General features: G+C 42.5%; 1 protein-coding gene across 1 annotated transcript; it reads left to right on the top strand.

The window, feature by feature from the left end:
* Positions 1-13153: 13153 nt before the first annotated feature.
* On the top strand, positions 13154-53355 carry LHFPL1 (LHFPL tetraspan subfamily member 1). Its single transcript, XM_058713530.1, has 3 exons — positions 13154-13544; positions 23853-23951; positions 52105-53355. The coding sequence occupies exons 1-3, from the start codon at positions 13163-13165 to the stop codon at positions 52284-52286; spliced, it is 663 nt and encodes a 220-aa protein (XP_058569513.1). The 5' UTR covers positions 13154-13162; the 3' UTR covers positions 52287-53355.
* The last annotated feature ends 18734 nt before the right edge of the window (positions 53356-72089 follow it).

The raw sequence follows: 72089 nt of genomic DNA, 5'->3' as shown, positions 1-72089 counted from the left end.
AAAAAAAAAAAACACCTGAATTCCGCATTTTAAAAGGGTGAATCTTATGGTATATGACTTAAATCTCAATGAAGTTGTCAGTAAAAAAAGAAAAAAAGCTAAGGTATATTGACAAACAACATAAACACAGGTTCAAAGGATAGTTAACAGAGAAATACATTTTAATGAACTTACTGAATATTTGACGTTTACTGATCTCTAGTGTGTTGTTAACTTCACAGATTCTAAAATCTGGTGAGGGTTGACTCGCACATTAAGAAAGATGAAAGCAAGCAGCATTTCTTTTTATTTCACTCCGCTGCCCTTCCTTTTCAATCAATCCCTTTCTCCTAATAATTAATGTAATGTGTCTATTGGTGTGGGTTTAAATCAGGGGTCAGCATCTTTTTGTTTGTTTGTTTGTTTCTGTAAAGCGCCAGATAGTAAATATTTTAGGCTTTGTGGACCATAAGATCTTTGTCACAACTACTCAAATCTGCAATTGTAGCATGAAAACAGCCATAGATGATACATAAATGAATAAGTTGTGGCTGCATGCCAATAAAACTACAAAAACAGGCAGCCTATTAGAGTTGGCGCATAACACAGTCTCTGGCTTGCTGACCCTTTGTCTAGACTGCAAAATGTTGTGGGAGTGTTGATTTTGCTTGGGAAATTCTATTGCATAATGTTTTGCAAACTAGGGATGGGGGTGGGATAGATATCAAAATCATCCATCACCATATCTTGTCTTTGCAGGATCTCTTATTCCAGACTGACCAAAGACAAAATTTAGGTATTCCCTGGGTCCCTGACCAATACCCATTTTAGCATTATTAAAAATACTATATATCATCTTATCCCCTAAATAAATGCAAGAAGTGTTCCCTTCTCAATCCTGCCCATGTGATCTTATGAAAGTAGGGCTGAAGAGCATTTTATTTTATTTTGTTTTATTTTATCTTATTTTATTTATTTTTATTTAATTTATTTTTTAAATTTACATCCAAGTTAGTTAGCATTTCAGGAGTAGATAATGATTTCAGGAGTAGATTCCTATTAAAGCCCCTTACCCATTTGGCCCATTCCCCCTCCCACAACTCTTCCAGTAAACCTCTGTTTGTTCTCCATATTTAAGAGTCTCTTCTGTTATGTCCCCCTTCCTATTTTTATATTGTTTTTGTTTCCTTTCCCTTATGTTCATCTGTTTTGTATCTTAAAGTCCTCATATGAGTGAAGTCATATGATATTGTCTTTCTCTAAGTTCGCTTAGCATAATACCCTCTAGTTCCATCCACGTAGTTGCAAATGGCAAGATTTCAATCTTTTTGATTGCTGAGTAATACTCCATTGTATATATATATACCACATTCTCTTTATGCATTCATCCATCGATGGACATTTGGGCTCTTTCCATACTTTGGCTGTTGTTGATAGTGCTGCTATAAACATGGGGGTGCATGCGCCCCTTCAAAACAGCACACCTGTATCCCTTGGATAAATACCTAGTAGTGCAATTGCTGAGTGATAGGGTAGTTCTATTTAATTTTAATTGTTTGAGGAACCTCCATACTGTTTTCCAGAGTGGCTGCACCAGTTTGCATTCCCACCAACAATGCAAAAGAGATCCTCTTTCTCCGCATCCTCGCCAACATCTGTTGATGCCTGAGTTGTTAATGTTAGTCATTCTGACAGGTGTGAGGTGATATCTCATTGTGGTTTTGATTTGTATTTCCCTGATGAGTGATGTTGAGCATTTTTTCATGTGTCGGTTGGCCATCTGGATGTCTTCCTTGGAGAAGTGTCTATTCATGTAGGGCTGAAGAGCATTTTCAATGAAAAATTACCTACAGCCACAAGATTGCGAGCAATTTTTTTTCCTAAGACAATTATCAACTGTTAAACTAAGAACAGGAAGCAAAACTTTGCCCAATAAATTAGATAATTGTTTAGTAAACGTTTCAGTTTTCATATTATTCCACTTAAAGGAACTGGAAGAATAGGGAAAGAGAGGATAAAAAGTGATAAGTAAAAATGATCTCTACGTAGAGTTGCGAATGGTCATCAGTTCTCCAAATGACAGGTGTAGCCACTAAGCAAAGGGCCATATTTATTGGTGGATAGAGTGGAATCAATTATTTTTCCTATGTCAAAATTTTCAGCCATATCTTATACATAGTTATGATGTGGATGTTAATATTGAGTTATTTTTAGTGATAGAGGGTGTAACATTTCTCTTTATGCAGCCCTATATCTGAAGCAGTGATTCTTTTTTTTTTCCAATGTATGAAATTTATTGCCAAATTGGTTTCCATACAACACCCAGTGCTCATCCCAAAAGGTGCCCTCCTCAATACCCATCCCCCACCCTCCCCTCCCTCCCACCCCCCATCAACCCTCAGTTTGTTCTCAGTTTTTAACAGTCTCTTACGCTTTGGCTCTCTCCCACTCTAACCTCTTTTTTTTTTTTTTCCTTCCCCTCCTCCATGGGTTTCTGTTAAGTTTCTCAGGATCCACATAAGAGTGAAACCATATGGTATCTGTCTTTCTCTGTATGGCTTATTTCACTTAGCATCACACTCTCCAGTTCCATCCACGTTGCTACAAAAGGCCATATTTCATTCTTTCTCATTGCCACGTAGTATTCCATTGTGTATATAAACCACAATTTCTTTATCCATTCGTCAGTTGATGGACATTTAGGGTCTTTCCATAATTTGGCTATTGTTGAGAGTGCTGCTATAAACATTGGGGTACAAGTGCCCCTATGCATCAGTACTCCCATATCCCTTGGGTAAATTCCTAGCAGTGCTATTGCTGGGTCATACGGTAGGTCTATTTTTAATTTTCTGAGGAACCTCCACACTGCTTTCCAGAGCGGCTGTACCAATTTGCATTCCCACCAACAGTGCAAGAGGGTTCCCGTTTCTCCACATCCTCTCCAGCATCTATAGTCTCCTGATTTGTTCATTTTGGCCACTCTGACCGGCGTGAGGTGATATCTGAGTGTGGTTTTGATTTGTATTTCCCTGATGAGGAGCGACGTTGAGCATCTTTTCATGTGCCTGTTGGCCATCCGGATGTCTTCTTTAGAGAAGTGTCTATTCATGTTTTCTGCCCATTTCTTCACTGGGTTATTTGTTTTTCGGGTGTGGAGTTTGGTGAGCTCTTTATAGATTTTGGATACTAGCCCTTTGTCCGATATGTCATTTGCAAATATCTTTTCCCATTCCGTTGGTTGCCTTTTAGTTTTGTTGATTGTTTCCTTTGCTGTGCAGAAGCTTTTTATCTTCATAAGGTCCCAGTAATTCATTTTTGCTTTTAATTCCCTTGCCTTTGGGGATGTGTCGAGTAAGAGATTGCTACGGCTGAGGTCAGAGAGGTCTTTTCCTGCTTTCTCCTCTAGGGTTTTGATGGTTTCCTGTCTCACATTCAGGTCCTTTATCCATTTTGAGTTTATTTTTGTGAATGGTGTGAGAAAGTGGTCTAGTTTCAACCTTCTGCATGTTGCTGTCCAGTTCTCCCAGCACCATTTGTTAAAGAGACTGTCTTTTTTCCATTGGATGTTCTTTCCTGCTTTGTCAAAGATGCGTTGGCCATACGTTTGTGGGTCTAGTTCTGGGGTTTCTATTCTATTCCATTGGTCTATGTGTCTGTTTTTGTGCCAATACCATGCTGTCTTGATGATGACAGCTTTGTAGTAGAGGCTAAAGTCTGGGATTGTGATGCCTCCTGCTTTGGTCTTCTTCAAAATTACTTTGGCTATTCGGGGCCTTTTGTGGTTCCATATGAATTTTAGGATTGCTTGTTCTAGTTTTGAGAAGAATGCTGGTGCAATTTTGATTGGGATTGCATTGAATGTGTAGATAGCTTTGGGTAGTATTGACATTTTGACAATATTTATTCTTCCAATCCATGAGCAGGGAATGTCTTTCCATTTCTTTATATCTTCTTCAATTACCTTCATAAGCTTTCTATAGTTTTCAGCATACAGATCTTTTACATCTTTGGTTAGATTTATTCCTAGGTATTTTATGCTTCTTGGTGCAATTGTGAATGGGATCAGTTTCTTTATTTGTCTTTCTGTTGTGAAGCAGTGATTCTTAAAGAGACAACAACTGGGAGATGATAAAACTTACCTCAGGAGCTCACGCTGCCAAAAATCTGACATTCTACCTAAGAGCTCATCTGTCCCTCCCCCAGAAACTGCCTTAGTAAGCCATTATTACAGATGGGAATGTGGTTTGTCACCGATAAAAGACAGAATGCCCACTTGTATCCACAGAAGGCAGGAAAAACTTTTAACTTCATTAAATAATTGTGGTACAAGTGTGTTGAACTGTTTGTTCATTTACTTTCCTCTTTTGAATGATTGCCACAGAGTGCTAGAAAACAGGCCTGAAAACCTTGATAGCATTCTAGGAAGGCAAGTAGGACATTACAGAAGTAAAGGTATTTTGGACTAGTCTAGCATGCTCTATTAAGTTAAACTGGTTAGCATTCCTCCTTACAACTCATTTTGTTTAACAAATTTCCCTATTCACACAGCATCTGGGAGGGGAAATGAGACACATATGCAAAAAAACTAACACAAGGTAGAAGGTGATAGGTTTCCCAAAATAATACGGAGTGCCAGGGACATTCACAGGTGGGAGAGATGACATCAGGTTGGATCAGACCATCAGGCAGAACTCCAACAATCTCCAGACCTCTCAGCTACCTTCCCAAGCACAAACGCAATTATTTAGACCCTGACTTTTGCTGGTGCTGTTATTTTTAGGAAGCATTATTTAGCTTTTTCAATGTGTGATTTTAAGTTTCTTAAATGTAAACTCGTTACATCTTGGAATCATAGATTGCTCTGTTGGAACATCAGACAGTGGAAATTGGTTTGGGAAAAGAAGATTATTGTGTCTTACTCCATTCAGGCATGTGTTTTCTGGCGTTTCTAGACATTTAGGTCTACTACCTGACATATATGGTGGGGACTATTTCGGGCTTTTGAGGAAAGTTGAGCAGAACCTTTATTCCTCAGCAGACACACACACACTCACACACACACAGAGCTGACTTGGCAGCTGTGAGGATGGAGGTGGGGGAGTCTGTGCCAGCTAAGCTACTTCAAGTGCCTGCATGTCTGAGACTGGATCTGAAACCTCCAGCGTGTGTGGAGTTAATTCCCATTAGGTTGGACTCCGCCCCTCTCTCCCAAAGGTAAAGCAAGATTTTCAGGCATCACTGCAAAGAGCAGCTGGGATTCCCATCCCCTTCTGACAAGCTGTGAGGAGAAGTTGTTTCTCAGATTTGAGTCTGAAGAGAGGGAACAAGTCAATCAGCTTTCGTGGTCAGAAGGTAAATTTGCAACTTGGGCCAAATGCAATTGAAACAGCTGGATAAGAAACTGCTTCCCTCTCCCCCTTGCTCAGCCCCTCTTCTCCCTTTTCTTTCTCAGGCTTCCTGTACTTTCATCTCACAGCTCAGAGAAGCTGTTTTCTTCCCAAAGAGGGCCTGGTGCATTTTTACTTCCTCAGAGCCTGTTGTTTGCACAGAGGGTAAGAGGAATCTGGGGCTGGATTCCTATTTCATATTGACATGGTTTGAGGACCTAAGGGTTAATTGCTAGCTGGATTCCCCAGGAGAGTTGGTAACTTGAGGAGAGGAAGTGCATGTCTCTGGGAGTGGAGGGAGGGATTTTGTTCTGACCTGTCTATAGAAGGGAGAGTGGATCCACTTTGCTCGTGTGCTGGGTTGATCTCCTAGACTTGCCTAAATTGGGATTACGGGACTGAAATGGGGTGATGGGGTTAAACTGAAGTGCAGATGTTGAAGTCAGTCAGGCTGGAAACAAAAGATTGCATTCACTCAGTAAATATTTATGAGTTCCTACTATGTGCCAAGCATGATGATTTACAGGAAAACCTGCAATAGTTTAAACTATAAATCCATTCTTGAAAAGAACACTGGGCCCAGTAGTTCCATTTTGTGATGGGAAACTGAATGCAGAAAGAAGCCGAGGGGTAAGAAGTCACTGGGAGAGGGGCTGGAGGAGAAAGAGTGGGGAAAGGAGGGATGTTCTACTTCTTGGGAGACTTCAAGTCTTCTCTCTTACTTATAGGGGAATGGAATCTCTTCCAGTAGAAGAGAGAATAATTGAGACCTGTCCTGTTGGGTATACCACAAATGTTATTTCTCTTGAACTATGTTTAATCATCTCCATTTTATATATTTTTAAGTTTATTTATTTATTATTGAGAGAGAGTGAGAGAGAGAGAGAGAGAGAGAGCACAAGCTGGGGAGAGGCAGAGAGAGGGAGACACAGAATTCGAAGCAGGCTCCAGGTTCTGAGCTGTCAGCACAGAGCCTGATGCGGGGGCTCGAACCCATAGACTGTGAGATCATGACCTGAGCCAAAGTGAGACACTCAACTGACTGAGCCACCCAGGTGCCCCTAATCATCTCCATTTTATAGATAAAACTGAAACTGTGAGGTCTTAAGTGATCCTCTGAAGTTCATATAACCTGTAAGGGGAAGACCTTGGGGCCCTATCTCAGATCTGATGCCAAAATCCAGACCCTTTTCCACTAACATGGTATTTCTCAATCATTAGCTCCCATCAGAATCAATTCAGAATTTTTAAAAAATGCAAATCTCATAAATTGTAATTCAGTGACTCTGAGAAGGAGTGTCACAGTCTGCATTGAAAAACAAGCATGGAGGGTGATTCTAATGCAGAGGCGTTGGGGCCCCCATTTTGAGAAACTCTTAATATGCCATACTGCCTCTTGTGTCTGCTGAAGTGATTGGAGAAGTATCTAGCCCACCTTCTTCCTATACTGGCTAGTTTCACTGAGTAGAGGTGATCAGCTGTGCTGGCATTCTATTCCCCATTGAGGCCACAGGTAGAGGGTCTACTGGGCAACAGCAGCAATGCTGGGACCTTGAACCTAAGGGTTTGGGGGGAGGCAGTACCAGTTAGTCCACTTTGATAGAGCTTAACAGTGTCTTTCCAGAGCAGGCTGGTAGGAATCATTTCTAACTGGTGGAAGGTGTGAGATAAGACTCATAGCTGACCAACTGATCACTGAAGGTGGTGGCATCTGTCCAGCTGGAATAAGAACTGAGATGAAGAGCTCTAATTGATACCTCACTTTCCAAAGCAGAAGACAAATGGGGAGCTCAGTGAGCAGAATTTTTTTTTTAGGGAAGGGAGAAGTTCATATGAAATTTAGGGAAATCATTCCAATTCATACCTTTCCAACCTCAAACTCCGGAGAAAGGGAATAGCCCAGGACCTTCTGTGGAGAGTCTTTGTAAGGGCTCTCTCTGTCTCTGCATGGCCAACTTGATTATTTAGAATTGGTCTTCCAGGCTGTCAGTGACTCAGTTGGTCTTCTATCTCCACTTACCCTCTGACTTCCTGCCTTGAACTGTCTTACCTGCTTGTGAGCATCTCAGGTGGAAATGAATGAATAAACAAAGCCAACACAGCTAGTTTTTGCTAATCTTTCTACACCAGAATAAAAAAGGAGGGAAGGAGGGACAAGGCTTAGAAAGAGGGTCAGCAAACATCAGCTCAGGAATTTGAAAGATACAGCTTAGGTCAAAAGTGAGTTATTAAGCAGAGACAAGAATGGTGGTGCTAGGGGCTGGAGGGGAGGGGGAAATGGCGACTTGTTACTCAATGGGTATATGGTTTCAGTCATGCTAGATGAGTAAATTCTAGAGCTCTTCCATACAATTTTGTGCCTATAGATAATGGGACAGTGCCGTGCACTTTAAAATACATTAAGAGGATAGATCTTACATTGTATTCTTAACATACACATACACACACACACAAAACCAATACAAGGAACTTTTTGAAGGTTACGAATATGTCCTAGTACCTTGATGGTGGTGATGGTAAAACAGATATAAGGAGATGTCAAAACTCACTGAGATGTGTACACATAAAGCTTAAAAAATGTGAGGTCGTCTTTGAGTCACCTAGACACAAATGGGACGCAAAGCCCTTGGAATAGCTACATCATGAGATGATTTCAGGCACAGGACTAGGAGTAACTCCCATTGTGGCGATATACAGAAGAGGAATAACGTCTGAAGGACTAAGGTGGTAGAAAATGAGAGAAATGTTTGGGAAGGGGTAGTAGATCCTTTTTGAGGCTGTGTCCAAAGCAGAAAGATCTAGAATGTTCAGGTTCAGGCCGCTTATATACCTAACTTGATCCAAGGCATCCCACTGGGCAAAGATATTTCTGGAGCATGGCTCTATTTACCACTGGAAACCTATGCCTGTGTCACTTTCTACAGAAGTCTCAGCACTGGGCATGATATATTTGTAACAGGGTTGGCAGGTAGGCGATGCACACCATCTGGGGGGCATGAGGAGAAAGGCCTGTTCATATTCCTTTGCCAACACCAGTGCCAACAAAGCTGCTCCTCACAGACCAGTAGTCTTGCGGCCATGTTTTCCTCCGCAGCTGCAAATCAGGGACTCTCTGACCACTTTGTATTCTGGTCATTAACTCAATGGCTGCTTTTCCTGGACCCTGTTACATTTGTAATGCGGTGCTTTCCTTAACTCAGAAGATGTATGGCAAGCTTAACCGGGAACAAAAGTATTTGAGTCTTTTTCTGTGGGGACTGGAGAGAAAGTGAAGTAAAGGAAGGATTTGGTTTCTTTTCTTCCACCCGGAAGAAATAAGAGCGGTTTTTCCAGTTCCATTGATACCAAGTGCCCACATGTGAGTAGAACACATGAGAATGAAAAGGTGAGAACGAATGATTAAAGACTTGGCAATAAGACACCAAAAGAGAGAGGTAGAATGCTCACTTGGGGCGGGGGAGGGCTAAAAGTAAGCTACCAGCAATCTGAGTTGATTAAGGACTGTCATCTGGAAGACCAGCCAAGCTCTTCTCCATTCCCTCTGAGGACACGCGACCAAAGGAATTGCCCTTATGTTGCAGCAGAAAAGGTTTAAAATGAGACATAATAAATGATTTATTGACAGGGAGAGTTGTTAAACTACTGAGAAAGTTGTGGATTCTCCTTCTATAGAGTTCTTTAAAAGCACTGTACATGACCATTGGACATGTACGGCTTAGGTGGGTTTCCTGCCTCAAAAGGTTGAAGTGATTCCTACCCACGAGTCTGCATTAGAATGACCACCATATCTCTAAAGATTAGTGAACATCAGCCTTCCGTAAACAACGGTAAATGCAGAAGACACTTCACACTTCCACTCTGGTTGTTATAACTTTCTGGCTACACTCACTGCATCTTATATGACCACGACCACTCTCAGAAACAGGCATGTGACCCATTTAGGAGATGAAGAAACTAAGGGATGAGGGACCATAGGACACCTAAAGAGAGAGGGTCATTAACAATCCTATCAATGCCTGGTTACTGGGCCAGTTATCAGGAGCACCAGGGTGAGTTCTTGGTTTCTGAAATCCAGTGTAGCTATGTGGCTAGAATTCTAGGGCAGGGAAACAAAGCCATTGTGTACATGACATATACAAGAAGAATAAAGATAGAATGAAGTATAGCACTGTGTGTGTGACTTTTATTTACGTCATTGCAAAGAGACTTAGCTAGTTCCTGGGAATGAACTTGGATTGCTTTGGAGGCGTGTCACGAAGGGAAGTTACTCCACTGCAGGCAATACAGGAACTGAAAACACTTGATTGAATGTGCTTCCCCGCCTGGTGCATGTGAGCATGTAGCAGTGTGCCTGCCTAGAGTCCACATGGCCCATGACCTCTCTGTCCAGCCACAGGAGAAATCGTTCTAATTCCTGAGCTGGGTTGGGGCTTATTCTAGGCTCAGAAAATATGGGGCAATTGGATCTGTGAGACCTCTTCCTTGACTGCATGAGGTCTCATCTATGATCCAGAAAGGCTTACATTCAAAACACATAGGCTTCATCTCTCCCCCGTGTAATTTCATGGTCACTTCTGACTTTATATTGTTCTCTCTGGAGAGAGAACATTAGAGAGTTAGCTGTGCCAGTGATTCTGAACTTGCTGTCCACGGACGGTACTGGCCCACCACACCTCTAGTACTAAATAGAATGACTAACTCTCCTAGTCTTATCACTGAAAGTGCCAGGAAATGCCTCAGTCCCTGGAGAACCAGCATAATTTGTCATCCCAGTCCTGAATGAAGTAAGGACAATGAGTCTTTTCTGAAGTAAGAAGTATTTAATTTAAGTTCTGAAAGCTGATGAGTTTCCCTAAAGCTAACCATGTGCAATTTAAACTGACTTTTGTGATTCTGCCATCTTACATCTTGGGTTCAAAATTCCACTTAAAAAATAAAATTGTGGCGACAGTGGTTGGCAGTATTGTAGTTTTTTAAACTGCTGGATTTGTCACAGATGATGATACTCTTATGTCAGAGCCCCACCTCTTATTTCGAGTATAGTCTAGGTACCACTCACTGATATAGTTTCTTTCTCTGCCTTAGATTCTCTGCCCTTCTACTGGTTGTCATACTGGAACCTTGGATCTCCAGGCGATCATGTTTTGGGGCAACCTATGGGGTTGGTTCTGACTACAATTGCTGAGCTTGGAAGAGCTAATGCTTTTGTTCTGCTGGTTTACACGCCGCTTAGAGGAAGTGGCCTTTCTCCCACCTTCCCAGTCTGCGCCTCTAAATCTTTCCCCAGGCGCAGACTGGGAAGGTGGGAGAAAGGCCACTTCCTCTAAGCGGCGTGTAAACCAAAAGCATTAGCTCTTCCAAGCTCAGCCAGTGTAATACTACTGGGGTGATAAAGGAGAACAATGGGGGAAGGTTGTGGGTGAACGAGCAGTGGGAAATGATGGCTGTACATTACATCACTGTGTCACCTTGGGCAAGCCACTTAGCTTTCTGATACTCAGTGGGCTAATTTGTAAATCGGGAGTGACGCCTTTCTTGCCTTTCTTACGGAACACAGATTGTTGGGCAGAGGACGTGAAGTGAAGGCTTTGGAAGGGAATACGATGAGGCAGTCGGCAGGCTGCGTTGGTCAGTTTGTTTCCTTTCATCCTCCCGCCTGGGCTTCTTCACCAGGAAGTGAGCCCATAACAGAGCTCTGCTTGTACTTCTCATAATCTTACAAACGCTAATATAACAAGCCGAGGCATTACCTCATTGCGGCCAAGCATACCTGTTTTCTAACAGCAATTACTTAAAACTAGTTCCACTTCTCCTGTTGGCTTTCAATCCCTCAGCACATCTTCTTCTCACTGCCCACCCCCCCCCCCCCCGCCCCCCAATCAGGCACAAAGCCTCCTTCCCAGGGGCCCAGCTCAGGGCACTTTCTTCCCAAGCCCTAACATTCCAATGTAAGCACCTACAATTTATGATCTCCTCTCCCTTCCTGCACAAAACACATAGCACACAATACATATGTTTCAGGAGGGGAATTGGCGGTGGACTGAAAACAGAGCATTATGCTAAGAATCAAATAATTGGGCTCTGGTCTGGCCAGTGTACCTCACTAGCCCTTTTCCCTTGGGTAAATCACTTCCTCTCCGCATTCCCGTCCGTAAAGTGATGGGGGTGGGGAAGGGATGTTAGGACTGTGTGGTAGAAAAGTAATGGCCCAGGAATAGGCAGATCGGGTTTCTTATTTTCTTATTCTGGTGTTGCCGCTTGCTAATTTACTCTATGACTTAGGGGAAATCATTTCTCTCCTTACTGGGCCGTGCCCCCCCCCCCCATACATAAAACAAGAAGGTCGAATTAGGAGATTCATTAAGGTCCCTGCCAGCCTGGAAATTCGCTGCTTCTGTGAAATGGGTTTCATGAAACTAACATGAGTTGGAGCGCCTACTCTGTGCCAGGCACTCTGTAATGGTGCTTGAGAAAGGGCCCATGGCTGGGCACGGTCCCTGAGACCCTGAAAACAGCTGCTGCTAGCTCCTGACAACGTCTCCAATTAGCAGTATGGTAGCCCATACAGCCAGTGCCTGCGCAGTCCCCCTTACCTTGGGTCCCCACCCCTGAAACCCTCTCCCACCACCTGTAGCCTTAAGCAATGGTGATGAATCATGGAGACGTTTCTGAAACATCCTCCACCATCTGCCTGCTGGAGACATTCACAGTGCTGTCATCAAGCTGCAGTGTGGTCTCTGGCTGCCCTAATTGCGGCCAGAAAGCAATGGCAGATTAATGGAGTTGGGAGGGAAGTGGTCGATTTTCAACAGAGGGGTCTGTGAAAGCCATTTGTGAGCTGGGCTGAGGAGATGAGATCTGAAAAGGCTCTCGGGGTCTTGAACCTGAGATTGCTTGTTCCGGAAGCACCTTGAAAGGTCCTTACAGCTATATATACGTTCCTGCTGCCAGGCAGGGGGCACCTGATCCATGTCAGAGAGAAGAGAAGCTTTGGAGCAAAGGATGAGGCAGGTTTTCTTAATGGCCAGTCTAGAGTCAAACAACGCTTACTGGTTGGAAAGTTGCCTCGTATTGCTTTTGGGGAAAAAGTGACTGATCAGTGCTCACTCAGTGATAAGAATGGGGTGTGAGAGAGGAACCCCATATTTTATTCTGCACATTTTTCAACCCTGTGAACGGCTCATATTGATGCCCTCTTAGACATCCTACATAGGTCGTAGGGGCACATCCTGTGACCCCCCACAGTGAGCTCTCTTTCCTTCTTCTCCCTTGTAGGAGGGGCAGCCCCCTGAGTTGTCTTCCTTCTCCCTCACTCTCTGAAAACAACTTGCTTCCTGACCCTCTTGAGATACCATCTCCTTCCAGGCCTCCAGGCCAGTAAAGCCATTCCGCCGGAAGCTGAGGATTCTCTGGGCAGCCTTGGTTTCATTCAGCCTTCCCTCCTGCCACTTGCTTCATGCTAGACGTCAAGAGTTGAAAGCTGTCTGATCAGGCTGCATTCGAGCTGCTGGAGCAGCCACCAGTTCAGTTCTATGGCTCTTCCATTGCAGCCTAGAGACCATAGAAATCTGAATCAGGTGGAGGGAAGGGAAGATGGGGAAAATGCTGGAAAGCAGAATCCCAGAAGGACCTAAACGGTCCTGAGGAGAATAACTTTATCCAGAAGCAAAGGCCAAGTGGTACATAAACGAGCCCTAGGACTGGCCAGCCAGATGAAACTGGCCTGCTTGCTAACTTTCTGCATTTGGTGCTATGACCCAACTCATCTCCCCATCCCTGCAGAGAAACCTGGGACCATGAGGAGCAGCCTGACCCTGGTGGGGACCCTCTGGGCCTTCCTGTCCCTTGGTACTGCTGTGGCCAGTTCTACCAGTTACTTCCTGCCTTACTGGCTCTTTGGATCCCAGCTGGGGAAGCCAGTGTCATTCAGCACATTCCGGAGGTGCAACTACCCCGTGCGGGGAGAGGGGCACAGTCTGATCATGGTGGAAGAGTGTGGGCGCTATGCCAGCTTCAGTGCCATCCCAAGCCTGGCCTGGCAGATGTGCACAGTGGTGACAGGTGCCGGCTGTGCTCTGCTGCTCCTCGTGGCACTGGCTGCTGTCCTGGGCTGCTGCATGGAGGGGCTCATCTCCAGAATGATGGGACGTTGCATGGGAGCAGCACAGTTCGTGGGAGGTAAGACTGTGTCACCGGGGCTGGGCAGGTTGTGGAGCTTGGCGGTGGGGGTGGGGTGGGACGTGTTGCCTTACGGGGAAATCCACTCTCAGCCCCTCCTGTTTATCCAACCGGAACGCCTTTGAAACACCCAGCCCAGGACTCCCCAGAGTGCAATCTATAGCTCGGTTTTACTCACAGCAAAACGGGCTAGTAGCAAAGTTGGTATCTGGGTTTTTTGTTTTTCGTTTTTTTTTTTTTTTAGCCTCCATTTTCATCACCTTCTTCCGCCTGAGCAGTGCCCATTGAAGACTTTTATCCAGGTCCGCTTTCCAGGGGCAGCAACATATACTCTAAATACACTTGATCTCCGAGACCCTTGATCTCTGGTAGTGATCTCAAAGGGCAATGATCTGATAAACATGTACACGCAAGTGCTAATTACTGACAAGTTTAATGTACAGCCTTCACCAAAGGAATATATCTCTAAAAGTGAAATGCTAGGTACCAGACAGACTGTAGGTCCCTGCTTATTTGCCCTATATCTAAGGCTAGCCCTATCTGGTAGCTGTTAACAGTCTATCCCAATTTCCTATGGCCCTGACCCACCCTACTCATTTTTCCCCTCATTCAGTCTCCCTCTAAATTTAGTGCTGAAGACCTGGGGTGCTGGTAGTGTGCAGATGGGCCAGGAAAGAGCAAAATGCAAATATGGCAGACTGCGGGAAGGCGATGGGGGCAGTTTAATTTGAACTTTGCGAGAAGAAAAGGCAAGTGTAGACAGGCAAATGTATGTGTTATATTTTGTACCTAAATGGGGCACTGGGAAAAAGTGCTGGTAGAACATCTTGCTGAAGTTTGTGGTTGTTGTTCATGAAGTTTTAGAATCATTATTCAAGTCATCATCATTATCATCTCCATTAGCAGCACAATGTGTGTGAATGGAGCCAAGAAACTTGGTTCCCACTTCTGGCTCTTACGCTAAGTTGCCCAGTGGCTGGGCAAGTGACAGTGACCTCTAGTATGCTCACCTCCCTTCCTTCCTTGAATTTGTTCATTGGCAAGATGGTGCAGATGCTAAATTTCTTTATTCTCTCTAATGACTGTATTGAGATGGCCTTGGAGTAAGAGAATAGTGGTGAACAAAGACATTGTTTCTCAACAGGAGCTATTCCCGCCCTGCCCTGGACGTTTGGTAATCTCTTTGAGACACTTTTGATTATCACAACTTGGGGAGTGTGCTATTGACATCCAGTGGATAAAGATGTGGGATGATGTTAAATATCCCACAAGGCACAAAAACATGACAGCTTCCAATTTCCAACAACAAAGAAGTATCCGGCACAAAATGACAATCATGCCAAGGTCGAGAAACCCTGAACTAACGCATCATGGTTTCTTGACCTGCTTATGAAAATTGCCAGTTTCTTTGTGTTGTTCCAGTTAAGGTGATATTTTCTGGTTCCCTCTTTCTTCAGACTCACTGTAAAAGTTTTAAATGTGAATTGACATTCTAGTCTCCCTCATTCCTGAAATTTTCCATTCTTTAGCTACTAATGGTTTTCTGGCCACATTGAAAGTCATTAGACTAGCTCCTTTCTTCCCCCTTGAAAACCATGGTACAGAACCAGTTACTAAGGCTGGTCTAAGCCAATGACTTTGTCTCCCTTTGGGGGCTCTATGGGTATCACAAATAAACCTTAAATAGGCTCCCTTTTCACCTGAATTCTTGGACATGCTATAGATAGCTCAGCACTTTTATGGACACGTTATTTCAGAAAATAACACTTAGCTGGCGGGAGACAGGGACGGTCTTTACAACTTATATTTATATTCTCAGGGCCCAGTTCGGTGCCTGGCACAGACCAGGTCTTCAGTAACTGTAGAAGAATGAATACACAGCTATGGCAGTGTCTAGCGTATCTTAGGATAAGTTGAACACGTGAGAGCTGGGTTCCTTCACATCTTATCCTTTTTGTTTCCCCCAGGGGACGTTAGCACCCTGAGTCCTTTTCTATTCTGATTTGAGAGTGACAGCTTAGCCTCACTTGAATTTCTGAGTTGCCAGCAGAGGGTGAGAGGGGCTAATTGGTAGGAATCAGAAGGCAAGTAACAACAGCTTCCACCAGAGTCCAAGCATTATTAACAGTGGCTCCTACTCCCAGCTTACTTGGGCTTGACTGAGACTTTTACAAAAACCCTTATGTTTCTCCATATGATATATTTTAGTTGATCCCACTTCCGAGGTTTAGAAACTCAGAGGAAATTCTTGAGGAGGTATGTGGGTAGGTGATGGAATTTTACAATACACTCATGGACTGAGTGGGGAAGAACTTTGGCTGAGTGGCAGGTGTCATACATAGGAAGCAAAACATTAGTACTATTTTCCTCTTATGTGGTTCCTCATATAGAATGATTCCCCATTGACCCTTGCTCATAGGCATATGGTCACAGTATTTATACCTGGGTGAGGGTCTTTAAAGTTCAAAAATAAAATGCCATTTGACAGTAGTCATAGGAGTCAAGACCCAAGGTATGGTGGTTCAAGGTTTATCCCTGGATAAGTGAATGATACTGGACAGATGGCTAAATTTCCACAGCTCTCCCATCTGTAACACCAGCCAAATAAGGGTCATTTGTACCTCCTTTTTAAAAACCGGCACCTGTCAAGGTTACATCAGATGTGAGGGAATGGTGAAGACTGCTTGGATGCATCATATTTCCTAGGAGCCCCTTGGCACATGACCATCACCCAAGGGTCTCCAGAGATCTTGTATCTGACCCCTCGGAGATATGCTCTGTCAGTGTCAGGAAGCCAAGCCTGAACAGCTAAGCACCACGGATAAAAGACACAAGAGAAAGAGCTGTGGGGGTTAAGTTTAAGCTTGCTGTTCAGCTGAGGGGAATTGATTTTGTTGTTCCAGGCCTGCCTGCTTCTCGGCAGCTAGTGCATTAACCGAAATACAGCAGTGGGGTGGAGCCAATTTGTTTTAGGTCTGGTTGATCTCTGCCAGACCCCAAACCACTGAAGAGATGGAGTATCCATTAAGAACTACTCCCTCCCCCTGCCTGACTCGTGTTCCCCAGTTTGGCAGCTGCCCACAGAGATGAACAGTGGGAAGTGGGAGAGACAGGAAGAAATAAAGAGCTGCTGGCCTGAGTCAGACTTAGCAAGGTGACCTGATGGGGCCCTTGGGTCCCATTTGCTCCACCTGCAGCTGATCCAGCTGGACAAGCCTAGGGTCCAGGGAGCCTTCCACTGGGACCTTCATGCCCTGCTCCAACCGGTGAAGGAAACATCTGGCCAGGAGATTATTTCAACCCTGGGGATGCTGGGCTTTCCAAACAGCTGGCCCCCAGTCCCTGAGAACAAGGTCATTATTCACATTCCCCTGTGTATACATATGCAAGATGCTTGTGAATTGTTCTCTATCTTCAGTGCGAGCTAAACAAAGAAGAAATAGTTGAGAAGTAAATATAAGGAACTTCTTGGCAGGAAAAAGTATAAGATCTTGGATCGGGTTACATGAGGGAGGCCAAGAATCTTTCTAGAGCAGGGAATGTATCAAGATCACCTGGAGGGCTTAAAAATGTGTGGACTCCCCAACTCTCTCAACCTTTTTCCCATTCTGATTTACATAGCAACAGGTGGACGTCTGCGTGTTTTGAAAAATCTCCCCAGTGACTCTGATGTGTATGCTGTGTTCCTTTTTCCCAACGCAAGTGAGAACCACCACCCTGGACTTTTTTTTTTTTTTTTTGGTTAAGGAGATATAATTCAACGTACCCAGATAGGCACCAGTGTTCCTTTCCACGTAAGGTCCTAATGTTACATGCTTCAAGCTCAGTAAAAATTGCCACTAGAGACAGATCACTGAGAACTTGAATCAAGGAAAGGGGGCTCTTTTTCTAAAAATAAAACAAAACAGAAACAAAGTCAAAAACAAAACAAAAACAACAAAAAAACCCCCATTATCTTCCCTGTAAACCATGCATTTCCTGGAAAAATCCCTCAAGTTTTACCAGGCATCATTTAGTTTATCCTTACCATGATGAACGAGGATAAAAGTGGCTTTCTGCTTGGGAAAATAGTATTTAAAGAAGTTAACCCACTAGCAAATACTTAGGTACCAAATTGGAGCAGAGCGGAGAATATGGGTCAGGGCTCCTGACTCTCAGCCCTGGGCCTTATGCACCGGTGCTACTGATTTGTCCTTTTCCTCTTGAAGATGAAATGCTATCACAGTGTTTTTTTAGAGAGGCCCATGAACCGTTTGTATAAGAATTACCTGGGGTGCTTGTTAGTGCCATTCTAAGCCTACTGAATCAGAACTGATGCCTTATACTCTGTATTTTACACAGTCTCCTTAGACTGATCTATTCTTGACAATATAGTATAAAACAGTTGAGATGTATGCACCGGTCAGCTTAAGAAATATGTTACCGATACAATTATAGTCTCCTTCTTATCCCGATCATATTCCCTTGTTCCTACAGCAGAGGTAGCTATGATCTTTCATTCGTACACACCAAAATTTGAGAACCTCTGCTCAGTGTTGTTCATAATGTTGCTTTTTCCTAGAACTCCCTTTTCTTCCATCTCTGCCTGTAAACATCTGCCTCTTTCTCCAAGTTCAGGTCAAATGTAGCCTCTATGTGAAGTCTCCCCTGATCTACCTTAAATATTTCTTGCAGAAGTAAACTTTCTTATAACTCCAAGAGAGAATATGGGGTCAAATGAATTAGAGAGTTGAGTGAGGAGCTCCCCGGGAAGGGAAAGCTAAGATTATAGCTAGAGGGCAGATTTATACATTTTCTAGTACGTTTGAGAACGGGACTTCTGCTCAGGTGGTAAATTCAAACTACCTAATAACCATATTCGGACAGATATTTGGGGATGGGGTGGAGAGTGCCACAAAATGGCTGCATACTCAATATCTGCGCTTGTGGATGGCGGAAGGGGTAGCAAAGGGGATTGGTAACACCCAGGGATGGGACTTTCTCTGCCCAGAGACGAAGGTTAGGCATCTGCCTAATGGAGAACGTGCAGTTAGAAGGAGGTGATATGACTGTTGGGGTGTGGGAAAGTAGTCATTCTGTCATCAAGGGAAGGTTGAGTGTAGCTGGGATGTAGCTGCAAGAAGGGTTCCACGTTCTGTCCGAGACGGTGAGCGAGTCTGAGGGTTTGTATTGGTGTTGAGGTTGCCTGCCACAAGGGCTGAAGAAAGTGTTCAACTCCAGGCCTCTGCTTGGTCAGAGAAGGGAATTCAGACTATAGCAACAAAGTTAGGGGAGGATATTTGGTATATTTTGGGATAGGGGGTTCTTGTGGAAAGAACAGTCAAAGAAGGGAAACAAGATAGCAGCCCACTGGTCACTGTATAGTAGGGAAGTAAGGATGAGAACATACTCTCACATTCCCCTGTGTGTACATATGCAAGATGCTTGTGAATTGTTCTCTATTTTCAGTGAGAGCTAAACAAAGAAGAAATAGTTGAGAAGGAAATATAAGGAACTTCCTTCTTGGCAGGAAAAAGTATAAGATCCTTTCTAGAGACAGGTGAGAATAAGAAAGTACCCAGCTGAACAGAAGCAGTTGGGGCAGACTTTTCCAAGGGACGTATCTGGTTAGACAAAACCAGGAGTTAGCAATAACACCTACAGAAGTGGGAGCCGGGGCTAGATCTCACACAGGGCTGGAGTTGGGATTTAAACTAGTTTTTTTTCTGGGGCGCCTGGGTGGCTCAGTCAGTTAAGCATCTGACTTCAGCCCAGGTCATGATCTCACAGTTTGTGCGTTCGAGCCCCGTGTCGGGCTCTGTGTTGACAGCTCAGAGCCTGGAGCCTGCTCTGGATTCTGTGTCTCCCTCCCTCTCTGACTCTACCCCTCTCTCTCTCTCTCTCTCTCTCTCTCAAAAATAATTAAACATTAAACTAGTTTTTTCTGCCATCAGAGCAGCCCAGGAATATGCTGAATATGCTGTGTTCATCATTTAAAAGGCAGGAGGGAGGACAGAGGATAGGAAGAGTAGGAAGGCTGGTTGGGCAGAGTATGGGGCCACATGCACTGGGGCAGAACACATGCCTGGCCGAGATTTCTAGTCTCTGGCTTGGTGCCTGCAAAAAATTGCAAGATAACAACTCCAACCAGGCAGCTTTTGAATCGAGCCCTATTCAGTTTTTGACTTTTCAACTGGTTTTTCTTATGAGGACAAAGAGGTGAGAAAGAAATTAGCACAGAGAATATTATATGTGAGAAGTTGAGAGAGGAGTCATAGGGGGAGGCTGCTGTTTAATAATAATATTTTTTATTGAGCACTTTCTAATGCTAGATACTTTATGAGTATTACTTTTTGAAGCAGCCCTATAGGATAGAGTACTATTCTCATTTTAAGGATGAGATAACTGCACAGAGAGATTAAGTAACTTGCCGAAAGTCACACAGCCTCTAGGTGGCAGAGCTGAAATTTGAACTTAGATCTAGACTGACTATAGAATCCATTCTCTCTCTTTTCTTCCAGCTTCTTAAAATGTAACGGACATAGGACACTGTAAGTTTGAGGTGTAAAATGTGATTTCATACACATACATATTGTGAAATGATTACCACAATAAGGTTAGATAACAATCTATCACCTCATTTCATTCCTTGTGTGTGTGTGTGGTGAAAACATCTAAGATCTACTCTCTTAATAACTTTCAAGTATATATAATCCAGTATTGTTCTCTGAAGCCATTGTGTTGTACCATCTCTCTGGATCTAATGCCTATAAGATTCCTAGTGCTTGCTAGATATATTGTTGTCAAAAGGCAGTCATTTCTGGATAGAAGGACAGAGCTTCTAAGGGTTGATGATCTCTCTGATTAGTGAGAAAAAGTGTTTCCAGTAACTGGCTATGTGACTATAGGTAAATCACTGTCCCTCTCTGAGTCTCAATATCCACATCTGTAATGGGGACGGATTAGAGTAGGTAATCTCCAGAGGCCTTTCCCTCTCTAGGATTCTATAGCTGTACTAGGTGTCTAGGATGATCTCCCATCCATGCTAAGAAGATCCCTTCAGAAGGCTTCCCCCTTGGGTAGTGTGGGCAAAGTAAGCTGTCTGTTAGGTACCCAGAGCATACTCTGAAACAGATGCATTTATTGGGCACTTATTATGTACCAGGTACCAAGGGTACATAGTCAAAGATAAATAAGGCCCCTCCCTTCAAGGAACACACACTTTTTTTTTTTCTCAAAACATTTTATTAAGAATACATTCATTGGGGGCGCCTGGGTGGCGCAGTCGGTTAAGCGTCCGACTTCAGCCAGGTCACGATCTCGCGGTCCGTGAGTTCGAGCCCTGCGTCGGGCTCTGGGCTGATGGCTCGGAGCCTGGATCCTGTTTCCGATTCTGTGTCTCCCTCTCTCTCTGCCCTTCCCCCGTTCATGCTCTGTCTCTCTCTGTCCCAAAAATAAATAAAAAACGTTGAAAAAAAAATTAAAAAAAAAAAAAAGAATACATTCATTGGGAGTAGATTCCCATGGTTCATCACTTACATACAACACCCAGTGCTCATCCCAACAAGTGCCCTCCTCAATGCCCATCACCCATTTTCGCCTTCCCCTGCACCCCCAGCAACCCCCAGTTTGTTTGCTGTATTTAAGAGTCTCTTATGGTCTGACTCCCTCTCAGTTTGTAACTATTTTTCCTTTCCTTCCCTTCCCTCATGGTCTCCTGTTAAGTTTCTCAAATTCCACCTATGAGCGAGAACATATGACGTCTGTCTTTCTCTGACTGACTTATTTCACTTAGCATCATACCCTCCAGAAGGAACACACACTTTAGTGAGGGAAGCAGACCACAATCAGTTGTAAAAGATATATATCACAGGATATTTCAGTCACAGGAGTAAGCACAAGGTGCTGTGGGAACAGAGGGGAGGAAAATGTTAACTTAGGCTGGGGGCGGGGCACCTGGGGGATTGTGAGAAAGGCTTCCTGGAGAAGATAGTTCCTGACCTAAGCTTCTCACCATGGTAAGGTCTGAGGAACAAGAGAGGGCTGAAGAAGTTCCACCCTCTTCAGCCATGGCAAGACAGACACTCGGCCAGCACTAGAGCTCATGACAGTCCCAGGGCTTTGAAGGTGGAGGTTAGAAAGCTGAACTGCTGTTCTTTCATAAACGTGTGTTCTTTTCTTCCTAGTTTATGTGGAAAAGCTAACTTTTTAGTAACTCTTCTCTCAAAGGATAAGTACCAGGAGCAGGAAAAGGCTTAGGATTCGTTTCCCATTTTGTCTTTAACCCATTGTGCACACTCTGAGCTCCATATTCTGGCTGATACCTCTTCATATCATAGGATTTCAGTTCATCTGTGGTAAAAACAAACGAACACGACGAAGGAATCCCTAAACAAATAGGAGTGTTCTTCCATTGCTACTGGATAAATTCCAGAGCTTAGGAAGACCTTTGAGTGACCAGTTTCGTTTCCTTTAAGACTACGAGACAGATAAGAATGCCTTCTAATTTTAAGCATTCCACTGAAGAGAATTTCTAACCTTAATTGGTCATTCTTTTAGTTTCTAAACCCTCTCTTACTGTTAGAAAGTTATCTCAGTTTTCCTATTTAAACTCTTCTTGCTACCTCATCTTTTTCTCTGGACTCATTGAATATTAAGAAAAGCTGGCTGCCATGTTGCAGACAAGCTTAGAGTACTTTGTGGTCTTCTTCCAAAAGGATTCATCTTAAGGCAGAGTGGACTTATTAGCTTCTCAGCGTGTACGTGGAATCTTCCTCAGCGGGGAAAGGGAGGTGCAGGGGAGGCCAGCAGTCCCTGGAGTAGCCTGCCTTTCACTGTCCAGCCAGCCCTAGAGCTCTGGAACCTATAAATATGCCATTCATTCATCATTGATCAAAGCCCTGCTCCATTGAAGTTCTGTGTTATTAGTCTCTGCATGTATATTTCTGGCACATGACCTTCCCATAACCTTTGGTGTGGGTCCCAGGTATAGTGTTCCTGTAATTAGGCTCTCTTGGTTGCAAGTAGAAGAGCCTCACTTGAGCTCTCTCACTAAAAAGGGAGTTTATAACACAAGGAAAGTGGAACTGGAAAGCCATTGGGAAGGACTGGATTTTTCTCTAGGTCTTTCAGGGGAAGTGTGGAGTTCTTCGCCATGGCGTGTCTGCTTCATGCCGCTGTATTCTCTCTCTCTCTAGGAATCAGTTTGCTCAGCCTACCCAGAGTTGATGTCTATTCATAACTCTGGATTGAACTTGGCTTCAGCTTGACACACACTTGGTTCTACCTCTTGGTGTTTCTTCCCTAACCTTTGCCCCATCTGCTAACTCCCTCAGCATCTCTGTTTCTGGATTAAAATGTCCAGAAGGAAGAATCAGGCCCAACTGATGTCTTCATGCCAGGATATGAGGTCACCTATCATTGAGCAGCCAATGAATTTGGTTGTTTTTGTGTTAGCTGTCATGTGTAGTCCACCGCACTGTCACCAAAGACATGAGGGAGGAAGAGGTCATAGGTTATAAAATGTAAACCTGGGCAGTAAGGAAGAGCTGAGGATGATGTAGTTTCCTTAGAAGGAAGTATCAGCAAGCAGACCCAGATTTGTATCTCTGGTCAGAAGAGTAAGGTTATTGCTAAGATCCCATAGTTTCTCTGTAGTGACCAAATAACCTAAACAAAATGGATGTGAAGATGGGGGGCACAGCGGAAGGTATCAGAAGCCAAATAAAGGAGAGATGCTTAGCATAAAGCTGGAACGATTTCTCAGAATGAGACAGTATTTCTGGAAGAAGGAGTGTGGTGCCCTCCTCACCAGGAGAAGCCTACCCAATGTGTATGCTTTCTGTAGATATCAATCTGGCAGCTGAGTCTAAGTGATAGAAGCCATGACCTACCTTTAACCATTAAGGACCCATTTGACTCTTAGAAAAGGCTGAGTTTTAGGAAAGAGTAACATTCTCTACATTGTTGCCTTTTGAAAATCAGACCAAGATAGAAGAAGAGTCCGACTGGAGAGGCCAAGTTAGCTTTGTGGGTCGTTGTCAAAAACATTTTGCCTGTGAAAAGTACACCGGCCTGTCTTAATTCCTAATACTGCCTTTTCTTTAGAAGTTGTTCCCTCTACTATCTACTGCAGCTCAGCTCACTACTTATGACATGGCCAAGAAATCCTGTTGAGTTGGTAGTGTCACAGACATTTAAGGTTAAAGGGGAAAGATAAGCTCTGGGAACAAGAGGCAGAGTTGGAGCTGAGCTAATCCAGAGAGAAATGTGGGGTGACAGAAGACTTGTTACATTTTCCTCTACCTATGTGTATGCTTTTCTTTCCAGGGTTGCTGATAAGCTCAGGCTGTGCATTATACCCCTTAGGATGGAATAGCCCGGAGATAATGCAAACATGTGGGAATGTCTCCAATCAATTTCAGTTAGGTAAGGTGGTCTGGGCAGGATGGCAGTGATGGATCTTTTGGGAACCTGGTTTTGCAAGTGCTTTACTTCTTGGAGGGGAGTCTTCTTGCTAATGGTGCTTGCCTGAGTCTCTGTCATCATGTTAGCTTGTGGGGAGTGGTGGCTTGGCTAGATTCATTTGGCCTTGATAACTCACAAAGGTGGGACATACATTTCTCTTTTTCGGTTATGTCTCTCTACATCCTTTATGCGCTTTTACCCAGAGTCCTGTGACCAGTTTGGGGAAGCCCTATCTACAGGGGGATTTCAAATGTTTAGAAACTGATGATCTGTCATTCTCTGAAAAAAATCCCAGTTTCTATTACTCTTTCCTTTCCAGGCACTGATTTCCAAATATAAATCAACACTATCTCTTCTCACTCTCTATGAAGGATATAACGAGAGGTAATCTGGTTTACATCAAGCATCAGGAACCTAGATTAAATATTGGGAATTGTTACTCACATTGTTACATTGTTAGTGGTACGTTAATGGCAAGAGCTGTTAAATATTAGAATGGGTGGCGGAGTAATTCTGGACTCTTCTATGGCTGCCAATTCTCACTGAGAACGACAAGTTCACTAATGTGAATTGGGACTAGATTAGACTCTAATTGAAAGACGTCAAAGTATTTTCCCAATATACTATCGTGGAAGAGAGTAGAAGGGGAAATGTCTAGGGTTCTTTGAGTATTCTCAATTGTAGGAGAGGATTTTGGAATAATGAGGTCACCTATTCCCTACAGCTTACGTTCCAATACTTCCCTTTCTGTCTGTTGCCTCAGCCTGTTTTTCGAGTCTCCTCTGATTCATTTTTGGAGAAAGGAGTTGTTCACTATACAAGCATAGCATGAAGGAAGGGCTATATAGAAGGTGTGACAAATGTGGGCCCTGGAATGTCTAGTGTTACTGGCTCAGGGCTGAGCTGACTGGCAAATATAATAATTTTGCCATAGGTGAAGGAATGAGTACATATTTGGGGGTGGGTTCTGAAGAAAAAGGAAGCAAGCCACTATTCCAGCTAGCTGGGATAGAGACAGTTAAAGATTTAGTACATTTCTCCTATTTGGTTGTTGGATATATAATTCTACTTTTTAAAAAAATTTTTTTTTCAACGTTTTTTATTTACTTTTGGGACAGAGAAAGACAGAGCATGAACGGGGGAGGGGCAGAGAGAGAGGGAGACACAGAATCGGAAACAGGCTCCAGGCTCTGAGCCATCGGCCCAGAGCCTGACGCGGGGCTCGAACTCACAGACCGCGAGATCGTGACCTGGCTGAAGTCGGACGCTTAACCGACTGCGCCACCCAGGCGCCCCTAATTCTACTTTTTAAAATAATGGCTTTATTGATATACAACCCACATGCCATAAAGTCTGCCATTTTAAAGTGTACGATTAGTGGTTTTAAGTACATTCACAAATTTGTGCAATCATCACCACTATCTAATTCCAGAATATTTTCATAACCCCCCAAAGAAACCCCTTACCCATAAGTAGTCACTCCCCATTCCTCCCTGCATCGAGCCCCCCTGCAACCACTTTCAATATAGATTTGCCTATTCTGGAAATTTCATATAAATGGAACCATATCATATGTGGTTTTTACGTCTAGCTTCTTTTACTTAGCATGTTCGTCCATGTTGTAGCATGTATCAGTACTTCTGTTTTTCAATATGAAAGAGTTCCAATTTCCCAGCATCTTCACCAATACTTGTTTACTTGTTTTCCATTAATTTTTTAATGTTTATTTATTTTTGAGAGAGAGACAGAGAGAGACAGAGCATGAGCAGGGGAGGGGCAGAGAGAGAGAGGGAGACACAAAATCCCGAGCTGGCAGCACAGAGATCGACACAGGGCTAAAACTCATGAACTGCAAGATCATGACCTGAGACAAAGTCCAACGATTCACCAACTGAGACAACCAGGTGCCCCTGTTTTCCATTTTTAAAAGTCACAGCTATCCCGGGGGGTGTGAAGTGGTATCTCAATGTGATTTGAATTTGCATTTCCCTGATAACTGATGATGATGAGCTTCTTTTCATTTACTGATTGGACATATCCTTCCTATATCTTCCTTGGCGAAATGTCTATTCAAATTATTTGCCTATTTTTAACTGGGTCATTTGCTTTTTTTGTTATTGTTGTTGAGTTGTGAGAGTTCTTTATGTATTCTGGACACCAGACCCTTTTCAGATATATGATTTGCAAGTTTCCCATTCTGTGCGTTATATTTTACTTTACTGATGATGTCCTTTGAAGTACAAAGTTATTTAATTTTGATGAAACCCACACTTATCTATTTTTCTTTTGTTTCTTGTGCTTTTGGTGTCATATCTAAGAATATATTGCCAAACCCAAGGTCATGAAGACTGTTTGGGCTATTCTGGATCTCTTGCATTTCTATGTAAATTTTAGATTCAGCTTGTCAGTTTCTGCACAACAGCCAGCTGGGATTTTGACAGAGATTGTGTTGAATGTGTACATCAGTTCGGAGACTATTGCTACTTCCACAATGTTAAGTTTTCCAATCCAAGAACACAAGATGATGTTCCACTGAGTTAGATCATCTTTAATTTTTTTCAGTGAGATTTTTTAGTTTTCAATATACAAGTCTCACTTCTTTTATTAAATATGTTCTGAAGTATTTTATTGTTTTTGATAATATTATACATAGAATTGTCTTCTTAATTTTATATTTGGATTGTTCATTGTTAAAGTGTATAGAAATACAGATGGTTTTTCTATATTGACCTTGTATCCATCAAGCTTGCTGAACTCTTTTATTAATTTTAATGATTTTTTTTGGTAGAGTCCTTAGGATTTTCTACATATACGATCCTGTCATCTGAGAATAGAGATAGTTTTACTTCTTCTTTTCCAATCTGGGTGTCTTTTATTTCTTTTCATTATTTAATTGTCTTGCCTAGAACCTCCACAACAATGTTGAATAGAACTGGTGAGAGCAAACATTATTGGCTTACCCCTTACCTTAGGGGTAAAGGGTCCAGTTTTCCACCACTAAATATTGATGTTAACTATTGGTTTTTTTCATAAGGCTTTTTATTAGGTTGAGAAAGTTCTCTTTTATCTATTCCTAGTATGTTAAGTGGATTAATCATGAAAGTGTGATGGATTTTGTCAAATACTTTTTCTTCACTTACTGACATGATCACTTTTTTACTGATTGATTTTCATATGTTAAGCCAACCTCGCATTTCAGGGATAAATCACAGTTGGTCATGGCGTATATAATCCATTTTATATGTTGTTGGGTTTGTTTGTTAGTATTTTATTGAGGATTTTTGCATCTATGTTCATTAGGAATATTGGTCTATGGATTTCTTTCCTGTGATGTGTTTGTTGGATTTGGGTATGGAGGTAACATTGGCTTCATAGAATGAGTTGCTACTTTGATTAATGTAAAATGCCAAAGTAAAAGATTGCAGACATGATTTGCATATAGTCATCTGGCAGTTTTCTGCACTAATCACCACCCCAAGGGGCTAGTTCACAAATGGGCAGTTTTGTGTGTGGCTGCCTTTGTTTCAAGTTGACGGCCATCAATCGTGTTTACCACAGGATCATTATTTTTCTCTTAATTTTTACTCAATATCTTATTATTGTTTCTCTCTCCATTACATTCCCCTCCTTTATTACCCTTCTCTCCTGCACCATATGTCTCCCCAAGGACTCTAGCTCCCCTGTCCACAGTGCACTGGATAGTGTAGTTCTGTAAATGCTTAGGGATAAAGGGATTGCTGAATCCTGCTTGAGTCAAGCCCTCCCAGTTCCTTTTTCAAATCACCCTCTCTAATTCTGCCAATCACCAAAGTGTCTCTCATCCATGAGCCACATTTCCGGCCCATATTCTTCAATTACAGGCCTCCATATTAGCACTTTCCTGGTTGAAAAAAAACCTGGTTAATGCTGAAAAGGAGAGACCATCTGTGCCACTCTTGACCCTTTTCTGGTCAGCTGCCAAAACATACATGACGGTGTCAGCTGTATTATCAGCTGTTCCCTTGTTACAGAGGTGCCAGGAGCAGCAGCAAAACATGTAGTAGAATTAAAACAAATATATTTTATGATATGTTGGCAATACTGAGCTTGTGGATACCAAGGTTTGGAAAAGCCAATGCTAGAAGTACAGCTTTTCCCCTTAGACTTTTGTTTAAGACTCTGGAGATTCTGGGGTGCCTTGGTGGCTCAGTCGGTTGAGCATCCGACTTCGGCTCAGGTCATGATCTCACGGCTCGTGGGTTCGAGCCCCGCGTCGGGCTCTGTGCTGACAGCTCAGAGCCTGGAGCCTGCTTCGGATTCTGTGTCTCCCTCTCTCTCTCTGCTCCTCCCCTCTCTCACACTCTCTCTCTGTCTCTGTCTCAAAAAGGAAATAAACATTAAAAAAATAAAAGTGCATTAATACTCTGGACATTCTGGTAGTGGGGAAGCCCCTTCGGCATACCTTAAATACTGTGTGGATAGATGAATGAAATACAAGAAAAGTACACTCAGTATCCAGTGTACAGACTTTTGTTTCTTTTTCCTTGAAAGGCAGCATGGTATACCGAAAGATCATAAGCTTTGGAGTCAAAGATCTCAGTTGCTATCCAGGCTCTGCCCCCTATGTATTTGTATGGGGGTACAGTCACTTAAGTGTCTGTGTCTCACTTTCCTTCTCTGTAAAATGGGGGATAAAAATAATACCTATTCCAACGTTGTCACAATGACATAATAAAATATATATTAAAGTACCTAGCACAACATTTGACTTGAAGTAGATAGGGGCCTTCTTTAAAAGATAGCAGAGCAGAATGTGCTGGAGGGGAGACTATCGATTGGTGGCATTAGTTTGATTCTGCTGTAGGCTCTATTTTACGCACTCTGTACTTCGGAAAGGAAGCTTCACAGAGTCAAGAAAGACATGAGCCCTACCCGAGGAACAAAGCTTCTTACCTTGACTTGCTTGAGAGAGATGAAGGGAATGAGGAGGACAGTGGAAGCAGGCATTGTTAGTCTGCCAAGGCGATTGTGAGAATGAGTAAAATAGAATTCTACTCTGAGACTCTGGATAGCCTCCTTCATCTTCCAGTATGAAGAGGTCACACTCGTATTTTTAGCTCCTCTTTCCCTGGGTTTCCATTCCAGCTATCCTGAACCATTCACTGTTACAATTTTTAGTCCTAACCTGAATTATCAAAGATATAACTTGTATTAAGGCAGCACTCTTGGGGTATGTGTTGGATTAAAGATGAGCACAAATTCTTTGATGCCCTTCCCATAAAGAGGCTAGGTCTGTCTCTACTGCTTATGTTACAAATCTGGGCTGGCCTATAACTGCTTTAACCTGTAGAGTATGGCATAAGTGACATAAAGCTTATTCTAGGCCTAGCCTCTAAAGAACGTTCTGTTTCCATGTTGGTTTCTGGGATCTCTAAGACATCATATAAAAACTTTGACTACTCTGCGGGAGTGACCAAATGGAAAGTCCCACAGATACTTGGAAACAGAGAGAGGCCCAGCTGAGTCCAAACTTCCAGCCATTCCTGCAAAGCACCAGACATGTGTGCAAAGCAGTCCTAGGCCCTCCATTCAAGCCATCTGAATACCACTGAATGACTCTCGTAAAAGCCAGTTGCAGTAGAAAAATTGCTCAGCTGAACTCTGACTGAATTATTACCTATAGATTCATGAGATATAATAAAATGGATTTTTTTAGTTTATTTATTTATTTTTGAGGGGGGGGGGCAGCGCAGAGGGAGGGGGAGAGAAAGAATCCCAAGCGGGCTGCACACTGAGACCTGATGCAAGGCTTGATCTCATGAACCGTGAGATCATGACCTGAGCCAAAACCAGGAGTTGGATGCTTAAACGACTGAGCCACCCAGGCACCCCAAAATGGATGTTGTTTTAATCTACTATGTTCTAGAGGTAGTTTTTTATTTTTATTTTTTTAATGTTTATTTATTTTTGAGAGAGACAGAGTGCGAGCGGGGGAGGGACAGAAAGAGGAAGAGACACTCTCAGAGAATCCAAAGCAGTCTCCAGGCTCTGAGCTGTCAGCACAGAGCCCAACCAGGGGCTTGACCTGATGGACTGTGAGATCATAACCTGAGCCGAAGTTGGATCCTTAACTGACTGAGTCATCCAGGCGACTCTCTGGGGACAGTTTGTTATACAGCAATGGATAATAAGAAAAATTCCAAATTATATACATATAAACTTAAGATTTTGATTTTTAATCAAAAGCAATTTATGCATGTGATTAAACAGTACATAAACATATAAAATGCAAAGCCAAAGTCTTTTTCCTAACCCTGACTCCATTCCCCAAAGGGACCACTAAATTTTTTATATCTCTCCAGAATTTTAATAAATATAAAAATATGAGTATATCTTTATTTTGTTCATCCAAGGTCATATTAGGTATCTAGTAGCTAACTGTACCATTCTGCACCTTGCATTTTTTTACTTACCAAAATCTTTTAGACAGCTAGCAATGTTTATAGATCTCCCGTCTACATTTCCAGCATGCCATATTTTTCCATTGTAGGGGTAGCATAAACTCTGTGAAGGCAGGGATTTTTTTCTATGAGATTAAGTAACTTGCTCAGGGTCACTCAGCTGATAAACTGGCAGAGCTGGGATTCGAATTCTAGAGGTCTGGTTCTAGCTAGCACCATCCAAAAGAAGTTCCTGCAATGGTGGAAATGTTCTGTGTCTTTCTGTCCAATGTGTTTAGCCTTTAGCCGTATGTTATTGTTGAGCAATTGAAAGAGTAGGTTGGTGGGACTCAATTTTTAATTTAACCTAATAAATATTTAATCTTATTATTTTATTTATTTTTATTAATTTTATTTCTTTAATTTTATTAATTTAAATGCAATAGCCACAGTGTGACTAGTGGCTACCATATTGGAAAGCAGGGCTTGAGAGTCTGTGTTTTTAACCTCTATGCTCCTCTGTAGAGAAGGAAGAGCCTACTAAGGAGACCCAGAAAGAATAGCCAGAGAGACATATAAAGAAAAATAGGGGGGCGCCTGGCTGGCTCAGTTGGTAGAGCATGTGACTCTTGATCTTGGGGTTGTAAGTTCAAGTCCCATGTTGGGTGTTTGAAAGTACTTAAAAATAAAATCTTTATTTTATTTTATTTTATTTTATTTTATTTTTTTATTGTTTTAATAGAGAAAGAGAGTGCATGTGTGCAAGTGGGGGAGGAGCAGAGGGAGAAGGAAAGAGAATCTCAAGCTAGCTCCACACGAAGTGCAGAGCCCAACTTGGGGTGTGATCTCATGACCGTGAGATCATGACCTGAACTGAAATCAAGAGTCGGATGCTTAACCAACTGAGCCACCCAGGTGCCCCTAAACATAAAATCTTAAAAACAAAAAAAGAATGCAGGGTCACAAAAACCAAGAGAAAGAGAATCCATCAAAGAAGGGGGTGTAGTCAATTGTGTGTAATACTGATTCAAGTTGCTAGATGAGGACAGAGAAGTGACCATTGGCATCAGCCAGCCAAAGTTGACCTAGAGAAGTTTTGCAATTACAGATATTGGAGTAGTTGTGAGATGAGGACAATGAAAGCAGCATGTGTAAACAATTCTTTCAAAAAGTTTTGCTATGAGGGAAAGCAGAGAAACTGAGCAGTAGCTGGAGGAGAGGAGGATGTAGGATTAAGAGAGGCTTTTTCTAAGATGGCCAAATACTTGAGTAATGATGATAATCATCCTGTAGCGGAGACAGATTGATGCAGAAAAGCAAGGTCCTTGAGAATGTGAAGGTACAAGAAGAGCCTTGAACAGAGACTTCATTTCAGTGGGTTTCACATATTTCAGCTTCACTGTGGTTTTCAAAATCCTCTTAGATCCACAAAACTACTAGGGAATTCCTTCATACCCGATGGCCTATACAGACAGTGGACACCCAACTGAGCCCCACTGAGAATTTTGAGAAGCTGAATACTTCTAATGGGACAGAGCAGTTTTCAAGCTAGCTTATAAAACCACTGTGTTACCAACAGCACTTAAATGCAAGGTAAGGTCTATCAATAGATCACATTTGCAACATGTTCTCATGAGTATTATCTAATCTGATTTTCAAAAGTGCATGGATAACGGATGGTAATATGCCCATTTTATAATGAGGAAAGCCTGCGGTAGGAATAGGTAAAGTGATTTGTGTAAGGTCATACAGCAAGTTAAAGGCACAACTGTGAATGGAGCTTATCTCCAGATTCACTGTCCTATGTGCGCGCAATGACTTTTCCCCTCTCCACTGGTGAGGGTGTGTCTTGAGTCATTTGAGAATTTTTCTTTAAGATCTACTTTAGCTCTATTGTTTCCAGAAACAAATGTCTGAAACATCGTGGAAAGTACCTAGTTTTACATCTTGTCTCTCTCACTTCCACCCTCAGTCTGAGTCCCCTGTCAATCTTTTAGTGTAGTCAGGGTACAAATACACAAGGCAGCAGCGGCACCTGACGGGATTCTGGAAGAGGTCGTAAGGGGAATGGATATGTGTGGGAGATTTTAAAGTGCCTCTAGATTTGACTTGCATTAATACAGACACGAAAGTTGTCTTGCTAAACTTGATCATAGAAGAAAGATATACAAAACTTTTTGTTTCATATGTTCTAAGATCACATACAGTCTACCTAGGGCCTCTCTCTGGTCTTCTAAGAGCATATCTACTCTTTATGTACTACCCATCTTGGTCTCCTTGAAAGGAAGAGATTGAGTAGAGCAGGGAAGGGAAAATAAAACATCAGAGGGTCTGGAGAAGACACAGCTCCTAAGACAAAAACACGGTTGTATAAGGAATTCCCAAACTCTTACACCCCAAAAGTTTGGTTATCACCAGTTACACCCCCAAGACCTGACCTTTACTGTCCTCCAGCTTGTGCTCACCGACCCTTGTCCCACATTTTTTCTTAAGCTCTTTTTTTCCAGCTTATCTATGAACTTAGGCAAAGGGAAAGTGAAACTGCCCTTGGAGCAAGTGACTGCCCTGACAAGACCTCCAGCCAGCCCAGACCATCGAGACTAATTTTAACTTAACCCCTGACCCGCACCTGCACAGATGGACCTTGGAGTGACCTCTAGAATGACTCATGACTACCTTTATTATAATACTAAAATCTCCACCCAAGGTGGACCCTCAGCCTCATTACATAACACACAATGTATGTATGGGCATGTTTCCTTAAGGTGCATGTGTGACCTTATGCCTGCCTCTACATGCAATAACAAGGCTTCCCTATCTAAATATTTATCCTAAACCTAAATAAAAGGGGGAGTCATGGCTTTGGAAGCTATTCTTTCATGATCTCCTTATTTGCTGCAAATAAAGTTTACTTTGTGAGACTACTCAACCTGGTCCAGTTTCTGACTCACCAAGGAGCTAACTCACATTGATTCCATTACATGACCACCTCCCTTCCATTGCCTCCCTTATTTCTAGGATCTTCTCTCATGTCTCCAAACCTATCTTCCAGGTCCCCTGCTGTCCCAATCCTCCCTCAGTGCCTGCTCTAACCCCCTGGAACATACCTTACCTGGCTCTCACCCACCAGGGTCATCAGTTGAGCAGTTTAAGTAATTGACTCCTTTTCTTCTTTTTATCCATTCAAAGAGGAAATTAACTTGTATGAAACTGTTGTAGGATTTTTTTTACCTCAATACCCAGGGTTCATTGTCTTGCCACTTCCAAGAATGAAGATGTGGACACAAAATGAGCAGCAGGCAGAATTTTATTAGCATATAAGATCAGAAAGGAAGAATAGTAGGAAAGCTCTCCTTACAGAGAGGGGACATTTGAAAGTGAATGCCCAAGACGAGAGTCCTTATTTTATAAGGTTCCGGTCACCACCCCCCTTCCCTTCCCCCTTGTTCCTTCTCATGTTCTACCCTTATTGGCTGGATAACTCTAGGTGCTGGGTTGAACATTCCTGATTGGCTCGACTCCATTGCATGAGGGGTGGTCTATGGCCATACCATTCCTTGTGGGTCATGTGTTTTATGCTCTACTACTTATTTTTAATTAGGTCTTTTGTCAAATTCCTGAAGGGAACCTGAGGGGGAGTAGGTGGTGTCTGTTACATTCTTAAGAGGAACCTTATGCCTGAGGGGCTTTGCTGTGTTCAGACACTCCCAGCATTGTTCCAAAATATGTGTTTTTCCCCACCCAGGGATCTCAGGTCCTAACCTTTCACTCTTTGCCTACTGAATCCTATCTTTTCTTATCATAAAATCACAAGAGACTCCCCCCCCCCCAAATAGCCAAGAGAGTCTTGAGAAAGGAGAACAAAGTTGGAGGGATCATGTTCCCTGATTTCAAACTATATTACAAATCTATACTAGTCAAAACAGTATGGTATTGACATAAGAACAGACATATAGATTAACAGAACAGACTAGAGAGCTCAGAAATAAACCCACACAAATTAATTTGCAACAGAGGAACCAAGAGTATACAATGAGAAAAGGGAACTGTCTTTAACAAATGGTATTCAGAAAACTGAACCACTATATACAAAAGAATGAAGCTGGACCACTATCTTATACTGTACACAAAAATTAACTCAGAATGGATTAAAGACTTAAACATAAGACCTGAAACCAAAAAACTCCTAGAAGAAAACATAGGAAGTAAGCTCCTTGACATCGGTCTTGCCGATGGTTTTTTTGGATTTGACACAAAAAGCAAAGGCAACAAAAGCAAAAATAAACAAGTGGGTCTATATTAAACTAAGAAGCTTCTGCACAGCAAAGGAAACCATCAACAAAATGCAAAGGCAACCTATCAAATGGGAGAAAGTATATGCAAATCATATATCTGATGATAAGGGGTTAATGTCCAAAATATATAAAGAACACATACAACTCAATAGCAGAAAAACCTCAAACAATCCAATTTAAAAAATGGGCAGAGGATCTGAATAGACATTTTTTTTTTCAAAGAAGGCATACAGATGGCCAACAGGTACATGAAAAAGTTCTCAACACCCCTAATTATCATGAAATGCAGATCCAAATCACAATGAGATATCACCTCACACTTGTTACAGTGGCTATTATCAAAAAGACAAAAAATAACAAGTGTTGGTGAGGATGTGGAAAAAAGGGAACCCTCGTGCATTGTTGGTGGGCGTGTAAATTGGTGCAGCCACTGTGGAAAACTGTGGAAATTCCTCAAAAAATTAAAAAAAATAGAACTACCATATGATCCAGGAATTTCATTTCTTGATATTTATCTGAAGGAAATGAAAACACTATCTCAAAAAGATATAGGCACTCCCCTGTTCACTGCAGCATTATTTACAATAACCAAAATATGGAAGCAAACTACATATCCATTGATGGATGAATGGATAAAGAAAATGTGGGATATGTATACAGTGGAATATTATTCAAGCATAAAAAAGAAGGAAATCTTGACATTTGCAACAACATGGATTAAACTCGAGGGCATTATGCTTTGTGAAATAAGACAGTGAAAGGTAAATGCTGTATGATCTATAAAACCAACCAATCCAACAACTAACCAACAAACCAAACTCATGGATACAGTGAAATGATTGGTTATTGCCAGAGGCAGACGGTAGGAGGTGGGTGAAATAGGTGAAGGGGGTCAAAAGGTTTAAATTCCCAATTATAAAATAAATAAGTCTTGGGGCCGTAATGTACAGCATGGTGACTATAGTTAGTAATACTTATCGCATATTTGAAAGTTGCTAAGAGAGTAGATTTTAAAAGTTATCACAAGAAAAATATTGTAATCATGTATAGTGATGGATGTTAAGTAGACTTATGTGATGTTAATTTCATAACATTTACAAATATTGAATCATTTGTACATCTGAAATGAATATAATGTCATATGTCAACTATAGCTCAATAAAAATAGATAAGTTAACAATCAAATATTTAATACAGGAAAACAAAACAAACACTGATCAGGAGCTTGCACTCAAACCTACAGTGGGAGGGACCTTACAGATCAATCAGCGGGTTTATTTATATCTAGTGAGGCCCAATGGGGGCAGGTGACTTTCTCAAAGCCCCACAACTAGAGACCTGGGACTAGCTTCCTGACTCTCAGGCGTACTACCCGTGCTGCCCAGCGGCAATCCAATCAATACCTGTTTGTTGAATGAATCACTCATTCAGAACGAAGGGGAAAGTCAGACAAAGGCTCCCAGCAACAGACTGTTAAGGGCAAACTTTCCCACACTTTAATTTGATTAACTAAATGAGAGATTTCAGCTGAGAAAGGTATTTGGATGGTTCTTAATTAAACTCCGGCCACCAAATAGAAATTTCAACAACTTGATCCCACACAAGTGAATCCTCAGTCCAACGTTAAGTTGATGCCTTTAACTCTATCACCTATTTGTCCTTCACCGAGTCTCTAATTGGCATCGACAACAGCGTGAGTCAGGGAAGAACCCAAGGGAAGATTGACTAGTGGTAAGAGTGGGATTTAGCACAGCTACATCCTGAGCTCTGTGACCCGGGGCCAGTTTTTCAGCATTTGGGAGCTTATTGCTACCTCGTGGGGTTGTCGTGAGGATTAAATGAGCTCACACAGGCAAAACACACAGTGCAGTTGTTGAGCGCCTGGGTGGCTCAGTCGGTTGAGCGGCCGACTTCAGCTCAGTGAGAACCTATGATCCCATGGCTCATGGGTTCGAGCCCCACATCGGGCTCTGTGCTGACAGCTCAGAGCCTGGAGCCTGCTTTGGCTTCTGTGTCTCCCTCCCTCTACTCCTCCCCTGCTCACATGTGCGCTCTCTCTCTCTCAAAAATAAAGCTTAAAAAGAAATCTTTTTTAAAACATAACAGGTTAATGGTAGAAAGACCTGCATTCAAATTTGAGCCTTGCCACTTCCTAGTTGTGAATTTGGGGGCATGCTGGTTAACCTCAGTGTCTCCATTAATGGGGATTGATAAACATATTTTTCTCCATAAGGATATTGAGAAGATTAAGTGAAGTGATACACACATACAAAGCATTTCACACAACAGGCTGCACTAAATGTAACTTGTGTTGGTAGGCAGTCGGCACAGTTCTCCAGAGCCTCTCTAGGGAGGACACCCCAGGCTTGACTTCTGGGAGGGAGGGAGAGACCCATTCAACTTGACAAAGGCCTGCAACAGAGGCTACCCAAAGGCCTCATGTGTGCTCCCTGTGTTTCCTCTCTCTGAGGCCCATTTCCTTTGTTGTCTCATCATTTCCTCTCATTCTTGCCAGTTCAAAGCCTTTTACGGCGACTCGGGGTTTAGACTTTATGGGTTCAGTTTCCAGGCATTTCCTGTTACCTTTCCTCTTTATCGGTTTCCTTCTTTATGGACAGTCTGTTTTCTGGTGCTCACCGCAGCACAGTGAGGCAGCTTGATACATTCTCATGTCCACAGAGGGGCAGCAGAGTGTGGTAGAAACAGTCCTGGCCCGGGTATCAGGACAGCTGTGTTTTAATTTTCCTAAATTTGCTCGAGCACGTTACGCCCCCACCCTGAGCCTCAGTTTCTCTGTTTTTATAGAGAGAGCATTGAATTAGACTGAGGAACAACCAGAGGCCCCAGACACCTACCTAGACCTCTGCCGTGACCCACCTACGTTCGTGGTGAAGCCTTTGATCCAATTTCATGTTTATCTATTGTGTTCTTAAAAAACCAGAAGGATAAACCAGTCTACTTAAGGCGGCCTTCCTAGAGGAGAGGAGCCTTTTATTATCACTCCCCCAGGGGAGTGAGGGCCAGGGATTGGCCCAGGGGATTGAGAAAAGCAACTCGTCTATGGGGCAGCATCGGCTAGAATGCCCTGGGCAGCCTGTCCTTCTGGAAAACTCCTGGCTCAGGTGTTGCTTAAGGTTTTCCAGTTGCCCTCCTAACTCACACAAAGAGGAGTCTCCATCCAGAAGAGCTGGGCTAAGCTGGAACAGACAGGAGGAAACGGGTGAGTCAGGGAGCAACTTCATTCAGCCATATATCCCTGGTGCCTGGAACATGCTTGGCACTCTCTAAATGTTGCACTGAGTGGAATGAACCGATTGTAAGGTGGCTCTGTTGTCATCTTACTATGGGACCATAGCTGAGTCATCTCAGCTCCTTATTTTTTGTGTTTTTTATTGAAATATATTTGACCTATAACATTGTATAAATTTAAGGTGTACAACAGGTTAATAGGATACATTTAATAAACTGTAAAATGACTGCCATTGTAGTGATAATTAGCACCCCTATCATATTACATAATTATTTCTTTTTAGTGGCTGGAATAATTAAGGTCTAGTCTCTTAGCAAGTTTGATGATTATAATACATTATTATTGTTTATATTCACTATACTGTGCATTAGACCCCTAGGGTTTATTTATTCCTTGTTGCAAATTTGTACCCTTAAACGACATATGTCCTATCTCCCCACCCCCAGCCCCTGGTAACCACCATTTTATTCTCTGTTTTGGATGACTTTGGCTTTTTTAGATTCCTCATATACATTTCACTTCTTTCTTTGTCATCATTTAAAAAAATTGTTTTAATGTTTATTTGCTTTTGAGAGACACAGAGAGAGAGATAGAGAGAGCCGGGGGGGGGGGTGCCGAGAGAGAGGGAGGCACAGAATCCGAGGCAGGCTCCAGGCTCTAAGCTGTCAGCACAGAGCCGGACACAGGGCTCAAACCCACGAACCGTGAGATCATGACCTGAGCCGAAGCTGGATGCTTAACTGACTGAGCCACCCAGACGCCCCTGTATTTCACTTCTTTAACCCTAGCTCCCCATGACTAAAGTGAGGATGATTTTTTATCTACTTTCAGGGATTGTTTTGGCCATGAAATGACAAAGTGCACATAAATGTACTTTATGAAAACAATGCCCTACGGGCGTCGGGCGTCGAAGATGAGAAAGCTTATCTACTGTTAGATTCCTCCCCCCAGAAAGTATCATTTTAGTGACTAAACTTCAGTGCCAAGTTTCTCACTGACCGTCATCTCTTAAAAATAGTGAAGAACTTTAATGAGATTCTATACATCCCATGGGATGCTAAGCTATTTTCATTTTGAATAGGAAAAAAAAAAAAAAAGACGGTGCTTATAAACATTTCTGCCTTTCCTGAAATAGCCAGCATGAGAAAAGTGTGCTTACCCCTGGAAGAATCGATCCCTAAGGTGACTTCCAGCTTGACGACTCCAGAGGGAGACAAGACTCTAAAAAAGACCCCAGAGGGCAGGTTCTCAATTTACTTGGCCTTATTTCCCCACTTAGCGCTTCGCAGAGGGTCTAGCGGGCTCATTGACTGAAACAGTGAAGGCAGACTTGTGAACTGGTTGTCTGTACATCAGACCACCACGAGATGGCAGTAAAGTCAGGCGAATTCATTCTGTCTTCTGCTTCTTCGTTCAGCCTCTGGTGCTCAGGTCAAAGAATATGATTCACGTTTAATTTCCTTGCTTCCGTTTCCTCCATTCAAATATCCTTCTACAAACCTCAATATCATAGTTTTTTGTCCCCCTCAGTTTTAGTCTGTGTCTTTCCCTGGCTACTGGGGAATGATACAGTATTGTAAGCCTTTGTTTAGAAACAGAAACCATTTGTAAATAGGCGTGTTAGTACCGTAACGCCCATTTTCACAGGGCTCTCGCAGGGACGAAATGAACTGATGTACCTAAAACTTCGTATAGGGCCCGAACTCAATAAATGTGAACAATGACTGCCATTATTAGTATTGTTATTCTTATGGGTTAGACTGACCCAGGTTATTTGATAAGTGAAACAGATTTCAAAAGTAGGAACCAGAAGGAAAACGGGGAACAATTCTTGCACACACATCCCAGGGGCAGTTCTCTGGCAAGGTTAGAGTTACAGGGGTGGAAATATATGTCTTTCTGCTGTGTTGTATGACTTTTTCAAACCGTCTTCGCCAAGCCCCCCCCCCACCCCCACCCGGGTGAATTTTGGGAGAAATTGCACACAAATACATCTTTCAAGAGAAAGCCCTTAGCATTGCATCGAGCGCTGTAGGTTCTCAGTGAAAGTCGGACTTTTCATCTGAAAGCTAGACCAGTTTGAGCTAATGATATGGTCTCATTCAGGTGGTTCCCCACTGGACTGTGTGTTGCAATCATCTGGGCCCTCTTCCCAGAGATAATAATTCTATATATCTGGAGCCGGGCCTAGAAATCTGTATTTTAAAGCTCTCTCCAGACATTTGTGGGAAGGAATAGACTAGTTGAAAAGTGTTTATTGGGAAGAAAAAGGAGCCAAATGCGTTGATCATTCTAGGTGTTGTGCTGAGTGCTTTATATGTGTCATATTTGACCTTCACAGCTGCTCTGTGAGGTGGGTGGCGTCACTTCCATTTTACTCACAGGAGGGCTGAAACTCAGAAGTGTTAAATCACTTGCCTACTGGTTCAGTTTGTAAATGACAGGTCATGGCTGCAGACACCGTTCTCTGTAATTCTCATCCAGGATCTTGTTCGTGCACCACTTGACTTCCGAGCACATATGGTCCTGGCCCAGTCTCTACCCTCTGGCTAAGTATCGCTCTTGGTCAAATACTTACCTGTCTACTCAATGGCTTTCTCTATAACAACATTCCTGCCTCTAGCTGGGGCTTGATGAATGAATACAACAAATAAAAGAGGATTAAATGAAATAATGGATAGAAAAAGCGCCTCGTAAATTGTAAAGTTCTGTACACATATTGGGTGGTATTGCCACACATTATTTAACATATTTGTGGCATTGGTTGTTACCTAGAGGTTCCGGGCCCGATGAGAGCCTTCAGGGTCTGTATCTATTGGCCAATGGAGCATGGATGGAAATAGCTGAATGCTCAAAGCTGGCCTCACAGGTATGGGGCTAAATCAATGGCTGGAATGAGGGTGCACTAGCTTTCTTAAGTGTTTGAAGATTATGTCAAAGTGTATAACAGAAGAGCAGTGACATGGCACATGGCAGGTGGTGAGCACGTGTGCACCCTTGCTCCTTCCTCTTTCTTGACTCTATCTTTGCAGTAGAGGCTGCGGTGGCCGTGGTTCAGTCTCACGGGAGGGGATCACTCAAGAAGGTCAAGTCTTCCTCCTGGCAGGCACTCACCTAGAGGATGAGGCCATTCCTGGTCAGTGTGGAGTTGAGGCTCTGATCACCCTGGAAGCAGCTGGCCCCATGCTTGGAAGAAAAGTCCGTGGTTCCCTGGCCTGCGCCGGGAACGTAAGAGGGCGGACTCCCAAGGTGGCCAAACAGGATAAATGGAAGAAGAAAGGCCACGTCATATGGTTGTACTGGTTGCAGTACAACCAGCCATTTGTCAATGCTGTGCCCACCTTTGGCAGGAAGAAGGGACCAAGTTGCAACTCTTAAGTCTGTTGTAATCCTGGATTTCCCCAATAAAGCCATTTAGTCCAATAAGAAAAAAAAATGTAACAGTCACTCAATAAGCATATTGTGGACACTTACTGTACATAAAATACTGAATGAGACACTGTACATAATTTTAAGAATTCAAGAATATAGTCTTCAAGAAGCTTTGAGGAGATGTTATATATATAATATATGATATATGATATATATCATATATATATCATCCATATAGCCATTTTATATATATATATATTATATAAACATGCATATATTATGTCTATATATATACATATATAGACATCTAACAAATACAACCACAATAATATCAATTACAAACCATAATGACATGAATCATCAAAAGGGATAAATACTGCTAAGGCTCATGAGAACTTTAGAATCTATCTTCTTTTAGTGTAAGTTGCCATCTATATTACAGAAAATAACTCTTGACTCTCTCTCCATACTTCTCACACTACTCCCTTGATCGGTCTCACCTCCTGTGGCCAAAGTGATTTTGAAAAATGCAAATCTGATGTCATTCCCATTCTTTAGCAATGGTCCCCATTGTCTACAGGATAAAGACTCCTTAAGAATGGCCTATATGGACCTTGGCCGTCACGTCCATTATCACTCAAGATCTTCCTCTTGCCTGGCCACCCTCAAAATACCATGTTCTTTCAAACCTTCGCAACCTTGCATGTGCTGTGTCCATTGTTAGGAACACCCTTCTCCCCCTTCCTCAGCTAGTTAACTTCCTACTTTTTCTTGAAAACTCCTTGCCCTCTTTGAGCTGGATTTGATGCCCTACATCTATATCTTTGTTTCATCTATATAATAGCACTCGTCACACTAATATTCTCTTCACTTGTTCCACTTCTCTCTCTGGCTCCCTTTCCCTCAATCTAGTTTGTTGATCTTACCTATGTGAGAACAACATATTTAAAGAGCTCACCACAGTGACTATGAGCTGAAAAAGTTCCAGTGGATACAATCAGAAATCTATTGAGCAGATGCTAGATGAGAGAGGCCAATTTCTTAGAGAGCTCATGCTGAATTGAACAGGTACAAACACTTGGTTGGCTGGTTTTTGACCAGTGTCTTTGGAGGGAAAGTACCTGTCTTAGTCCATTTGGACTGCTGTGAGAGATGCCAAAAACTAGGTGGCTTATAAACAACAGAAATGTTTTTCTCACAGTTCTGGAGGCTAAGAAGTCCCAGATCAAGGTGCCAGCAGATTTAGTGTCTGGGGAATTCTTTCTTTCTGCTTCACATGTGGCAATCTTCTCGCTGTGTCCTCACATGGCAGGAGGGGGCATGGGAGCTCATTGGGGGGTCTCTTTCATAAGGGCACTTAATCCCGTTTATTAAAGCTCCACCCTCATGACCTAGTCAATTCCCAAAGGCTCCACCTCCAAATACCATCACGTTGGGCATTAAGATTTAACATATAAATTTGGGGGTTCCCAAATATTCAGTCTACAGCAATTCCCAAAGCTCTTCTGCAAAGCTGCTTCAAGTGTCGTTTGATGGTCTATATAAAGAATAACAGAGTGACACGAAGGTTTCTTCAGGGGCGGGTGGGGGTCAATCTTAAGAAAGATCCAGAAGCACAATTTAAGTTGGCCTAAGACATGATTCCTCTCATTTATCCCCTAATGAAGAAAAAGATGAGCAGATTAGCTAAAACTTGGGATAGCTATGCAGGAAATAATATAAATAGGAAAGACTGGTTGGCAACATATGTGGATGGGTCAGAAGCAGATATTTAAGGGTGCTGTGGAAGATTTCAATGGAAAGACTCTTTTTTTTTTGGCAGAACTATAAGAGAAAGAAAATCAACCATATCAGGGCTCTCTGTCACCATGAGGATTTGAGTCTTTACTGAGTGCTACCCTGACTTTCTGGAAGTGGTTAGAAATAGTGACTACTAACAAAAACATGTTTTCCTGAACTACTGAATTTTTTTCAAAGGATTTTTTTTTTTTTTTGCCTTTGTCTCTGGCAAGAGAGCCTGACAGACTTCTGGAATCTTTAGTAGGTTCTTGGCCTCCAATCTAGAGTCTGGTTGATAGTTATGCCCACCCTGGAGAGTAAGAAGAAAGCTGTCCTCATGGCTTTGGCTATCTTTTTACTGGGGGCTGTGGTAGGGTTTTGGGGGGTAGGGTGTTTGGCAATTGCCCTTGAATTCATTGGCTTTGCTTTATATTTTACAATTATTCATCTATGCTGAACCTAGCAGAGAAAGTTCTCTCCTCATTTAGCTTGGCGGCATTGAAAATATTTTTATGCTGCTACCTATGGAGACCCTATAGTTAGCAGTGTCTCTCTGAACAGATGGGACCACCAACTTCTTCCAAACACTTGCTGCCTGCTTAACCCAAAATGCAAGTTCCTATGGCAAAAAATATGTTGAATAAGCAAATAGCAACCCTAGCCCTCCCTACCCCCAACCATGAACCCAACCAGGTGGGTTGCAGCCCTCGTTTCATAAGTTGAGATAGTGGGTGAAGGGAGGAGCAGCTGATTTTCCTGAGCTGGGTATGCTTTGGGGAAAACTCCACTTTTATTAGGAAGAGGTCTGTTGAAGAGCTCAACCTCTCCACTCGGTCCCTATGTTCTCTAGTGTTCTAATTTTATACTAATGTTTTCTAAACTCCCCCCATATTTCTTTTCTTCCTCTTCTACCTATCTATCCCATTGACTCTCCTTTAGACTCTTTCCTTTCTTTAATCTCTCTCTAATTCTTTCCCTTTCCCTCCACAGACTTCCACAGGAATCTCTTTCTTTAATTTTTTTTAACATTTGTGCATATTTTGAGAGACAGAGACAGAGCACGACTGGGGGAGGGGCAGAGACAGAGGGAGACACAGAATCCGAAGCAGGCTCTAGGCTCTGAGCTGTCAGCACAGGGCCCGATGCGGGGCTCTGAACTCATGAGCCGTGAGATCATGACCTGAACTGAAGTCAGACGTGTAACCGACTGAGCCACCCAGGCGCCCCAGAATGCCAACGGAATCTGTAGCTGAGGTGATTGTTCTCAGGGCCAGTGCGGGCAGCCTGGTTTGCTATGAAGGCTGCGATGGCCCCACAGGTGGCTCCTAGACAGACATCCTGCATATCTGTTCTGTCTTTCTGCTCTGGATGGTGAGGTTGAGGGCAATATGCTTGTTCCCATTGCAGGTCCCCCTCTACCTTGGGGTCACTTCTTCCATCATTTTGCCTATAAGGCTCAAGCAGTGTCTCTCAAGTGATCAGCCTCTCCCTGATTATGGGAGTAGATTTGATGATAAAAAAGATGTCAATATTGTTCTCATTGCATTCTACCTGAACCCCCTCCCTGAATCCTGACTTCATGAGTTCCTAGAATTTGGATGTCATCTTTGTATAGGACTCTAGTCCCCCGTCCATACCCCTAAGCTGCTTACATTGGTAAACAGCTCTGTACCTTCTTGCCCTGCCCCGAAGCTCCAAGCTACTTCATAGATCTTATCCCTTCCATTAGTCCCTTCCTCACCACATATCTGGGGCACCTTACCTCTGATCCTGGGTCATAAGCATGCCTTTTTCTGGAGTGTTAGCTCCCAGAACTAGGCTTTTGGCAACACTTGCATCAAATCAAAACTTCATATATCTGAAAGTTCCATTTCATTTCGTCTAGCCCTTCGTCAGTGTTGGAAGTGTCAGTGGTCATTAGGTACTTGCTATATTCTTGCTTCCCTGTCTCTTCCTCCAAACTTTCAGGGGCCAAGACTTCCATCAGATGATTTTGTAAAAGAGAAGGCTTGAGAAACCCAAAAGACAGACTTAGCTCACTCTTTTTAAATGAAGACTTCGATAAAGCAGTTTAAGATTCACAGCAAAATTGAAGGGAATGTGCAAAGATTTTCCTATATTCCCCCATGCATGCATAGCCTCTACCATTATCAACATCCCCCCACCCCCGCCAGAGTGGTATACTTATTACAACTGATAAGCCTACATTGACACACCATAGTCACCTGAAGTCCATAGTTCACATTATGGTTCACTCTTGGTGGTATACATTCTATGCATTTGCACAAATGTATATTGATGTGTATCCACCATTATACTATCAAACCAAGTATTTTCACTGCTCTACCAACACTCCATGACCTGCCTATTCATCCCTCCCCAAGCCTACCAACTCATGGCAACCTTTGATCATTTTACCATCTCCATAGTTGGAATACTAGAGTAAGTAGCCTTTTCAGATTGACTTTTCACTTAGTAATATATATTTAAGTTTACTCCATGTTTTTCATAGCTTGGTAGCTCACTTCTTTTTAGTGTTGAATCATATTCCATTGTCTGGATGGACCGCAGTTAATCTATCCATTCACCTACTGAAGGACTTCTTGCTTCCAAGAATGGGCAATTATGAATAAAGTTGCTATAAAAATCCTTGTGCAGGTTTTTGTGTGGACATAAGTTTTAAACTTCTTTGGGTAAATACAAAGGAGCATGATTTCTTAATCATATGGTATAAGTATCTTTAGTTCTATAAGAAATTGTCAAACTGTCTTCCAAAGTGGGTTCACTCTCTTTTATGCCTTTTCCCTCTTTCTCCAAGCAGGACTCTTTTCTTCGGATTAGTTGTCTAGCATCCTTGGCTTCTAAGCTGGCATTCTGAGCATGTTAGCTGCAGAGAGAGCCTCTCTGTTACTCTTTCCTACTCTGATTCCCAATCCTGACGCCCACACCAATGCTAGGCCCTACCAAAAGCATCAGCGTGTGGCTAACACCTCCCAGTAGTTCATAATGACCCATTTGTAGTTGGCCAGACACCATGTCCCTTAAGTACATAGGACTGGGGTTCTATGGAGGGCAGTCAGTTTAAGTAGCAGCCAGTGACAGTTTGTTCTCTAAACAGCAGAGATGTAATAATATAACTTAATGCTGAATCAAAGAAAATAGCGTCAAACTCCAAACCAATTTGATTTGCAACTTGGAATAAAAGCAACGTGTCTTGATTTAAATGTCAGGCCCACTGCTGAGTGATGATTTAATAACTTTTATGAGGGATCTTGTCATAGCAAATTCAACATTGGAATAGAATGACTCACAGATAGAGTGTTAGAAATTGTACAGAAGAGCACAAAAAGGAACAGGCTTATCTCAGGCCCCTCTAGAAACTTTGCATGCAGCGAATTTGTAGTTAGGACCTCTTTTCTCCCTCTCTCCTGCCGCCTAATCTTTCTTTTCACAGATACATATGCATGTGTGTAGAGACAGTCCCCCAGTGTGATGCCAGCTTACTGCATTCTTTTCTGAGCACACAGGTCCCTGAACAATTGTAGCATGGAGGCTCAGAATTGGTGCAATCTGAGAGGTGAGGCAGCAGCGATCCTGGCTACTTCTGAAAAAGACCTCACGAACTCATCTGGTCTTTATTGCTCTGTCTTTAGACAGGTACTTAATTGCTTTCTCCCATTTTAGGAGTGAGATAGCTGAATTCCAGTGGGGTTAAGAGGTTCCTTCAAAGACTCCAGTCTCCTGACTCCCAGGGTATTCCTCCTGAATACCTTGTGAGATCTCTCTCCTTGGGCTTCCCCAGCTTCCCTGAGCTAGCATACTAGAATACTCAAAGCTGACCATGCTGCAGTTCCAGCCAGCTCCCCAGGTCAATAGGGAACCATGCACAGATGTTCTTAAGGGAAAAGCTTCCATTCTGTTGGGCTAATTGTTCAGTCATCAAGATTCATTTTGGAGGTCATTCGAAGTGTAAATATCTGGTGTTTTGCCTAGATGAGGGTTGCTTACCATCAAAAATATTGACATTTTTGGCCAGATCATTTTTTGTTGTGGGAGGCTGCTTTATGTATTGTTGCATGTGTACCAGCATCCCTGTCCTCTGGCTAACCGGTCTCTTCCTACAGTGTACAACTGCCTCCAGTCTCTTTTATAGAGAGATTTTAGGTTAATCTTCCCAAACTATACCTCTAACTCAGTCGTTCTTAACGGAAAGCAATCCACCACGCCCCCACTGCCAAGGATGCTTGACAATGTTTGTGGGTATTTTTGGTTTCCACCACTCAGGGGGGAGGGATAAGTTGCAGACATCTAGTTGGTAGAAGCCAGGGTGCAACAATACACAAGACAACCCTCCCCACCCCACCCCACTTCACCCCCGTACAACAAAGATTTTTTTGGCCCAAAATATCAATAGTGCTGAGCGAGAAGATCGCCACATGTGAAGCAGAAAGAAAGAATTCCCCAGACACTAAATCTGCTGGCACCTTGATCTGGGACTTCTTAGCCTCCAGAACTGTGAGAAAAACATTTCCATTGCTCCCCATTGCTTGTGGGAAAGATGCCACATTCCATGGTTCCTCCTGGTCTCGATTCAGCTTATTATTTGCCAACTACATCTTCTTTCCCGAAGCAATTCTGAATAGAGTACTGTTTCTGGAGCGTGTGGTCAACCTTCTCACTTACGTACTTTGCTCACACCAACCATTCCCACTTCCTAGAATGCCCACTTCCCGCTACTGAAGTCAAGTTGCAATGCTATGTTCTTTATAAAGCATTACCTGAGCACTTGTTGCGAGGAGCACTGGGTATCATTTGTAAGTGACGAATCACTGAATTTTGAATTCTACTCCTGAAACCAATCTTGCACTGTATATTAACTAACTAAAATTTAAGTAAACACACACACACACCATACACACACACACCATACACACACAAACATTTCCTGAGCCTGAATTCTCCCAGATAGAAATAATTCTGTTTTCCCTAGGTTTTCCTGTAGAATTTCTTGCATGTCTCTTAAAACATTGATTACATTCAGAGTAGAATGGACACTCTGAGTTGGAAGGGGATTTTTAAAATCTCTCCAGCAAAAATTCCCTTCACTTAAAAAAAAAAAAAAAAGGAAATTGAGATCCAGAAAGTTGAGGTGATTAGTTGAAGGCATTATACTTTGGATTATAGTAACTTGTATCCTTGGCTCCATTCTTCTGGCATGGAAATAGATGACCATGGACGTTCCGTGCTGGCACTCACATCTGAACACTTGTAAGTTGGTAAAGTAATTTATCTTTCTGAGACTCCATTTTCTCAGCTGTTAAGGAAAATAATCATGGCTGTTGTGAGAGTCAAATGAGATGGTGCATTCAAAATGTATGGCACATAGTAGGAACTTAATATGTATTTGTCAGATGAATAGAAGAATCAACAGTGCTTCAAGGAGTAGGATTTAGGGATCGGTGATGGTTCACGGGACTTCGCTAAAAGGCGATTGGAGGAAAAAGGCAGTAGCTCGTCGTCACTGCTCCCTATTTTGCACCCTTTCATAGAAAGCACAAGTTCCTCTATAGGGCATCAGACCAGTGTCCAAGGTTTCTGTGGAGTAGGTGAATATTGACATCAGCTCTCAACCTGAAGCTATGCTTCTTTAAAGGTTTGCTTCCCCTGCCTCCCCTTTGCAATGCTAGTGATGTAACCTCTTTATTTCCTCAAGCAGATAACAGGGAGGGTTGTGGGGAGAGGTTTGGATAGAAGGTGTATTTCCTCTTTTTCTCCTTGGCTCCCTGTGTGGCAGCAGCCTGTAGCTTAGGTGCTGTTCAGTTACCTAATAGGAGTGTCTGTGCCTCAGTGACGCTGTGACTCCATGACTCTGTGACTCTGTGAATGGAAACTCTGAGTGCATTTGGTGTGGCAATGGGAGCGCTTTGGTGCTGAATCCTCGCCCAGTGGTACCCGGTTCTGACTGACTTCAATAAGGTTTATTGAAGTCCTTCTAGCCAGGTCTTCACTCCGGAGTTGCCCGCTCTGTCAACTTTCTTCCTGCCTAGAGCTTAGAGGTAATGGCATGCTATGCATCTATTCCTTTCATTTACAGAAACAAGTCTTTCCCTGGTCCCTGGGTGCGTATATCTAATAAAAATGTCCCTGCTACTCTAATGGGAGGATGAGCTGACAAGCAACTGAAGAAACAGAATGAGACTTCGGATGCCTTGTCTGGACTAGACTGGGAGCATTCCAGAGAGGAGGAACTTGCCTGACAGTCCACCTCAGAGCTGGCGCCTGTCTACTCTGCCATGCGAGCACAGGAGATTTCGGTTAGAGGGGTCACAGGGGAAGCTCAGGTGGATCTATTACAAATTAATTTAGGAGCCCCTCTTTAGGGCTTGTAGGTCAAGGGTCCTATAAGAGGAAAATGGCTTTTGAGAAGATGAAAAAAAAAAACAAAACAACAACAGTAGAAGACAGAGTACCAGATTGAGAGTAGAGAGACTTGGTCTGGATCCTTGCCTCTACCTCTCTGTTTCGGAGAGAGTTCCTAAGGCTATCAACTGAGCCTCACGATTCCTGTCTGTGAACTGGGCACAATAAAACCTGCAGCCTTCTTCCTAGGGATGGCAGAAGTTGAAGGTTTGCCCGTCTCTACAGTTTTCACCTTGTGAAACCCAAAGCATTACATAAAACCTCCTACTTTTAGTAAGAGAGGGAGTATGTATGTATGTCTAAGGGGAGGCGTGACAAGGTGGTTAAGGAACAAATTTATTGTTTGCTTGCCTCAGTGTGGTATTCTTCAGTTTACTCTTCCCAGAGTCCCACCCATCATTGTTCATGTTGAGGCCAGTTAGATTATTTTCTCTAAGAATGGTTCTCTTTCAAATTCACTCCATCTATCTAAGGATTGCATTGTTTCTATTATCTACTGTAGTCTGGCTTTCGCTATAATTTTCAGTGGGGCCATGTGACTTCAGGGAGTTATATGACTGCCTCCATCTATGGTAAAGCAGTATCTCTGCTGAAGAACTGAAGTTTGACATTTGCCATGGGAAGGGATAAGGGATCCATTCATTCATTCAAGTATAGAAGGAAATATACACAGTACTCATGAGGGCCTCTGATGAAGGAATTTGACTTAGGGAGGTCAGGGAGGGCTTCACTAAGGAATTGATTGGGCTGAGCTTTGAAGAATGATTGAAAATTCACCAGGCAAAAAGAGTGGTGGGAAGTATATGCGCACATGCCTACATGCGGTAAGCATTTTAGGGAGTAGAATATGCATAGGCCTTACGGTGACAAGGATCGTAGCACATTTCAGAAACAAACAGAACAATACTATGGTCGGTTTTGTAACTTTAATAAAAAAATTAAGTCATAAGTTTGGATGTTGAGGGCTAAAAAATGTAAGTGTACCCACATTTGGAGTATTGTCAGGCTAAAGCATGCACACTGAGCACCCACTGTTGACACAATATGGGAGCTATTATCAAGAAAGAAGCTGATGCCTCTGCACTGTTGAGCCAATCTAGAAGGGGGTAAAAGGTAGATGAAAAATATTTGCTATGCAAATTTTCCTCCCAAAATTTTGACCAACAGGTACACCCATGTAAGGGATGTATGGACAAACTCCTGGTAGGATACTTGTTGAGGTGACTTGAGCCGACTGGGGTTAATCTAGGAAAGTTTCTTGGAAGTCCTGGATAGAGTTCCAAGGTAGATATGAATTGGTGAATAAGAGGAAAGAAGCTGTTTCTGGCAGGAGAGACAGCATGAGTGATAATTTGGTGGTAGAAGGAACACTATTTCTGAGGTGAGAATTTCGGGATATATAAGGCTGTCCCGAATAGAGGAGCAAAGCAGCCTAACTTGGGACCATCTTAGACTCTTTATATGACATGCCAACTAGTCAATTAGAAGAAGTAAAATTAACATTCACTGGGCACCATGTGAACAGAAGAAACTGGTTATTAAAAAGTAAATTGTCATGAAGATCAGTCTTGACATCTCCAACTGACTGTAGTTAGACCTAGCTTTCTGCAAGACTGTGAGGTAGGTGAAGGTCACTACCTATGTCTTTTCTCAGGATCCCTCTGCAGTTTCCTATCACTGGCATCCATTCCAATTTCTGGAGTCTTGTTTGCTTAGGCACGTGATTTTTAGTAATTAGTTGTTAGTCTGTTCCCTTATAAATTAATAGCTCTCTTTTCTTTGGGCACTGACATTTTCTGAGGGAAAATTCTCAGAGAAAGCACAAATACTTCAAAGGACAGTATCTCCTTCTGATAGGAGGGCAGGTGGTAGAGTGGATGTTTTTGAACAGGTGACCTTTCCTATTACCCTTCAAATTTAAACTGCTGCCTCACAAGCTTGGCCTTGATTCCAACGCATGTTTCTTCCCTTGATGATGCAAGGGTAGGTTAAGACAAAGACATGTCGTAAACAGCAAGGGATTTTTATTGATTTTTTGCCTGTCAAATCTCCTGATGATGCAGAATATGATTCTTTGGAAATAGTCTATGCACATCAGTGTGGTGAAAAACGTAGAGCTTTAGAGTCAAGGTTAGCCAGTGTTTATACCCTGACTCTATCGCTGTTCATCTGTGTGATTTTTCACAATTAACTGAACCTGTGCCTCAGTTACCTCATCTAATATAAAACAGGGACAATAAGAGTGTCTATCTCATATAGTTACTGTAATGGTCAATGAGATATATGTCCAAGGAGTTTAGCATAGTTCTTGGCACGTGATTAAGTGGCCCTTGTCATCATTTTCATTAGCATCACCACCACCATTACCACCCACACCACCCCCAGGTTCCTACTGTAACAGAATAAAATTCTGTAACTTCTTTCTAAAGCAAATACCAGCCATAAGCCCGAGAGGAAAAGGAGGAAACAGGAAGCCAAGTTGTATTTGCTGTTTCATATTATCACATTAACCCTAACACCCCAGAGAGAATGTATGAGAAGACAACCCAACCTTTATATCTCTGTCCCTATTTCTACAGGTACCTGTCGGCTTGGCTGGGCCTATTACTGTGCTGGAGGTGCAGCAGCTGCAGCCATGTTGATCTGCACCTGGCTCTCTTGTTTTGCTGGAAGAAACCCCAAGCCTGTCATGTTGGTGGAGAGCATCATGAGGAACACCAATTCTTATGCCATGGAGCTTGACCACTGCCTCAAACCTTGAGTTTTGGCAGAAGATTGGAAAGGGTGGGAAAGAGAAGGGAAGGGAGCCTTGAAAAGAGACACTAAGGGGCGCCTGGGTGGCTCAGTCGGTGAGACGTCCGACTTCGGCTCGGGTCATGATCCCACAGTTCATGAGTTCAAGCCCCGCATCAGGCTCTGTGCTGACAGCTCAGAGCCTGGAGCCTGCTTTGGATTCTGTGTCTCCCTCTCTCTCTCTCTGTCCTCTCCCCACTCATACTGTTTCTCAAAAAAGGAATAAATGATAAACGTCCAAAAACTTAAAAAAAAAAAAAAAGAGAGAGACACTAAGACAAGGCCACTTGCTACCCACCTGCTAGGAGTATAGCCTAGTGTTTGCATGCTTTTTAACTTACCAGTCATTCGTTTTCTCTTTTGTTTAAGCCAGCGGGTCAGCGGCTATTTACAGAATTCGTCAAGAACTATGATTCTCTCAAATGTTTACCTAGCTGGTGAGTACCCACTAGCCCTCAAGTCCCGAAGTGCTCCTTTATGCAAAATAAGGAGAAGATCCTCACCTGAAAAGTAACTTCACAATCAAGCAGCTCTTCAGAGTCCTACAGCTCCTCTCTATCACTGAAAGGCTGTGTAAGAACCTGTGTGCAGGGAAGGACTAGGAGACAGACAGGGCTGGTTCCCACCACTCCACGCATACGGCCCTCCCCCTGGGACTTATTGCTATCTCCGAACATCCATGGAGTGCCACTGCTCAAATTTTTGTCACCTTCTCAGGACTATACCTTGACTCTTCCTATTTTCTCCTGCCTCTCTTCCTTTCCAGTTGTGGGGAAGCTTACGGGGCGGGTGACTCCCAGTGGGGAAAACACTAATCAAGTATGTTTGCATATAGTCTAAGACCCCTTCCTTATTATGCTTTACGATATTCATAACATTTCATTTTGTGTTTTGCCTGGGTGACTGGCATCAAAATAGTGGCACGAATTCTCTAGTCCCTTGTAAGTTCAGAAATTGTGGTCCATCCAATGTTCTGAGCAGAGACTATAGCATTTGTTGTACCCTCAATAAACATGGATTCACAATGGTGATGACAAGGATGTTTCTGCTGGCTCCTTATTGAAACTTCTATTAGAGTTCATTTTTATCAACCAGGAAATCCACAGTGGCCTTCTGCCCCTATAGTCATTCGGAACATGATAAAAGTTTCTCTGCCTGTTTCAAAGACTGCTCATCAAATGCTTCCTCTCCATCTGGGATGAATTAGACATGAAAGAACATAGCTCTGCTGTCACCTAGGGCTGATGTATTTTTAGGGTTGGCCTCCATCCCATCTGTGCTCAAGGTTGACGGATGGTGTAGAAGAACTTGGTGTCTCCCAAGGACAGAATTTGTCTACCACTCCCCCCACCCCCACCAACGGCCATTAATTCAGGCCAGCTCTATTGTTCCATAACTGTAGCTTTAGGGATTAGGGAGAGCCCGTGACCTAAAAGGCCAGCTCATCTGTTTCTCTTGTTAATCACTCCAGAGTGGTTTGGGTACGGCCTTACCGAGAAGGAGAGAAATGGCAAAGATTGGCTGATTAGTTATATGCCATTTCAAGAAGGTTAGGTCCTGATATTGATCTTACGGAGGTGAGTGAATTCAAGCATATACTTCCCTCATGGGCTCATTCACTCATTTATTCACTCATTCAGGACACATCTCTTGAGCATCCTTCTACATGCCACATTCTGTGCTAAGTGCTGAGGATAAACGGAAGAAGAAACAGTTTCACATCTTAAGAGTTTGTTGTGGGCTCTGACAGACATGAAGATAAATAATTGCCAGTGTGTTGAGTGCTAGTAAGTGAACAAGAGGGGGCTAAAGGATCATGCAGAGAAGCTATTAAAACAACTTGGGGTAAAGAGGTTCATGAGAAAACTTCGTAGGAAAGATGATGCCTAAGATAAATCTGAGAGATGAGTAGGAAGAGTTAGTCAGCAAAGGCAAGAGTGGATGAGACAAAAGAGCGGGGAACCAAGAGGCATGGAGACATGAAAAGAATATGGCACCATCATGAAAGCAATGAATAGGTTCGTAAAAATGGAGGTGGCAAAAAAAAAAAATGAAGCTGACAAGGGAAATACTACCCAGATTCTATGGGGCTTTCTACACCAAGATAAGTAGTTTGGATTTTATCCTAAAGGAGCACCATTGAAAGGGAAGTGACATAAACCTGTTTGTGTTTTTTTCAAAGGTCAGTTTGACAAAAGTGAGGACAATCGGGAGAAACTAGAAATATTTCCATAATCTAGGTGTAAAAGGATCCAGTCCTGACTAAGGTAGTTAACTGTGGGGCTTGAGCAGATGGGTGAATCTGAAAGAAGATATTTAGGAATTAGATCCCACAGCACTTAGCCTAGTGGATAATGTATAGGTGAGGGCAAGTGAGAATTTGGGGACGACCACTTTGAGATATGAGTGGTCTCTATCACCGAGATGGGGATACTGGAGGAATAACATAGTGAGGAACTGGTGATTGAATCCGTGTCAAGAACTATCTTCCTCATGGAGCTGGATTAAGTGTTTAAGGTAAGGCAAGTTGAAAATAACTCAATGGGAGGGAAGCAGTGTAACTGAGTTTGCAATTACAGGAAAGATGACTAACAAGAGCAAAACAAAATGGAACCAGCTTAAACCTCCGTTTTATTATATAGACAAAATAATGCAACTTTAATTTAGGAAACTCCAAGATATGGAGAGTATGTCAGGCATTTGAGAAAAGGCAGGCCACTCCCCTTAAAAAAGATCAGGGGATCTCTCTTCTCAGGATAGGGAACATTCATGAATTCTGTAGCATGGAATTTACGGAAGGGGCAGAAGTCTTTAAGTCAAGGTCTTGGCAGGAAACAGGTGCCATACTCAGTAAGGTATACTTAGCTGAGATGAGCTTAATGCAGGGACCATTTATGGTGGTGTGGGTAGGATTAAAGGGACCTACAATACTGGTGAGGCATACAGACACTATGAACAGTGGGGAGCCGTCAACACCCCTACGACTGAAAGGGCAAAGGGAAGAAACTGTGTTATTGGAACCCATCGAGAGCTACACCAGTGCACGCTGGGGGCTGCTGTGTAACAGCTGTGGCTTTAGGTTGCACGATGTGGGCTCTGCTTAAATGCCACACAGCTGGGAGGGATACAGGGGCATGAAATCTATATATCTCACTCTCTTACCACTCTGATCTCCTGCCAGTGCCCACCATTAGCCAGACCCAGCCAGATGCCAGCTGGCAAGGAAGCCTATTGCTACAGTCCATTGAGGTCAGCTTTGGCACAGAACGTGGCAGAGAAGGGCAGAGAATGGACCTTGGGGGAGCAAGGGGCAAATGGAAAATCACAGCTCAGTGGTGAGTATACTTAGATCTGACACTGTCATCTTCTCATACATGGCTCTCCAGGAAGCCTACGCTTTGCTGCCCTACATGGCCCAGACACCCAAAGACACTGGGAAGCAGTCACACCCTAAACAGGAGACTGAGCAGGAAGGAGTTAATTCGAAAGAACTGTTTTACATGACTGTCGCCTTGTATAAGGTACTAGTTAGTTGGAATGTTTCCTCTCCTTTTCCAGGGAAAGGGGATAGCATTTAAAAGGGATTTTTTTTTTTGTTCTTTGAGGAAATCAGGCCTTCAGGGGGCTTATGCTGAATAAAGGATCCAGCCCCTTGTTCAATTTGAATTTAAATTCCTTTCTGCCTGTGTCTGGTTTCTTTGCTGCCAAGCCTTGTTTTTGCAGAGATGTCTGAGTAGCCTGGGTTTTTTTTTTTTTTTCCCTGTGGCCTGGAGCAGGCTCTTGAAAGCTAAGCCTGCTTTCTCTGGCTGCTGTTGAGCAGAGAGGAAGGAGAGCCATTCTGTCAGGAGGAGGACCAAATGAGTCAGGTGAGGACCTTAGAGACTATGGTTTGTTCCGTGCCTGGCTGGCTGTCGTGCTCCCCACCTGTGTACACAGATGGAGTGGCAAGCCATGGGTCCTTTATGAATCCTGGAAACACTTAGATCTTCTGGGGGGGGTGACAGGTGGGAGGGTATTCACCTGGACAAGCTCGCAATCCACTGACTGTTTCATAAGAGCCCATTTAGCAGGACATTCTTTCAGGAGAGAATGCCAGATTGGGAGTAACTGCCCCATGAACATGCCTTCATGTCTGTAGGGTTATAGTTTCTACACCTGGAGTGGTCTTTGGTTTCCTGCAAGTGTTTAGTCACCCAGGTGTGTCTTAGGCAATGTCCTCTCCCGAATGTTGTTCCTCGTTATCCCTGTTCCCAGAGGAATAGCTGCCTCTGTTCGCTTCCAGGCACTGGGATCCTGCCTTGCCAAGATGGAGAGGAAATGAAGATGGAAAGGCTCTGGCCTCTGGGAAAGGGGTTTCTGGCTTCTGCAAGAATAGGTGGCAATAAAAGGCTTTTGCCGGATGAGGGGAAACCCTGGGAAGATGTGGGGATGAGGAAGCTACTGAGACGCACATGCTTTATAAACTGTTAAACAACTTGCACTAAGAGGGAGGGCCTGGCCCCTTCAAAATGTGATAAGAGACGCTCTCCAGTCTGGCAGTCGCTCTTGGTAGAAGTACTAATGTGGAGGAACTTCACGATTGTATCTGGTCCCAAGGCAGCCTGGTGGGGGGGGGGGGGGGTTGGGGGTAAAAAAGGAAGTTTCAAGAAAACTAATAGTGAACGCATTTTGTAAAATATGGAAGGCATCCCGCTTGGTGGTTTGAGGGGAAAGGTATGCTATTTCTAGAACTGACAACGATCTCTCACCAGGCCCAGGAAAACTTTCCTAGCAGACAGGAGGCAGGACCCTTTCAAGGAGTCATCGCCCCTCCATGTCCTTGGTCGAAAAGCATCTCCTGAGCTGGAGAGAGGGCTGAAGTTGAAAGATATTTTTACTGGCCTCCCTTTCGGATGTAGAGATAATGTATTTTCAGCTTGAATTTTCATTTTGTCTACTTATGAGATTAGGCTTTCCCAGTGTTGATCTCTTCTCTAAATGCATCGAACCCCCACTGAGTCCTCAAAGCTAACAGCAAAATAAACAGTTGCTATGTATGCACACAAATGATTTAGATTTTCATTATACAGAGCTGCTGACATGTCAGGAGGCAGCAGTAGGGGGAGACAAAATGCTTGGTTTTGGCTGCAGCGCTGCATCCTATTTCTTCCTCCCTGTGTAGAAAGGAGGCCCTAGAGAACAGTACTTGGGGAAAGGGGGCATTGAGGCCAGCTGGCATCCATGAGGGCAGCCCACAAAGCTGGCTCCCTTTCCCTCTACCTCCTGGGAAGATGGTTGCAAATCCGGAAAGGAAACAAAGCTGGTAGAAAGGTCAAGCAGGATAAAAAGGGGTAAAGACATAAATGCTTGAATCATTCCAGAGACACGTTGTCTCTTCCCACTGTGGCCTATTAGAATCTCATTTGTGGAATTTTGGACTGCTTTCCAAGACATCTCTTTGTATCTTGTGAGCTAAAATATTGACCCCTAGACAACATGGTAAAGTGAAGGCCTCTAGACTGTGGAATCAGGCTGATCAAGTTTTGAATCCAAGCCCAAACATTTCCAAGCTGTGTCTCCCTGGGCAAGTTACTTAACTTCTCTTTGTTTACTAAACTTTCTAAGGCAGCATCTCCTGTTTGCTGTTGGCCTTCACATTCCCCGGGAGCTATGGTAGGTATTTACCATTCAGCAGCTCCATACCTTTCACTTCACAATAATTATTCTAACACAGTGATTTGTATTTCTGGGTCACATTAGAATCCTCTGAGAAGCTTTGAAAAATGTTGGATGCCTATGTTCCACCCCAGTTTAACTGAGTCAGAATCTCTGGGGGCCAGTAGACCATACCATTCCATTTTCATTGTTGATATCATCTGCTGGCCTCTTACTCATCTGTCATTCACTGAGGACTTCAGCACATGGCTTGCTTCTTGACTGCCATACTTTTGTAAATTTCAACATCCATGTGAACTTCTGTGCCGACTTCTTGCCCTCCAAGTTCTTTGGCTTCCTTACCTCCAATTATATTTTCTTTCACTTAATCTCAGCCACTCCCACTCTTGAAATCAACAATAAATGCTCCATCACCAAAATCTTGATTTTAAGCCTTCTATTCCTGACCAACACCTCTTATCCTTTCAGTTCGTGGTCTTAATATCTCCAGTCTACCAATTCTTTTTTTTTTTTTTTTAATTTTTTAATGTTTATTTACTTTTGAGAGAGAGAGAGAGAGACAGAGCATGAGCGGGGGAGGGGCAGAGAGAGAGGGAGACACAGAATCTGAAGAAGGCTTCAGGCTTCAACATAGCTCCAGGCTCTGTGTTGTGAGCTTTCAACACAGAGCTGGACACGGAGCTCAAACCCATGAACCGTGAGATCATGATCTGAGCCGAAGTTGGAGGCTCAAGCAACTGAGCCACCCAGGCTCCTTTGGTCTACCAACTCTTAGATCTCATCCTACTTACCCAATCTAGAGTCCCATAGTTCATCAATGTAATCACCTCTTGAATAAACGTTCCTCTCTTTTGCCCCTCACTCAACCTGTTATATATTTGTCACACAAAGCTTTAATCCTGTTTAAATTTAATAATCTGCCTGGTCTGTGCATGGATCAATTTCCCAACCTTTGAGGAAAAAAACCAATAACTATTCTTGTACCTTTTCTCTGTCTACACCCACTCCCCTGATGAGTTAATCTAATCTCATGGCTTTATTTTTTTTTTATTTTATTTATTTTTATTTTTTTAATTTAATTTAATTTAATTTTTTAATTTTTATTATTTTTATTTTTAAATGAAATTTATTGTCAAATTGGTTTCCATACAACACCCAGTGCTCATCCCAAAAGATGCCCTCTTCAATACCCATCACCTACCCTCCCCTCCCTCCCATCCCCCCATCAGCACTCAGTTTGTTCTCAGTTTTTAAGAGTCTCTTATGCTTTGGCTCTCTCCCACTCTAACCTCTTTTTTTTTTTCTTCCCCTCCCCCATGGGTTTCTGTTAAGTTTCTCAGGATCCACCTAAGAGTGAAACCATATGGTATCTGTCTTTCTCTGTATGGCTTATTTCACTTAGCATCACACTCTCCAGTTCCATCCACATTGCTACAAAGGACCATATTTCGTTCTTTCTCATTGCCACGTAGTACTCCATTGTGTATATAAACCACAATTTCTTTATCCATTCATCAGTTGATAGACATTTAGGCTCTTTCCACAATTTGGCTATTGTTGAAAGTGCTGCTATAAACATTGGGGTACAAGTGCCCTTATGCATCAGTACTCCTGTATCCCTTGGGTAAATTCCTAGCAGTGCTATTGCTGGGTCATAGGGTAGGTCTATTTTTAATTTTCTGAGGAACCTCCACACTGCTTTCCAGAGCGGCTGCACCAATTTGCATTCCCACCAACAGTGCAAGAGGGTTCCCGTCTCTCCACATCCTCTCCAGCATCCATAGTCTCCTGATTTGTTCATTTTGGCCACTCTGACTGGCACGAGGTGATATCTGAGTGTGGTTTTGATTTGTATTTCCCTGATGAGGAGCGATGTTGAGCATCTTTTCATGTGCCTGTTGGCCATCTGGATGTCTTCTTTAGAGAAGTGTCTATTCATGTTTTCTGCCCATTTCTTCACTGGATTATTTGTTTTTCGGGTGTGGAGTTTGGTGAGCTTTTTATAGATTTTGGATACTAGTCTAATCTCATGGCTTTAAATATTATCCCTATCCTTGCTACTCAAAGTGTGAGGCATAGTTCAAAAACATAGGAGTTCATTAAAAATTTAGAATCTTGGTTTTCACCCCAGACCCACTGAATCATCATCTGCATTTTAGCTAGATTCCCAAGTGCATTAACGTTTGAAAGGCAAAGATCTATAAGAGCGTTCCTCAGCTCTGATTTGAAACTGGAATCAGGAGGAAAGTTAAAACTCTGCTAATGCCCAGGACCACCTTCAGAGGTTCTAATTTAATGGTCTAGGGTAGGGCCTGCACACACATAAATTTTATAAATCACTATGTGATTTTAATGTATAGCCATGATTGAGAACCACCGACTTAAATATTGATGGCTCTCAAATTATTATCTCTAGGCCAAATTTCTCCCATGAATTCCAGGCTCGTAAGTCTAACTACATACTCTACATATCTACTTGGGTGTCTAATGGGCTTTACAAATTGTACATATCCACACCCAAGATCCAAGTCTTCCTCCCTAAACCTGCTTTTTGTAATTATCCCCATCTTAGTAAGTAAATGGAACCGTACTTATTTGGTTATCTGCCTACCACCTTTGGTGACCCTTCTCATCCTTTTCTGGCTCTTCTGCCCCTGTTCTACCTTTTAATGTTGGAATATTCCAGGACACATTGCTCCTCTCAAGATGCCGAATCTCTCCAGGTGATCGCATCTATATGATGATGATTTAAACATGATTAGGTTGTTCAAATCTAACCTACACAAAATAAAATTACTAGTTTTCTTCATCTTTCTGTAACCATTGCTTCTGCCAAAAATTTGGAAGTAATCTCCGATTCTTTTTCTTTCTTTCGTCCCTACCTCCAATCCATGTGCAAGTTCTATCAATTCTACCTACAAACTATATTCTTTATCTGCTTACTTCTCTTATCTTTGTTGGTACTATCCTAAGACATTAATGATAAAAAAAGTATTAGAAAACCAATGATAAAAAAGTATTAGAAAACTGGGACTAAAAGAGGGATACCCTAATCTGATAACAGATACCAAGCCTTCAGCAAAAATCATACTAAATAATAAATTTTAGAAACATTCTAATTTAAGTCAGAAAAAAGGCAATGAAAAGTATTTTAGTCTACAATAGCAACCAAAAATATAAGGTACTTAACACTAAATCTAACAAAAGAAGCAGAGAAAGTTACAAAACATTACCAAAGGGCATGAGAAAAGACTAAAAAGAGAGGTAAATATGTTTCACAAATTAAAAAAAAAACTTGATATCTCAGTGTGTCAGTTCTCTCTAAATGAATCTGTAAATTCCATGAAGTTCCAATAAATATTCCATCTGTTTTTTAAAATATAACTTTAGGGGCACCTGGGTGGCTTGGTCGGTTGAGCGTCTGACTTCGGCTCAGGTCATGATCTCGCGGTCCGTGAGTTCGAGCCCCGCGTCGGGCTCTGTGCTGACAGCTCAGAGCTTGGAGCCTGCTTCCGATTCTGTGTCTCCCTCTCTCTCTGACCCTCCCTCATTCATGCTCTCTCTCTCTCTGTCTCAAAAATAAATAAATGTTAAAAAAATTTTTTAAAATAAAATATAACTTTACTTGCTGATTTTATTTATTTATTTATTTATTTATTTATTTAATATAATTTATTGTCGAATTGGCTAACATACAGTGTGTAAAGTACGCTCTTGGTTTTTGTGGTAGATTTGCATGGCTCATTGCTTACATACAACACCCAGTGCTCATCCCAACAAGTGCCCTCAATGCCCATCACCTATTTTCCCCTCCCCCCATCCACCCACAGGTTGTTCTCTGTATTTAAGAGTCTCTTATGGTTTGTCTTCCTCCCTCTCTGTTTGTAACTATTTTTTCCCCTTCCTTTCCCCCATGGTCTTCTGTTAAGTTTCTCAAGATCCACATATGAGTGAAAACATATGTCTGTCTTTCATATTTGGATTCAAATATCAGGACTTCACGCAAAGGTATAATGATTGATAAGTGTAATATTAACACAAGGATCAACACATAGACCGATGGAATAGAATAGAGGATTGCTATAGACTGAATTGTGTGCCCCCAAAATTCACATGTTGGAGCTCTGACAATGTGATAGTATTTAGAAATGGACCTTTGGGAGGTAATTAGGTTTGATGAGGTCATCAGGGTGGGGCCCTCATGACAGGATTAGTGCCCTTCCAAGAAGAGATACCAGAGAATTTGTTTTCTCTCTCTCAAGCATGTGGGAACACATCATGTTCCCTGAAACTACCCTTTCAATATCAGCCTCAGAGTGAAAACACATGGAGAAAATCTGCCCCAACTGATACACAAACCAAGGGAGTAAAGGAAGCAAGCTTGTTGTTACATGACACTAGATTTGATATACAGTAAAAACTGAAAGGTCTAGGGGCGCCTGGGTGGCTCAGTTGGTTAAGCGGCCGACTTCGGCTCAGGTCATGATCTCGCGGTCCGTGAGCTCGAGCCCCACGTCGGGCTCTGTGCTGACAGCTCAGAGCCTGGAGCCTGTTTCAGATTCTGTGTCTTCCTCTCTCTGACCCTCCCCTGTTCATGCTCTCTCTCTCTCTCTCTGTCTCAAAAATAAATAAACATTAAAAAAAAAACCCGAAAGGTCTAATGTTGTTTTATATATATATACACACACACACATATAAATATACACATAAATATATATACATAAATATATGTATAAAATATAACATAACATATATGTAACATGACATATATACACACACATACATTGCATAAATACATATATACATATCACCAAGTCCATGCATATATATAATATTGTGCATGTGTAATAAAAACAGGAATAATAAGCACTAAATTTAAGAGAGTGGTATTTTTCAGGACGGGAATGAGGAATCCTTATTATTTTTTATTCTGCTTCTTTTCCCTCATAGCATGTGTTTGCCCTCCCACTAAAATGTAAATTCCACAAAAGCAAACAACTTTTCTTATTTGCTGGCTGCCGTGGTCCAAGCGTCCAGTACATTGCCTAGCACACAACAGAAACTCAATAAACACTTGTTGAAAAAAACAGAATTGCTTCCACATCTGTAAGTAGGGATAATACTACTGGCCTTGCATGGCTATACTGAGGGTTAAAGGAGCATAGGTCTGTGAGCATGCATAGGTGTTGAGCCTAGCATCTAGGCTCTCAGTTATGTCAGTCTCCTTTCTTGCTCTCGTCTGGATCTGCAGTTTCTCTGTTGTAGTATCTCAATAATGTATAGACACTCAAGGTGTAGATTCCACTACTTCTTAGCTGGACAATCTGAAACAAGTTATGTAACCACTCCATGTCTTCGTTTCCTGATCTACAGACTGGGGATAATAATACCGACTTCATAGGTTGGTTGAAAGTGTTAAATGTTATAATGACGTTAAGCACTTAGCACAGGGTGTGACACATATTAAATCGTTCAGTAAATATTAGCTGTTTTACTACTGCTGCTACGGCCACCACTGCCTCTACTACAAAACAGGCCGTTGCTTGTGGAGTGTAAGTTCAAGATTATTTGGAAGTTTTCTTTAGTAAAATAATATCTTCTACACCAATCTGCCATTTATATTTTATATTTCACCATACAGAATTAGTCTTTTGTTTTATGTCTTGTCCATTCCAGCTGCCTCTTATAAACTTCATTGGAAATATGCTGCCAACAGTTTTGCATCATCAGTTTTATGCGATAACTTATTTTCCTCCAGTCCCGGGAATAGGGGGAACCTGAGGGCCTTGGGTACAAATTTGGGAAGATAAGTGAAGGGAAAAGTTCCAGAGACAAAATTGGGTTATTTACCCCTCCTTTTTAGGATGGTTCTGTTCAAAAATGCTCCTGGTCATCATTTTCTTTCTCAGCAGGAACCAACTCTCTAGCATCTGTTACTTATGTGGGTGAGAAGTTCGAAGTCTGTGAGACATGTTTCTTCTGTCAAAGTTCCCAAGTGTTCCATGTTCTGAGAATGATTTCTGGATGTTTTATGTCTCATCATCTCTTTACGCATTGTAGATCTGCCAAGAGAAACCAATGCCAAACTCACTACACAGGTGCTATTGGCCTGACTTCTTCCTGGGCCTGGGAATATTGTCCTTAGCTCTCCTGATTATAAGGCTGCATTATTTAGCTCCTATCTTATTGTATGGACATATCCTTAGGACTCTTTGAAGTGAATTCTGGAATGATTATAATTGGTGTGCAAATATGTGCAAAGGTTTTTGATAATATCTGTACTTAGTTGACCTCTTTTTGAAACAACCTTGTTAAAGTATCATTTAAACATCACAAAATTCACCTGTTTGCGTGTATGATTTATCTATTCTTAGTACATTTATAGAGTTCTGCAACCATCACCACAATCCATTTTTAGAACAGTTATCATTGCCTCCTTATGCCATTACTTAGTATTCTTGATGGGAACCCCAGAAAATACCTAAAGTTTAGCTACATAGCTTTATGGAATAGATGGCTTCCAACAAAGTGGTACAAAACAAATTTCTGTAGAATTAATACAATTTTAAATGACCAAACGGTTTTATACTTCTTATATAAGTAAAAATGTATTTAGTGACATGTGTGGGAGAAATATGGAAATCGTGCAAAAGACTGGCTGATTTGGGTATTCTCATAAGGACAGTATTGCATTAGGACTTGTAACCACTAACTTCCTTAAAAGATGAATACAAATTCCAGCATCTCAACACAACAAGTTTATTTTACCAAGTCTAATGCAAGTTGGTGGGAATTTTCCTCCAAGCAGTGACTCAAGGATTCAGGTTCCACCTATTTTGTGACACCACCATCTCAAGATATAGCTTCCAAAATCATAAGAGGAGGAGATAAAGATGGAGAAGGAACACCAACTCTTAACCCATTTGACCCAGAAGTAGTACACATGACTTCCCCTTCGATTCCATTGGTCAGAACTAGCTACATGGCCCCAATCTGACTGCAAGGGAGTTTGGGAAAGTAGGTTAACACATAGATAATTATATGATCAAGCTATCGTGGCCAAGCCTTTGGTGCTTTATTCTCCTCCTTCTGCCCCTTCCTCAAGCCTTCATAATGACTAATGACTCACAAGCTTCTGATTCCACATATTTTGCTTTTAGAAATTAGATTTGCTCTTGGTCATTTCAAATGTGTAGCTCCAGCTAGATTGCAATACCATGTTCACCAAGAGGTGACACAAGTGAACACACTTGTCTTTAGCCTGCAAAATACTACTCTAAGATTGTCGGTTATCTACAACAAACTCTTTTACTTCATCAATTCAGCAAGTTTAATTCTTTGTAAAATTCATACAATTTACCAATAAATATCCATGTTTTATGAATGTTTAATTGTTTCCGTCTTATTGAGTTTTGATTGACAAATAAATATTGCATATATTTAGATAGTACAATATTTTTAAGGTGTACAATGTGATGAGTTAATATGCATATACGTTATCAAAGTATTACCATAATCAAGTTAGTTAATATATCCTTCACTTCATATAGTTGTATAGTTGTCTGTGTGTGTGTGTGTGTGTGTGTGTGTGTGTGTGTTTAAGAATCTTTAGATTGAATCCATTATGTAACCAGCTCAATAAGTCCACCAATGATTTTGGTCACTGATTATCCCTATTTGGTGTTTATGATAAATGTCATGAAGGGATGTCTTTCCCTGTCCTTTAATTTCCTTTTCCTCAATCCTTGCCATACTCAATAATATTGTATAATGATTTACTCAAGGTCAAGAGCCTAGAAATGAAAGCTGCCAAAAAGGCCAGAGACATGGGATCCAGCCCTGGCTCCTGCTGCTAATTAACTATATGACTTTGGGTGAGTCTTGTAACCTCTCTGAGTTTTCTTCCTTGTCTGAAAAACATTATAAGATCTGCCAATGATAAATAAGTGGTGAGTGGACCTCCAAAAAAGCAGCTTTGTAGTTACTGTTGCTACCTAATTCTCCCTTCCTGCATTCTAGGGGTTTCTTCTCTGAAAGCCTTGCTCTTAGAGTTCTAGTCCCTCCCTCAATTTTTGTGGTGCTTCCCTCCAATTATTATAGATTGAAATATAAATTGTATTTTTTATAGTTTTTGTTGGTTCATTAAATTTCCTTATGCTTCTATACCCCCAGTATAATGCCACATCTCTGTCTCAGCTCCCTCTCTCCCCCAAAATGCAAAGTCCTTTTTGACTGAACTTTATACACTTCATCTCTCCTTTCTAGGTCAGACATGCTCTCATTATTTATACAAACTTCTGACTCAGTAGCATTTCAGGATCCAAAACCAAATTCCAAACTCTTTGGCATGCAACCTAGGAAAAATGACCTTTCTCATCGTTATACAAGCTTTCCCTCTCTCTCTGACACTACAATTCCCCACAGATCCCTAAGCTCTTTCACGCTTCTGCTCTATCGGCCAGGACCAGCACATCTCCACACCATACTTTTAGGTCTGAGTCATTGGTAGTGTAGGACATTAACTCATTAACAAAATTGTCTTTTCTTATGCTCCGCTGTTGCCAGACTAAGGTTGTTTTCAATTAGCAAATTGGGAGAGGGAGAGGACTTTATTCCCCCCCTTTTTTTTTTGCATAGCCATTCTGTTTATAGGGTTGTTGGGCGAAGCTCAAAAGAATCCATGTAAGTATACATGGCATATATCCATATGATAGGTATAGAGAAACTCGGATATAGGATGGAAGTATATATGGGGACCATCCTCTATAATTTATTTTTCCCTGGTTGCTTTTAGAAGGAAAAAGGTTAGAATCTTCACACATCTTCAGTTTCAAGGACTTTTATTATTTGTATGGCTGACATACTACCATTAAATATCTATTTCCCATCACTATTGGGTTCTGAAGAATAATGCACATCTCTTTCCTTCTGTAAATCATAGCAATACATGGACATTAACCTTCTACCCAACCTGATTCCCAGCTTCACCACTAACTAAAATGTATCCTGCTTTCATGTCTGCACTCATGCACTATGTTCTCTTTGAATTTATGTTTTAGACTATCAGAGGTAACAGCAGTCAGAAAACCATTTTATTTTTAATAATAAAACAATCATGAACATTCAGATAAATTGATGTATTTTAAAAAACCAGCAACTCAAGGGGCGCCTGGGTGGCTCAGTCATTTGAGCGTTTGACTCTTGGTTTCAGCTCAGGTCGTGATCCCAGGGTTGTGGGATCGAGCCTCATATCAGACTCCGCTCAGAGCGTGGAGCCTGCTTGAGATTCTTTCTCCCTCTCCCTCTGCCCCTCTCCCCTGCTTGTGTGCACTCTGTCTCTAAAAAAAATCGGCAACTCAAAGACATTTGGGGTTCCAGTGTGAAATGTAAATGGCTACCATCCACTGCTATATACTACTGAGCACTTACATAAAACCAACAACAACAAAATGGTTTCCATTCTTCTGGCCAGCCACGAGGGAGAATTCTTTCTCAAAGTGATGTTCTACCACAACTGTAAATTCAGTCACTCTTCGTGGCAGGACTAAAAAAAATTACCCTGATATCTGAAATTATGGGAAGAGTAGGTTCTCTTTTACTTCCAGAATCATGACAATAAAAGAAGTCGGGGGAAAGTCTGAGTATTGCTAACCCCTGAATGTGTATTGATTTATGGACTCTCAGATCTGCAAACTTGGGCATGGCAAAGAAGGAGGGGTAGAGAGTGCGTGTGGGTACACACGCATATACAAGTGTCCTCTCATTACTGCTGTAGGAAGAATTCTAACAATGCATCCCTCCTTCCTGACCAGGTTGTACTTCTTAATATGATGATCATCTCTATGATTATATTATGTTATATGGCACAGTTGACCTTCAGACAGGGAGATTACCCCAGCGGGCATAATGTAGCCACATGAGTCCTCAAAGACAGAAAAAATTCTCTGGCTGTTGGCAGAACGAAAAAGCAGAAGGGGAAGTGAGATTTAAAGCATGAGAAGGATGTGAAGTGCTATTGCAGATTAAAATATGGAGGGGACCACGTGAGAAAGGATGCCAGTGGCCTCTGGGAGCAGAGAGTGTGCCTGGCTATAGTTAGCAAGAAGAGGTCCCCAGACCTTCGTCCTATAACTGCAAGGAACTGAATTCTGCCACAACATGAGCTTGGAAGAGAGCCCTAGGCTTCGAGATGAGAATGCAGCTCAGCGGACAACTTATTTTCAGCCTAGTAAGACTCTAAACAGAGATTCCAGTCGCACCACGCTGTACTTCTGACCCGCAGAACTATGAACTAATAATTGGTTGTTATTTTAAGCTACAAAGTTCATGTTTGTTCGGCAGCAATAAGAACTAATGCATATCTGAATTAATCTTGTCCCAGGACCATGGGGCTCCGGAAGGCATGGATCGTGTCATCTCTATGGAAAAGTCACACTATCTCTAATGCAGTCTTCTGTCCAGTGCATACTCCAGAACTGTTAGCTGGTGACAAATAAGCTCACTGGGCCAGGTACAATTGCTCAATGTACTCATTGCACTTGGAGTGTCATTGAGCTGCTTCTCTGGTTCACTGCCACTATTAAACTGCTGGCTGGAAAACAAGGACGAGAGGGCCGAGGGGTTCAGCGTAAGTTCTCTCTTCTATACAACAGATAGGGAGGGTCCCTCAGGCACACAGGAGTTTAACAGCAACATCGTGTGGTCTTAAATAAGCCACACTGGGCTCCCTCTGGGACCAGGGAGATGATATCAGGGATAAAAATAAACCACTAGGCACTTGCTGCCCTCGTTCTTGGGCTGATGAGCCAGATGATGAAGTTGCACTTTTAACATGACCATGAGAGTGGAAAAGGGCTCACTCCTCTTTCAGTTCTCATTAGAGTCTTTGTCCAGAGAAAGGCTAAACTTACAGGTGCTTTACAAAATGTAGCTCCCTTCCTGTTCGCAGCAGGGAGGGCAGCATTGGCCACTATGATATTGGCTTGCTTTCCCTTCCACCTCCATCTCTTCCTTTTCTTCCTTCTTTCTTCCCTTCCCCTGCCCCCAATTTCTAATTTCATTTTTTTTCCTATTGAGCTGTTTGGTTGGAAGAGTGAGAGCCCCAGAGCAGTGGCAGAAAAAATCTCAGCCTCTCAGAGTGAGATAAATGCCCTTTATTCTTATTTGAGTTTCTCACTGCCTAGAGTGTAAGAGTAGAAAATAGAACAGTCTAACAGAAGCAGAGAGCAAGACCTTTTCCATGGTGTTTGGAAAAGACTAAAATAGGGGGCAGAAAGGAGGATGAGGTGACCCTGTTCCTGTCCCTCGGCAGTCACTCAGTCAACATTTCTGGGGCGCAATGACATTTACTGTCATTTCATATCACGTCATTAAATACATTATAAAGTGATTTCAGTACAAGTGCCCACTGTGTGCCCAGACATTTCCTGTCTGTTCTTGGGCTCCAAAGGAAACAGATTTGGTTCCTGCCCTTAAGAACTAATAAGGTTGCCATGGAGCAGAGAACTCATATTTGAAAAAGACAGGCAGTCCCAGGATCACGCAGAACTGAGGAGACAGAATGTTGTGGGCTGGAGAAGAATTGAAGGAATGTAACTTAGTGAAAGCAACAGTCGTGGTAATCGAGGTGCAGAGGAAGGTTGTTTGCAGCATGTGGTTAGGATGATTGAAATATAGTTTCATGAATGCAGGGTAAGGTGGGGATGAACACTCTTGAGACCAGTTTCACAGAGTTTTCATAATATTATGAACTGAATTGTGTCTCCCTAAAATTCATGTGTTGAAGCCTTGACTCCCATTGTGACCATACTTAGAGAAGAGCCTTCAGAGAGGTAATTAAAGATAAATGAGGTCATAAAAGTGGGGAGCAAACCCTAAAGGACTAGTGTTCTTATAATAAGAAGAAGAAACACCAGGGAGGTGTGTGCAAAGAGGAAAAGGCCATGTAAGGGCACAGAAAAATGGCGGCCATCTCCCTACTAAAGAGAGAGGCATCAGGAGAAACCAATTCAATTGGCACCTTGCTCTTGAACTTTCAGCCTGCAGACTTATAAGAAAATAAATTTCTATTGTTTAATCCACCTAGCTTATGGTATTTCGTTATGGTAACCCTAGCAGATTAACACACATGTGAAGGAAGATTGTTGTTCTTAAGCCTCAAGCCCTGGTCCTCAGTGTTGAATGAGGGTCGCCCTAAAGTCACTCTCATGGTGAGAGGTTTAGGTGGGCTAACAGTGATGGGTGCATCAGCACCGGAGGACATGGGCAGGTTCTGGCATCGCTTTCAGCTAGAGGACCTTTTGTAGGTCATGTTACTTATCTGGGACATTTTTGTCTCTTCAGTGAACTAGGAAATTAGGAAGAATAACTTGCTAATGCATGGATATAAAGTTCAAGGTGAGAATCATAATAACCTTGGCATGTTTTTCAAAACACTAATGCTCCACTACTTTGTTCCCAGTTCCTATTGAGAGTCCCCAGTTTTGATATTACAGGTCATTTCAGGTCATTAAGGCCTGCATGCAGTCTTATGCCCTCCTACGTCTCTATTTCTTGTTCTTAATAAGGCTTCTAGTCCCTAAAAACCAAGCATTTTCTGCCTTTTGGTAGGGTAGAGCCAAGAACATAATTCATCCTTTGGTACCACCATTAGGTGCGAGGCGAGAGGAAAATGCTTCTTCTGAGGTGAAAGTTGAGGGGAACCATGAGAGTGTTGAGTAGGGACTCTTAAATCTCTTAGCTGTTAGATTGCTCAGTAGGTGAGTCTCAAACTTGGAAACACCAGTGCCTTCACCTCCTGCTTTGTGTTCGCTCTTAGAAAAGGTCCCCCCAGCTGTGGAGGAGGTGTGTGGTGTAGTGTGACTTCTCATTGTCAGAGTAGAGCCCCTTCTTCAGCTCTCTTTGCTTTTCTTCAACCAGGCATATGTCTTGACTGTAATTGTCCATTCAGACAGCCTGAATACGGATTTGTTCATAGAGAAGGGGAGTCTGGGTACAAGGATGGAGTTTTGAGCTCATAGACACAGACTTACTGGGTCTCCCCTACCACGAAGCCTAGTTACTTCTCCCAGCCTGTTCCCAACCTCCACTATGGAAATGCACCTGAGCTGGGGGGTCAAGCACCGCCCCCCAAAGCCCTTACTAGAAATTCTGAGTATATCTGAGTGTGTGGCAGAACGATTGAGCATCTTTTCCTTCAGCTTTGATGAGCCTCTAACCCAAGCAAGGGATTTATTTATGGTGTCGATGTTATTCTAGGGCTCAGGAAGTAGTTGTCTACTTGGTTCTTCAGCCAATCATAGGCAATGGTAAAGAGAGGGCTGGCAGGCAACACGGTCTACTGGGGATGGTGCAGGTTATTTTGAGCTTATCTTCTTCTTAGCCAGCAGCCTGGGGCATTGGAGTCTGCACATGATTCAGTTTTGCCTGGTGGTGATGGCAGCAGGACACTTTGCTTCAGGTGCTTAGCATTCAGTATTGCAGAAATGAATTATGGGAAAAGCAGTTTCCTGATGCCAGCTAGGTCTTCCAGTAGACCCGGAGGGTCAGGGGGAAGATTTCATGTAGGCAACCTGCTAGGTAAGCAGACGCAGAAATGCCAGTGCCCACAGGGTAGCCCGGTACTTAAAAAAACAGTCAACCCCATACCATAACATGTCTGGTCTGATTTCGAGATTGGGGAAATTAAGGCCTCCATAATTCTGATGTGGTAAGACAGGCAAGAGAGTAGGAAATGGGAGAGGGGCTGCTAAAATGGATTAGGGAAGGGATGCCTTACTCTTTGTGCCCCTCCCTCCAAGAGAACAGCAATGGAGAGCCAGCACCTGCACCTTCTCAGTACAACACACACTAGGGGATGAGTTACTGTGGTTTCCAGAAAGCCCTTCCCCATTGTCTCTATGCTTTCAAATCCTTGGCGTGTAGAATTTCTTAATACCTGTAACCCTTTTCTAACTTTCCATAGGAATGTTTGGCACAATGTGCTGGCCACATCATAAGTATTCATTAAGTGTTGAATGGATGAATGAAGGAATGAATGAATGAATGAATGGTCCAATTCGTGGTTTTCATACTTTAAAACAAATCATAAGAACCCTTTCTTTCAAGTATAATCTTA

This window comes from Neofelis nebulosa, chromosome X (genome assembly GCF_028018385.1).
Source record: "Neofelis nebulosa isolate mNeoNeb1 chromosome X, mNeoNeb1.pri, whole genome shotgun sequence".
Lineage (NCBI taxonomy): Eukaryota > Metazoa > Chordata > Mammalia > Carnivora > Felidae > Neofelis > Neofelis nebulosa.
This window is presented reverse-complemented; position numbering and strand designations above follow the sequence as displayed.

Coding starts and splice junctions, on each gene's coding strand:
- LHFPL1 (XM_058713530.1), top strand. CDS start 13,163: ATGAGGAGCAGCCTGACCCTGGTGGGGACCCTCTGGGCCTTCCTGTCC. Junction 13,545..23,852: donor AGCAGCACAGTTCGTGGGAG/GTAAGACTGTGT, acceptor TTTTCTTTCCAG/GGTTGCTGATAAGCTCAGGC. Junction 23,952..52,104: donor CTCCAATCAATTTCAGTTAG/GTAAGGTGGTCT, acceptor CTATTTCTACAG/GTACCTGTCGGCTTGGCTGG.